The sequence below is a fragment of the Gadus morhua genome, chromosome 1 (assembly GCF_902167405.1).
Source record: "Gadus morhua chromosome 1, gadMor3.0, whole genome shotgun sequence".
Taxonomy (NCBI): Eukaryota; Metazoa; Chordata; class Actinopteri; order Gadiformes; family Gadidae; genus Gadus; species Gadus morhua.
This window is the reverse complement of record NC_044048.1, coordinates 28452884-28524972: the sequence shown is the minus strand read 5'-3', so window position 1 is coordinate 28524972 and position 72089 is coordinate 28452884. Positions and strand designations below refer to the sequence as shown.

Sequence of the window (72089 nt, the reverse complement as noted above, 5' to 3'; positions counted from 1 at the left end):
CTAGTGTTGGCTCGTTCGTTCGCGAACTGGTTCGAATGAACGAGTCTTTAGGACGAACGAACCGAACCGGTTCGTTTCTCTCGTTCATTCGTTCGTCTCGTTCACCATTCGATTCACCGGAAACTACACTAAACAAACGAATGCGTTTCCGGTAGCACTAACGCCACTGAGTCTGACTGACTCAGCTGAGAACCGTGCAATGGCGTGCATTCCATGATGAAATTCACCGCTACCGGAAACTAGGCTGATTCGCGAACGACTCCTCCACCGAGTTTCCGGTGAATCGATTCACCGGAAACTCGACTGAACTGGGAGGAGTCGTTCGTGAATCGTTTGTTCGCTCAGCCTGGTTTCCGGTAGCGGTAAATCGCATCATGGAATGGATGCCATTGCACGGTTCTCATCTGATTCAGTCAGACTCAGTCGAACAAACGATTCGCGAACGACTCCTCTTGGCGAACTGAATCACGCGAACTGAATCACGCGAACTGGGTCACGGAAAAGAATCATTAAATCCACCACTAGTCGTAACATGCGTGTTTAGAAGCGCAACAATGAAAAGGGTCCCGTCTGAAACAATGTCGCGCGGCGCAGCATTCCGAATGTTGTGTAGGCTAATCAAATAAACCGGTATGGCGGTACATAAAAAATGTAAATCATAACGAAAATACACGCCGGTATGCGGTGTGAACCGGAATGCCGCCTAGCACAAGCGCCAATTTTGAAAAAGAGCACCCCCCCGCTGGCATTGGTCACAGGCATAGTCATAAATAGTCTGAGTGCTATATCGACAAATGGAAACACTTTTCAGGCATTCTGCCTCTTTGCCGTCCAGCAGACGTGACGTATTCCTTTACAACCAAACTGACTTTATGAACCTGGTCACATGACATGGCCCACACATCTAGCCAATCAGCTGCTTCACTTTTTAATGGTTCTTGTTATGGGCCAATAGGGGTCAAGTATTTTTTTATTTTAAGTAAAATTGAAAATAGTCCGGCCAATCCAGGGCCCCGTGCACACCTGGGCCCCTAGGCTCAGCCGAGGCTAGCCTGGGTGTTAATCCGCCTCTGGTCATCATCTAATAACTCCACCACTGCCAGCTAGGTTCACACATGTTATTGTGTTCTGTATCAAACCAGCAATAACACTTACCATCTCATCTATTTGTTTTTCAAATTCTGTAGAGAGAAACAACACATCAACATGTCAGGACAGCAGTCACTATCATTCAGCATAACCCTGATACATGTTAGTTTAATGTAACCATGATACATGTTAGTTTAATGTAACCATGATACATGTTAGTTTAATGTAACCATGATACATGTTAGTTTAATGTAACCATGATACATGTTAGTTTAATGTAACATGATACATGTTAGTTGAATCCAACCATGATCCATGTTATTTAAATGTAACCATGATACATGTTAGTTTATTGTAACCATGATACATGTTAGTTTAATGTAACATGATAGATGATAGAGTTCAATGTAACCCTTACCTCCCAGGACTATGATTGATATTATTAAACGTATCCATCCTATTATTATGAACTGCTCCATGTATTCTAATCATGTAGAATCAGTTGAACCAGTTCCTGGTTTCCACTCTGAATTAGGGTCTACACAGAAGGACATCTTGACGGACTGAATACGTGTAGGGAGACGGCTGCCATTATCGTGGTCAAACAAGGACAGAAGTCTTTCTACCCTTTGTCCCTGCTCTGTGTTGTCATGACGACTCAGTGAGCTACGTTGTAAACGCCACTGAGCTGACATTATGCTGGCCACATCGCCCCAGCTATGAAAGTAGTGTCTTATATACATGGATAGCTCCATTCTATAATCTTATATCTATTCTAGATGATGTTGTTCAGTAGGTCTGCCACTCTGGTCCCTCTGCAAGGTAGGCTCTGACTCTCTGGTACAATTAGATGAAATGTTTTGAGTCACAGCGATATCATTTGGCTTGGTGTGAGTCAGTAACCCTTGCAAATCACTGGATATTAATAAGTAAGCTGCTACTCATGAACACAGTGAAACATGTTGAATAAGAACTTACCAGTTAACGTCCAATTAGTTTTCAGTGAATCCCTTTTCTATAAGATAAAAATGTAAATAAAATATCAACATTGGGTTCATTAAAAGTCATCTTCTAATAACTCCACAAAAATGTATGCTTTCCAACAAGAGATAAAAACTCTCTGAACCAAGTATATCCAAATATACAGAAGGCATATGAAGCTGCACCATCCCCACACCTCGGATTATCAGATCATATCTCCTTGACACTGATTTCATCTTATAAACCAGTTGCTGTAGAACCAAACCAGCTGTGAAGACAGTACAGGTATGGAGTGAGGAAGCTGTTACATCGCTACAGGTCTGTTTTTAGAGCTCAGTATGGGAGGTATTTTCTCGGGGAGCCAACTGTGAGGAGTACACCTCTAACGTCCTGGACTACATTCAGTTTTTCACCGAGACAGTACTGCGCACCAGAACCATCAAGGTGTTCCCTAATCAGAAACCCTGGTTTGACGGTAATGTGAGGTCGCTGCTCAGGGCGAGAGATACTGCCTTCAGGTCGGGGGACAGGCTGGCCTATAGAACTGCCCGACGAGACCTAAAAAAGGCTATTAAAGGGGACATATCATACCACCAGGTGTGAGTGTGATTAGCCGTTACAAGCAGGTTTGAAAATATGCAGCATTGGGACATCACAGGCGGGCGTGTCCACCTAGATGTGTGCTGGATAGATCAGTCTACCAGCCTACCCAGTGGACTGAAGCAAACGTTGCTCATCTATCCGTCATGCATCTAGTTGGACACGCCCACCTGTGATGTCACAATGCTGCACATTTTGAAAACAGCTTGTAATGGCTAATCACACTCACACCTGGTGATATGATAGTTCCCCTTTAAAGAGGTCAAAGGCAAGTACAGACAGCGCATTGAGGGTCACTTTGAAAACAAGGACCTCAGGAGCATGTGGAGAGGAATCAAAACTCTATCTGACTACAAATATAAGACCACACTGGTTAGCGAGGGGGAGGAGCAGACACACACAATTCAGCACCAACAGGTGAGGTCCACCTTGAGAAGGATTGACACCAACAAGGCTACAGGCCCTGATGGGGTGTCGGGCCGTATACTGAGGTCATGTGCCGACCAGTTAGCAGGAGCTTTTACAGACATCTTCAACCTCTCTCTGCAACAAGCTGCAGTTCACACCTGCCTTATGACCACTACCATCGTCCCTATCCCCAAAGAATCTGCCATTACCTGCCTCAATGACTACCGCCCAGTCGCCCTCACCCCAGTAATTATGAGGTGCTTTGAGCGGATGATACTGGCGTACATCAGAGACTGCCTCCCTGTGGACCTGGACAGCCACCAGTTTGCCCATCAGGCAAACAGATCCCCAGAGGACGCTGTCTCCATCACACTCCACACAGCCCTGTCCCCCCTGGAGTACCCCAACACATATGTAAGGATGCTCTTTGTGGACTTCAGCTCTGCCTTCAACACCACAATCCCCCATAAACTGGTCCTCAAACTCATTCATCTTGGTCTCCCCACCTCACTCTGCTCATGGATCCTTTGTTTCAAACAGACCACAGAATGTCAGAGTAGGGGATCTGACATCCTCAACTATAACCTTGAACACCGGTGCGCCCCAGGGGTGTGTACTCAGCCCAGCCCTCTACACCCTCGTCACCATGATTGCGTACCCATCCATCATCCAACACTATATTCAAATTTGCTGATGACACCACTGTGGGGGGGCTCATTAGTGACAACAATGAGTGCCATTATAGGCAGGAGGTCCAACACATGGCAGAGTGGTGTGTGGATAACAACCTGGTCCTAAACACCACCACAACAAATGAGATCCTCGTGGACTTTAGGAGGTCCAAGAGGACCACGCAGACCCCACTTACCATCAACGGGGAAGAAGTGGAGAGGGTGGACTCTGTTAAATTCCAACACCAAGGACCTAACATGGCCTACTAACATCTCCAACCTTGTAAAGAGGGCCCAGAAGAGGCTCTTCTTTCTACTGAAGCTCCAACAGGCTGGTTTATCCTCACATCGCTCATTAACTCTTATAGGAGCACAATTGAGAGCATCCTCTGCCAGGGCTGCAGTGTGTGGTATGCAGGCTGCACAGCGGAGAGCAGGAGGGACTTGGCCAGGGTGGTTAGGTCAGCAATAAAGATCATAGGAGCTGAGCTCCCAGACCGGGACTCTGTGTGTGGTGACCGCCTGAAGAGGAAGGCAAGGTCAATCAGCACAGGTAAAACTCACCCTGGACACACCTTGTTTGTCCCCCTCCCATCAGGGGAGAGGTACCGCACACTGCGGGCCCGCACCACAAGACTGAGGAACAGCTTTTCCCCAAGAGCTGTAGCCTCCATCACCCCCCAACCCCCTAACAAAGCACTAAGGACAACTCTCCTCCAGGAGCAGTAGCTTCCAACCCCCACAACCCCCCCGCCCCGCCCCTCCACACACACAACAGACTGGACTTGATGGGCACGATATGCACAGGGTGTGTGTGTGTGTGTGTGTGTGTGTGTGTGTGTGTGTGTGTGTGTGTGTGTGTGTGTGTGTGTGTGTGTGTGTGTGTGTGTGTGTGTGTGTGTGTGTGTATTCGTATTGTGCACTTTTCAGCTGTTGCCTCCACTGAAATCTTGATGCACTTATGTGTATATATTTTTATGTATACATATTCTTTTTAACCACTTTTGTCATTTGGTCTTCTTTTTCAATCTGCGATAGTCTTTTTGTTTCTTTTTGTGTTTTGTGTCACTTAGACATTTAAACTCAAACTGCTGCTAGAGAGGGTCAACCTGTATTTCGTTGTGTGCTGCAATGATAATTAAACTCCTTGAACCTTCACACATATTGTGTTCTGTATCAAACCAGTAATAACACTTACCTTATTAAATAGATCAATGAATTCTGTATAGAGATAAACAATATAGTAACATGTCAGGAGAGCAGTCAATTTCATTCAGCACAACCATGATATTTAATTTAATGTACCATGATACATGTTAGTTTAGTGTTATCACAATACATGTAAGTTCAATCTAAACACAATGCATGTCAGTAGTTTAATGTTATCATGACACATGATAGAGTTTAATGTAACCGTGATACATGTCAGAGTTTAATCTAACCCTTACCTCCCAGGACTATGCTTGATATTATGAAAGGTATGGATCCTATTATTATGAACTGCTCAATATATTCTATCTAAGTTTTCTGTTACTCATTTAGAAAGTGAAACATGTGGAATAAGAACTTACCATCAAACTTCAACTTCTGTTCCGTTGTTTTCTGTTCCTTTAAAATAAATATATAAATAAAACATCAACATTTGGTTCATTACAAGGTCATCATCTAATAACTCCACCACTGCCAGCTAGGGTCACACATATTATTGTGTTCTGTATCAAAGTATCAAACCAGTAATAAAACATACCTCCTTAAACTGATCGATCAATTCTATATAGAAATAAACAATACAGTAACATATCAGGACAGCAGGCAATATCATTAGTTAGTTTAATGTCACCATGATACTTACATTTACATTACATACATTTAAATATATATATTTCAATAACCTGTATCATGGTTATAACCATGATACATTTTAGTTTAATGTAACCCTTACCTCCCAGGAATATGATTGATATTATGAAACAAATGCATCCTATTATTATGAAACGTTCAATGTATTCGAATTAGCACAGAAGAACATCTTGTGTGAGTCAGTAACCCAAGCAAATCATGGATATTAATAAATGATATTTTACTAATTTACAAAGTGCAGCATGTGGAATAAGAACTTACTGTAACAAACACCCTCCTGTTCCAGTAATTCCTTTTTCAATAAAATAAAAATCCAATCCAATATGAACATTGATTTCATTGCAAGGTCATCATCAGTGGTGGATTAAGGTGGTCATTGGCCCCTAGGCTACTATTTGTGTGAGGCCCCCTTACTGATCACGCAGAAAAAACTCAAGTTAGTGCCATGTGTAAAAGTGTGCTAGGAATATTACATGGCCCTCACACACACACACACACACTCTGGGACCACTGGCATACACGCACACATTAAGACGGCCTTCACTAAAACAGCAATGATACAGAAACAAGGGTGAGTTCCCCATAGCTGCTGCGACCATGTATTTCTGGGGACCGACCGACCGACAGAGAACTCCTTAATGAGGCTGGTAAAATCCAATATTCACAAAATATCGCTCTCAATGGACAAATCAGAGGCAGGTGATTCAGTCTGTTTTGGCCCATTGTGGATCTCAGTCTTTCTGTAACTAGCACCAATTTTTAAAAAGAGCGCCCCCTGCTGGCATTGGCCACAGGCAAAGTCATAAATAGTCAGTTCTATATCGACAAATGGAAACAGTGGTGATTTTTTCTTTTAAGAAATTTTGTCTCTTTGCTGTCCATCAGACGTGACGTTTTCCTATACAACCAAACTGACTTCATGTCCCTGGCCACATGACATGGCCCAAACATCTATCCAATCAGCTGCTTCACTTTTTAATATGTTTTGTTATTGGCCAATAGCGGTCAAGTCATTTTTTATTTTAAGTAAAATTGAAAATAGTCTGGCCAATCCAGGGCCCCTTGCACACCTGGGCCCCTAGGCTCAGCCGAGGCTAGCCTGGGTGTTAATCCGCCTCTGGTCATCATCTAATAACTCCACCACTGCCAGCTAGGTTCACACATATTATTGTGTTCTGTATCAAACCAGTAACAACACTTACCATCTTAGGTATTAGTTTTTCCAATTCTATAGAGAGAAACAACACATCAACATGTCAGGACAGCAGTCACTATCATTCAGCATAACCCTGATACATGTTAGTTTAATGTAACATGATACATGTTAGAGTTCAATGTAACCCTTACCTCCCAAGACTATGGTTGATATTATTAAACGTAACCATCCTATCATTATGAACTGCTGCATATATTCTAATCATGTAGAATCAGTTGAACCAGTTCCTGGTTTCCACTCTGAATTAGCCTCTACACAGAAGAGCATCTTGACAGACTGAATACGTGTAGGGAGACGGCTGACATTATCGTGGTCAAACAAGGACAGAAGTCTTTCTACCCTTTGTCCCTGCTCTGTGTTGTCATGACGACTCAGTGAGCTACGTTATAAACGCCACTGAGCTGACGTTATGCTGGCCACATCGCCCCAGCTATGAGAGTAGTGTCTTATACATGGATAGCTCCATTCTATAATCTAATATCTAGATGATGTTGTTCAGTAGGTCTGCCACTCTGGTCCCTCTGCTAGGTAGGCTCTGACTCTCTGGTACAATTAGATGAAATGTTTTGAATCACAGCGATATCATTTGACTTGGTGTGAGTGAGTAATCCTTGCAGATCACTGGATATTAATAAGTAAGCTGTTAATCATGAACACAGTGAAACACGTTGAATAAGAACTTACCAGTTAACGCCCTATCCAGTACCAGTGAGTCACTTTTCTATAAGATAAAAATGTAAATAGATAGCAACATTGGGTTCATTAAAGGTCATAATCTAATAACTCCACAAAAATGTATGCTTTCCAACAAGAGATAAAAACTCTCTGGACCAAATATATACAAATATACACAGGGCATATAAAGCTGCACCCAGGGCCGTCGGACTGCGGGGACAAAGGGGACAGTTGTGGGGGGGCCCAAGGCAGAGGGGGGGCCCATGACCCCTCGTCAACAATCGCTCCGGACCCCCCCCCCCCCCCCCCCGTCAACAATCGCTCCGGACCCGGTAATGTGAGGTCACTGCTCAGGGCGAGAGGTACTGCCTTCAGGTCGGGGGACAGGCTGGCCTATAGAACTGCCCGACAAGACCTAAAAAAGGGCCTTAAAGGGGACATATCATACCACCAGGTATGAGTGTGATTAGCCATTACAAGCAGGTTTGAAAATATGCAGCATTGTGACATCACAGGCGGGTGTGTCCACCTAGATGTGTGCTGGATAGATCAGTCTACCAGCCTACCCAGTGGACTGTAGCAAACGTTGCTCATCTGTCTGTCACACATCTAGGTAGGGCTGGGCGATATTGCAAAAAATATTATCACGATTATTTTTTCGATATCGATATCGATATTAATCACGATAAATATAATATAAATATATATTTATTTATTTTTGACAGGTGAAAGACATAACATTAGGTGAGGGACATGACAATGTAAGTGATTACATATAAGACAGAACGGACGAGACAAAAACATACAGGAGGTCGTTGCATATTTTTACATTATTGTTGATTGGCTGTGTGTGTGTGTGTGTGTGTGTGTGTGTGTGTGTGTGTGTGTGTGTGTGTGTGTGTGTGTGTGTGTGTGTGTGTGTGTGTGATATATAATTTGATACTGCTGAAGCCTGAAGAAACCAGAATGTTCATTAGTTAAACCATACACTTGTTTATTATCATATTTGTGATAAGCCAGGGAACATTTAATCACATTTAGGGCTTCAGAAAACATCTCCTGTTTGTCATACGGTACAACTGCCGCAAAAGACGACACGATAGACTCCTGTTCTGGAATAGCCCTGCTCGCGCTGCTGACAGCTGCAGTAGGACGGCGGGCAAAACTTGTTGCTGCGCGCATTTTCATGCTTTCTGTGTAGTCGCTGGGATGGTATGTTTTCAGATGTTGAAATAAATTAGTTGTGTTTCCCAATCGTGCTGGCACCGACCGACGGCATAATTTACAGACGGTCTTATCCTTTGCTTCATCAGTTTTGAGATAGCCAAACCACTTCCATATAATGGACGTCTTGTAACCTTTTTGATCGACTACTTTACCCTCCGTTGTTCCACTCATTTTTATTCTGTCGCAAAACGCTCTTCTCCTCTCGTCTTTCCTTACCGCGGTGCTGGAACGGAAGCTCAAACACGCACCAGGAAATAGGCGTGTACTTAGACATTAACCGCAAAACTGCGATCTGACTATTGTGTTTATTTCTGCTGTGTGATTGGCTGTTAGGTAAATCAATATCAGAACTGTTTTTATTTATTTATTTGTATTTTTACATCGAGCATTTATGTCTAATGCTTATCGTCGTAATCGACGTGAGTTTTATCGCGATTAATAATCGTAATTGAGTTATCGCCCAGCCCTACATCAAGGTGGACACGCCCACCTGTGATGTCACAATGCTGCACATTTTGAAAACGGCTTGTAATGGCTTATCACACTCACTCCTGGTGGTATGATAGGTCCCCTTTAAAGAGGTCAAAGGCAAGTACAGACAGCGCATTGAGGGTCACTTTGAAAACAAGGACCTCAGGAGCATGTGGTGAGGAATCAAAACTATAACTGACTACAAATATAAGACCACACTGGTTAGCGAGGAGGAGGAGCAGACACTCACTCTTCAGCACCACCAGGTGACGTCCACCTTGAGAAGGATTGACACCAACAAGGCTACTGGCCCTGATGGGGTGTCGGGCCGTATACTGAGGTCATGTGCCGACCAGTTAGTAGGAGCTTCTACAGACATCTTCACCCTCTCTCTGCAACAAGCTGCAGTTCCCACCTGCCTTAAGTCCACTTCCATCGTCCCTTTCCCCACAAATTCTGCATTCCCTGCCTCAATGACTACCGCCCAGTCGCCCTCACCCCAGTAATCATGAGGTGCTTTGAGCGGATGATACTGGCGTACATCAGAGACCGCATCCCTGTGGACCTGGACAGCCACCAGTTTGCCCATCAGGCAAACAGATCCCCAGAGGACGCTGTCTCCATCACACTCCACACAGCCCTGTCCCCCCTGGAGTACCCCAACACATATGTAAGGATGCTCTACGTGGACTCCAGCGCTGCCTTCAACACCACAATCCCCCATAAACTGGTCCTCAAACTCATTCATCTTGGTCTCCCCACCTCACTCTGCTCATGGATCCTGGACTTTGTTTCAAACAGACCGCAGAATGTCAGAGTAGGTGACCTGACATCCTCAACTATAACCTTGAACACCGGTGCGCCCCAGGGGTGTGTACTCAGCCCAGCCCTCTACACCCTCTTCACCATGACTGCGTACCCATCCATTCATCCAACACCATAATCAAATGAGCTGATGACTCCACTGTGGGGGGGCTCATTAGTGACCACAATGAGTGCCATTATAGGCAGGAGGTCCAACACATGGCAGAGTGGTGTGTGGATAACAACCTGGTCCTAAACACCACCACAACAAATGAGATCCTCGTGGACTTTAGGAGGTCCAAGAGGACCACGCAGACCCCACTTACCATCAACGGGGAAGAAGTGGAGAGGGTGGACTCTGTTAAATGCCTGGGGACGTACAACACCAAGGACCTAACATGGGCTACTAACATCTCCAACCTTGTAAAGAGGGCCCAGAAGAGGCTCTTCTTTCTACTGAAGCACCAACAGGCTGGTTTATCCACACTCCTGCACATTCACTTTGATAGGAGCACAACTGAGAGCATCCTCTGCCAGGGCTGCAGTGTGTGGTATGCAGGCTGCACAGCGGAGAGCAGGAGGGACTTGGCCAGGGTGGTTAGGTCAGCAATAAAGATCATAGGAGCTGAGCTCCCAGACCTGGACTCTGAGTGTGGTGACCGCCTGAAGAGGAAGGCAAGGTCAATCAGCACAGGTAAAACTCACCCTGGAGACACCTTGTTTGTCCCCCTCCCATCAGGGAAGAGGTACCGCACACTGCAGGCCCGCACCACAAGACTGAGGAACAGCTTTTCCCCAAGAGCTGTAGCCTCCATCACCCCCTCAACCCCCTAACAAAGCACTAAGGACAACTCTCCTCCAGGAGCAGTAGCTTCCAACCCCCACAACCCCCCCGCCCCGCCCCTCCACACACACAACAGACTGGACTTGATGGGCACAATATGGACAGGGTGATGTGTTTGTGTGTGTGTGCGTGTGCGTGTGCGTGTGTGTGTGTGTGTGTGTGTGTGTGTGTGTGTGTGTGTGTGTGTGTGTGTGTGTGTGTGTGTGTGTGTGTGTGTCTACTATTATCATTGTGCACTTTTCAGCTGGCCTTCACTGAAATCTTTATGCACTTATGTATATATTCTTTTATATACATATATATATATTTTTTTTAATCACTTTTGTAATTTGGTCTTTGTGCGGTTGTCTTATTGTGTCTTTTTGCGTTATGTGTCATTAAGGCATTTAAACTCTAACTGCTGCTAGAGAGTGTCAACCTGTATTTCATTGTGTACTGCAATGACAATTAAACTCCTTGAACCTTCACACATATTGTGTTCTGTATCAAACCAGTAATAACACTTACCTCATAATATATTTGAAGCAATTCTGTATAGAGATAAACAATACAGTAACATGTCAGGACAGCAGTCAATATCGTACAGCATAACCCTGATACATGTTAACCTCGATACATGTTAGTTTAATGTACCATGATACATGTTAGTTTAATGTAACATGATACATGTTAGTTTAATGTAACATGATACATGTTAGTTTAATGTATCATGATACATGTTAGCTAAACACAATACATGTCAGTAGTTTAATGTTATCATGATACATTATAGAGTTTAAAGTAACCATGATACATGTCAGAGTTTAATCTAACCCTTACCTCCCAGGACTATAATTGATATTATGAAAGGTATGGATCCTATTATTACGAACTGCTCAATATATTCTATCTAAGTTATCTGTTACTCATTTAGAAAGTGAAACATGTGGAATAAGAACTTACCACGAAACTTCCTCTTCTGTTTCGGTGTTTTCTTCTTCTATAATTAAAAATGTAAATAAAATATCAACATTGGGTTCATTACAAGGTCATCATCTAATAACTCCACCACTGCCAGCTAGGGTCACAGATATTATTGTGTTCTGTATCAAACCAGTAATAACTCTTACCTTTCGAAGTCGTTCCCTCAATGCTATATAGAGATAAACAATACAGTAACATGTCAGGACAGCAGTCACTATCATTAGTTAGTCTAATGTCACCATGGTACTTACTTACTGCCCTTTATGCCTACTGGCATGTAGGGCAGCAACAAGGATCTCCATTCCCGTCTGGTTTGGCTCAGGTTATAACCACGATACATGTTATTAAAATCTATAGATTAAACTAACATCATGGTTATAACCATGAAACATGTTATTAAAATCTATAGATTAAACTAACATCATGGTTATAACCATGATACATGTTATTAAAATCCATAGATTAAACTAACATCATGGTTATAACCATGATGCATGTTATTAAAATCTATAGATTAAACTAACATCATGGTTATAACCATGATACATGTTATTAAAATCCATAGATTAAACTAACATCATGGTTATAACCATGATACATGTTATTAAAATCTATAGATTAAACCGACATCATGGATATAACCATGATACATGTTATTTAAATCTATAGATTAAACTGACATCATGGTTATAACCATGATACATGTTATTAAAATCTATAGATTAAACTGACATCATGGTTATAACCATGATACATGTTATTTAAATCTATAGATTAAACTAACATCATGGTTATAACCATGATACATGTTATTTAAATCTATAGATTAAACTAACATCATGGTTATAACCATGATACATGTTATTTAAATCTATAGATTAAACTAACATCATGGTTATAACCATGATGCATGTTATTTAAATCTATAGATTAAACTAACATCATGGTTATAACCATGATGCATTTTATTTAAATCTATAGATTAAACTAACATCATGGTTATAACCATGATACATGTTATTTAAATCTATAGATTAAACTAAAATCATGGTTATAACCATGATACATGTTATTTAAATCTATAGATTAAACTAACATCATGGTTATAACCATGATACATGTTATTAAAATCTATAGATTAAAGTAACATCATGGTTATAACCATGATACATGTTATTTAAATCTATAGATTAAACTAACATCATGGTTATAACCATGATACATGTTATTTAAATCTATAGATTAATACCAGAGACAATCAGTTTGGTTTCAAACCAAAGCATGGCACTGAGTTGTGTATTTATAGTTTGAAAGTTATAGTAGAAATGTATAGAGGGCAACATTCCTCTGTTTTAATTGGAGTTATTGATGCCTCTAAGGCCTTTGATAGAGTCAAACACCAGAAGCTGTTCACAAAATTAAATCAAAGGGGTGTACCTGCTAGCATTATAAGAATACTTGCATACTGGTATGCTAACCAGAGTATGCAAGTCAGATGGGGTAGCAGTGTCTCTGGTCCTTTCAGTGTTGCCAATGGAGTTCGACAAGGGGGGCTACTGTCACCAGCCCTCTTCAATCTGTACATGAACGATTTATCTGACCAACTGAACGATTGTAGAACGGGCTGTTTGATTGGTAACACGGTGATTAACCATTTAATGTATGCGGATGATTTGGCCATTCTCTCTCTCAGTAGTGCTGGGTTTCAGCAGTTGTTAAATGTGTGTACAGAATATGGTGTTAAACATGATGTGCAATACAATTCAAATAAGAGCAGTGTGCTAATATGTAGTGCGAAGGGAGATAAGGACCTCCAATTTCCACAATTTAATCTTTCTGGGGAAAAGCTTTGTGTTTGTTATAAAGTTAAGTACCTCGGGCACTTTATAACAGATCAAATGTCTGACGATGACGACATTTTAAGACAGTGTCGTACATTATATGCCCAAGCCAATATGTTGGCAAGAAAATTTCATATGTGTTCTGATCATGTTAAAATATGTCTCTTTAGAGCATATTGCACTCCCCTGTATACTGCCCCCTTATGGGGTAAATTCAAAAAATCAAGTATGCACAGACTACAAGTTGCTTACAACGATTGTTTTAGGATCTTACTTAAAAGACCTAGGTGGAGTAGTGCAAGTGAGCTATTTGTGAATGCAGGAGTTAACACCTTACAAGCTTTATTGAGGAACCTTATGTACAGATTTATCTGTCGCCTGAATAACTCAAAGAATGAAGTCATAATGCTGCTGTCGAACCCAAGTTATAGCGCAGTACGCTACCAGCCATACCTTTGGAGGCATTGGTATAAGTGCCTTCTATAATTGGTTGTTATGTTTTTATTCTTATTTATGTGTGTGTTGTCCATTTCTTGTATTGTATGTTTTTAAATGGACCTTGAGTCTAATAATAAAAGGTTGATGATGATGATGATGATGAAACTAACATCTTGGTTATAACCATGATACATGTTATTAAAATCTATAGATTAAACTAACATCATGGATATAACCATGATACATGTTAGTTTAATGTAACCATGATACATGTTATTTAAATCTATAGATTAAACTAACTTCATGGTTATAACCATGATACATGTTAGTTTAATGTAACCATGATACATGTTAGTTGACCTCCCAGGGCAATGGTTGTAGTATTAAACGTATCCATCCTATTATTATGAACTGCTCCATATATTCTAATCATGTAGAATCAGTTGAACCAGTTCCTGGTTTCCACTCTGGATTAGCCTCTACACAGAAGAACATCTCGACAGACTGAATACGTGTTGGGAGATGGCTGCCATTATCGTGGTCAAACAAGGACAGAAGTCTTTCTACCCTTTGTCCCTGCTCTGTGTTGTCATGACGACTCAGTGAGCTACGTTATAAACGCCACTGAGCTGACGTTATGCTGGCCACATCGCCCCAGCTATGAGAGTAGTGTCTTATATACATGGATAGCTCCATAATCTAATATCTAGATGATGTTGTTCAGTAGGTCTGCCACTCTGGTCCCTCTGCTAGGTAGGCTCTGACTCTCTGGTACAATTAGATGAAATGTTTTGAATCACAGTGATATCATTTGACTTGGTGTGAGTCAGAAACCCTTGCAAATCACTGGATATTAATAAATGATCTGTTACTCATTAACAAAGTGAAGCATGTGGAATAAGAACTTACCCCAACACTCCGACCTCTGTTCCCATGTTTCCTTTGTAAATAAAATAAAAATGTGAATCAAATATGAACATTGGATTCATTACAAGGTCATCATCAGTGGTGGATCAAGGTGGTGATTGGCCCTTAGGCTAGTATTTTTGTGAGGCCCCCTTACTAATCACGCAGTAAAAAAGTCAAGTCTTTTTTTATTATAAGTCAAATTTAAAATAGTCTGGCCCATCCAGGGCCCCTTGCACACCTGGGCCCCTAGGCTCAGCCGAGGCTAGCCTGGGTGTTAATCCGCCTCTGGTCATCATCTAATAACTCCACCACTGCCAGCTAGGTTCACACATATTATTGTGTTCTGTATCAAACCAGTAACAACACTTACCATCTCATTTATTTGTTTTTCCCAATCTGTAGAGAGAAACAACACATCAACATGTCAGGACAGCAGTCACTATAATTTAGCATAACTTGACACATGTTAGTTGAATGTATCCATAATACATGTTAGTTTAATGTAACCATGATACATGTTAGTTTATTGTAACTATGATACATGTTTGTTCAATGTAACATGATACATGTTAGAGTTCAATGTAACCCTTACCTCCCAAGACTATGATTGATATTATTAAACTTATCCATCCTATTATTATGAACTGCTCCATATATTCTAATCATGTAGAATCAGTTGAACCAGTTCCTGGTTTCCACTCTGAATTAGCCTCTACACAGAAGAACATCTTGACAGACTGAATACGTGTAGGGAGACGGCTTCCATTATCGTGGTCAAACAAGGACAGAAGTCTTTCCACCCTTTGTCCCTGCTCTGTGTTGTCATGACGACTCAGTGAGCTACGTTATAAACGCCACTGAGCTGACGTTATGCTGGCCACATCGCCCCAGCTATGAGAGTAGTGTCTCATATACATGGATAGCTCTATTCTATAATCTAATATCTAGAGGATGTTGTTCAGTAGGTCTGCCACTCTGGTCCCTCTGCTAGGTAGGCTCTGACTCTCGTACAATCAGATGAAATGTTTTGAGTCACAGCTATATCATTTGGCTTGGTGTGAGTCCGTAATCCTTGCAAATCACTGGATATTAATAAGTAATCTGTTACTCATGAACACAGTGAAACATGTTGAATAAGAACTTACCAGTTAACCCCCTATCCAGTTCCAGTGTTGCCCTTTTCTATAAGATAAAAATTCAAATAAATAGCAACATTGGGTTCATTAAAGGTCATCTTCTAATAACTCCACAAAAATTTATGCTTTCCAAACAAGAGAAAACTAAAAAAACGATTAAACTAAAATAATAATATTATATATAGATAAACGACTAAACTCCTTGAACCTTCACACATATTATTGTGTTCCGTATCAAACAAGTAATAACACTTACCTCCCAATATCGATCATTCAATTCTGTATAGAGATAAACAATATAGTAACATGTCTGGACAGCAGTCAATATCATTCAGCATAACCCAGATACATGTGAGTTTAATGTAACATGATACATGTTAGTTTAATGTATCATGATACATGTTAGTTCAATCTAAACACAATACATGTCAGTAGTTTAGTGTTATCATGATACATGTTAGTTCAATCTAAACACAATGCATGTCAGTAGTTTAATGTTACCATGATACATGATAGAGTTTAAAGTAACCATGATACTACATGTCATAGTTTAATCTAACCCTTACCTCCCAGGACTATGATTGATATTATGAATGGTATGGATCCTATTATTACGAACTGCTGAATATGTTCTATCTAAGTTATCTGTTACTCATTTAGAAAGTGAAACATGTGGAATAAGAATTTACCAACAAACTTCCTCTTCTGTTTCTGTGTTTTCTTTTTCTATAAAATAAAAATGTAAATAAAATATCAACATTGGGTTCATTAAAAGGTCATCTTCTAATAACTCCACCACTGCCAGCTAGGGTCACACATATTATTGTGTTCTCTATCAAACCAGTAATAACACTTACCTTCTTAAGTCGTTCCGTCAATGCTATATAGAGATAAACAATACAGTAACATGTCAGGACAGCAGTCACTATCATTAGTTGGTCTAATGTCACCATGGTACTTACTGACTGCCCTTTATGCCTTCTGGCATGTAGGGCAGCAACTAAGGATCTCCATTCCCGTCTGTTTAGGGTCAGGTTATAACCATGATACATGTTATTAAAATCTATAGATTAAACTAACATCATGGTTATAACCATGATACATGTTATTAAAATCTATAGATTAAACTAACATCATGGTTATAACCATGATACATGTTATTAAAATCTATAGATTAAACTAACATCATGGTTATAACCATGATACATGTTATATAAATCTATAGATTAAACTAACATCATGGTTATAACCATGATACATGTTATATAAATCTATAGATTAAACTAACATCATGATTATAACCATGATACATGTTATTAAAATCTATAGATTAAACTAACATCATGGTTATAACCATGATGCATGTTATATAAATCTATAGATTAAACTAACATCATGGTTATAACCACGATACATGTTATTAAAATCTATAGATTAAACTAACATCATGGTTATAACCATGATACATGTTATTTAAATCTATAGATTAAACTAACATCATGGTTATAACCATGATACATGTTATTAAAATCTATAGATTAAACTAAAATCATGATTATAACCATGATGCATGTTATTTAAATCTATAGATTAAACTAACATCTTGGTTATAACCATGATACATGTTATATAAATCTATAGATTAAACTAACATCATGGTTATAACCATGATACATGTTAGCTTAATGTAACCATGATACATGTTATTTAAATCTATAGAATAAACTAACATCATGGTTATAACCATGATACATGTTAGTTTAAATCTATAGATTAAACTAACATCATGGTTATAACCATGATACATGTTAGTTTAATGTAACCATGATGCATGTTAGTTGAATGAGGTGAATAAGCTTAATGTAACCCTTACCTCCCAGGACTATGGTTGATATTATGAAACATATCCATCCTATTATTATGAACTGCTCCATATATTCTAATCATGTAGAATCAGTTGAACCAGTTCCTGGTTTCCACTCTGAATTAGCCTCTACACAGAAGAACATCCTGACAGACTAAGTACGTGTAGGGAGACGGCTGCCATTATCGTGGTCAAACAAGGACAGAAGTCTTTTTACCCTTTGTCCCTGCTCCCTGTGTTGTCATCACGACTCAGTGAGCTACGTTATAAACGCCACTGAGCTGACGTTATGCTGGCCACATCGCCCCAGCTATGAGAGTAGTGTCTCATATACATGGATAGCTCCATTCTGTAATATAATATCTAGAGGATGTTGTTCACTAGGTCTGCCACTCTGGTCCCTCTGCTAGGTAGGCTCTGACTCTCTGGCACAATTAGATTAAATGTTTTGAATCACAACGATATAATTTGACTTGGTGTGAGTCAGTAACCCTTGCAAATCACTGGATATTAATAAATAATCTGTTACTCATTTACAAAGTGAAGCATGTGGAATAAGAATTTACCGTAACAGTCCGACCTCTGTTCCGGTGTTTCCTTTGTAAATAAAATGTGAATCAAAAAATGAACATTAGGTTGATTACATGTCATCATCAGTGGTGGATTAAGGTGGTCATTGGCCCCTAGGCAACTACTTTGTGTGGCCCCCTTACTGATCAGGCAGAAAAAAACTAAATTTAGTGCCATGTGTGAACAAAGGAATATTACATGGCCCTCACGCACACGCTCGGGGAGCACTGGCATACACACACACACACACACACACACACACACACACACACACACACACACACACACACACACACACACACACACACACACACATTGAGACGGCATTCGCTAAAACAGCATTGATACAGAAACAAGTGTGAGTTCCCCATGTTTGCTGCGACCACATATTTCTGGGGACCGACCGACCGACCGACCGAGAACTCCTTAATGAGGCTGGTATAATCCAATTTGCGAAGGATATCGCTGGTAATGGACAGATCAGAGACAGGTGATTCAGTCTGTTTTGGCCCATTGTGGATCTCAGTCATTCTGTAACTAGCACCAATTTGGAAAAAGAGCGCCCCCTGCTGGCATTGGTCACAGGCAAAGTCATAAATAGTCTGAGTGCTATATCGACAAATGGAAACACTTGTGCTTTTCACTTTTCAGACATTCTGCCTCTTTGCTGTCCAGCAGAAGTGACATATTCCTTTACAACCAAACTGACTTTATGAACCTGGTCACATGACATGACCCACACATCTACCCAATCAGCTGCTTCACTTTTAAATGGTTCTAGTTATGGGCCAATGGGGGTCAAGTCTTTTTTTATTTTAAGTCAAATTTAAAATAGTGTGTCCAATCCAGGGCCCCTTGCACACCTGGGCCCCTAGGCTCAGCCGAGGCTAGCCTGGGTGTTAATCCGCCTCTGGTCATCATCTAATAACTCCACCACTGCCAGCTAGGTTCACACATATTATTGTGTTCTGTATCAAACCAGTAATAACACTTACCATCCTATCTGTTAGTTTTTCCCATTCTGTAGAGAGAAACAACACATCAACATGTCAGGACAGCAGTCACATCATTTAGCTGCATAACCCTGATACATGTTAGTTTCACGTAACATGATACATGTTAGAGTTTAATGTAACCCTTACCTCCCAGGACTATGATTGATATTATTAAACGTATCCATCCTATTATTATGAACTGCCCCATATATTCTAATCATGTAGAATCAGTTGAACCAGTTCCTGGTTTCCACTCTGAATTAGCCTCTACACAGAAGAACATCTTGACAGACTGAATACGTGTAGGGAGACGGCTGCCATTATCGTGGTCAAACAAGGACAGAAGTCTTTCTACCCTTTGTCCCTGCTCTGTGTTGTCATGACGACTCAGTGAGCTACGTTATAAACGCCACTGAGCTGACGTTATGCTGGCCACATCGCCCCAGCTATGAGAGTAGTGTCTTATATACATTGATAGCTCCATTCTATAATCTAATATCTAGAGGATGTTGTTCAGTAGGTCTGCCACTCTGGTCCCTCTGCTAGGTAGGCTCTGACTCTCTGCTACAATTAGATTAAATGTTTTGAATCACAGCGATAACATTTGACTTGGTGTGAGTCAGTAACCCTTGCAAATCACTGGATATTAATAAATGATCTGTTACTTATTAACACAGTTAACAAATTGTGGAATAAGAACTTACCATCACACGCCTCCACCTGGTCTGGTGTTTCCTTTATAAATAAAATAAAAATGTGAATCAAATATGAACATTGGGTTCATTGCAAGGTCATCATCAGTGGTGGATTAAGGTGATAATTGGCCCCTAGGCTACTATTTTGTGAGGCCCCCTTACTGATCACGCAGAACAAAACTAAATTCAGTGCCATGTGTAAACAAAGGAATATTACATGGCCCTCACGCACACACTCGGGGAGCACTGGCACACACAAACACACACACACACACACACACACACACACACACACACACACACACACACACACACACACACACACACACACACACACACACACACACACACACACACACACACACACACACACATTGAGACGGCCTTCACTAAAACAGCAATGATACAGAAACAAGTGTGAGTTCCCCATAGCTGCCGCGACCACGTATTTCTGGGGACCGACCGACCGACCGACCGACAGAACTCCTTAATGAGGCTGGTAAAATCCAAATTGCGAAGAATAGCGCTGTCAATGGACAGATTAGAGACGGGTGATTCAGTCTGTTTTGGCCCATTGTGGATCTCAGTCTTTCTGTAACTAGCACCAATTTTGAGAAAAGAGCGCCCCCCACTGGCATTGGCCACGGGCAAAGTCATAAATAGTCAGAGTGCTGTACAAATGGAAACACTTGTGCTTTTCGCCTTTTCAGACATTCTGCCTCTTTTCCGTCCAGCAGACGTGACTGTTCCTTTACAACCAAACTGACTTTATGAACCTGGTCACATGACATGGCCCACACATCTACCCAATCAGCTGCTTCACTTTTTAATGGTTCTAGTTATGGGCCAATAGGAGTCAAGTCTTTTTTTATTTTAAGTAAAATTGAAAATAGTGTGTCCCATCCAGGGCCCCGTGCACACCTGGGCCCCTAGGCTCAGCCGAGGCTAGCCTGGGTGTTAATCCACCTCTGGTCATCATCTAATAACTCCACCACTGCCAGCTAGGTTCACACATGTTATTGAGTTCTGTATCAAACCAGTAATAACACTTACCAACTCATCTATTAGTTTTTCCAATTCTGTAGAGAGAAACAACACATCAACATGTCAGGACAGCAGTCACTATAATTTAGCATAACTTGACACATGTTAGTTGAATGTATCCATGATGCATGTTAGTTTAATGTAACCATGATACATGTTAGTTTATTGTAACTATGATACATGTTAGTTCAATGTAACATGATATATGTTAGAGTTCAATGTAACCCTTACCTCCCAAGACAATGATTGATATTATTAAACTTATTCATCCTATTATTATGAACTGCTCCATATATTCTAATCACGTAGAATCAGTTGAACCAGTTCCTGGTTTCCACTCTGAATTAGCCTCTACACAGAAGAACATCTTGACAGACTGAATACGTGTAGGGAGACGGCTGCCATTATCGTGGTCAAACAAGGACAGAAGTCTTTCTACCCTTTGTCCCTGCTCTGTGTTGTCATGACGACTCAGTGAGCTACGTTATAAACGCCACTGAGCTGACGTTATGCTGGCCACATCGCCCCAGCTATGAGAAGAGTGTCTTATATACATGGATAGCTCCATTCTATAATCTAATATCTAGATGATGTTGTTCAGTAGGTCTGCCACTCTGGTCCCTCTGCTAGGTAGGCTCTGACTCTCTGGTACAATTAGATGAAATGTTTTGAATCACAGCGATATCATTTGACTTGGTGTGAGTCCGTAACCCTTGCAAATGACTTGATATTAATAAATGATCTGTTGCTCATTTACAAAATGAAACATGTAGAATAAGAACTTACCAGTTAAATCCCTTTCCATTTTCAGCCATCTATAAAACAATGCTATGAAGTGATAAACAACACATGTCAGGGTCAGAGGTCACTATCATTCAGCATAACCCTGATACATGTTAGTTTAATGTAAACATGATACATCTTAGTTTAATGTAAACATGATACATGTTAGTTTAATGTAAACATGATACATGCTAGTTTAATGTAACTCTGATGCATAGGTTAGTTGAATGTAACCATGATACATGTTAGAGTTTAATGTAATATGATAAATGTAAGGTTAATGCAACCATGATACATGTTAAGAGTTGAATGTAACATGATACATAAATAGTTGAATGTAACGCTTACCTCCCAGGACTAACGAAATGATGAAACATATGCATCCTATTATTATGAACGCAATTGCCACATATTTAAAACATGTAGAATCAGTGGAATCTGTTCCTGGTTGTATCTGCACCCCTCCCACAGAATCACATCTGAAACCAGAAGGACAAAACCACGTTTAGTTCTAAGAGTAGTAGACTGGGTGTTGGACTCCAGGTTTAAAAGGTACTGGGTTAGATCCCCAATGTCCACAACCTTCCTGTAGGCCTTCAGGAAGGTTCTTGAGCTAGATGCCTGACCCCTACCTGCTCCTAATGACCTGTACCTCCCTGTGTCTGAATTCACTGTACACTTTGGATAAAATTACTACATGGTAAATTAAACAGTGGTAGGCATACGTTTTTGCACAAATGCTAAAGTTAACTAAAAAGTCAACTCAATATTCTTTTGGAAATTGATCTTAATGCCTTAATTAAACAAAAAAGTCCAACCTATAAGGACACCAATTTGCTTTGTGAATGAATAATGTATCGTGAATAAATAAATCTTTTTAAAATGTCCATTAAAATACAGGGTGCATAAGTATAGACACCCATATGTTAAATTCCCATAGAGGTAGGCAGATTTTTTTTTTAAAAGCCAATTATTTCATGGATCCAGGAAACAATACATCCCAATTAAGTTCCCGTAGCCTTTGGAATTAAAATAGCCCCACATCACCACATACCCTTCACCATACCTGGAGATTGGCATGGTTCTTTTCAGTTAGCCTAACAGCTGTTAGTTAGCCTAATGATTTCTCAATGCAAATCAAACCAGCTAATAGGCTAACTGAAATAAAACCATGCCAATCTCTAGGTATGATGAAGGTTATGTGATGATGTCGGGCTATTTGAATTCCAAAGGCTAAGGGAACTTAATCAGGATATATAGTATACTGGATCCATGAAATAACTGGCTTTTAATCTTTAATATGGTAATTAACATAGGGGTGTCCATACTTATGACCCCTGTATTTTAATGGTGAATATTTACTTATTTACGATACAATATTTAAAATCATGCAAAGCAAATTAGTGTCCCTAAAGGTTGGATTTATCATAATTTGTTTAATTGAGGCATCAAGATCAATTTCCAAAAGAAGATTTTTTATTCCTCTTTTTAGTCAACTTTAGCATGGGTGCCTAAACTTATGCCCACCACTGTATATATTGTGAAGCATTAACGACACTTTCACAATATCTATTCTGACATTTGTATTAATAAATACAGTAGTAAACAAACATAAAATTATGACTATGGTATATATTTTAAGAAAAGACAAAAAAAGCCACACCAGTAAATGATATATGGCCCAGGGCCTCGTTTCCCGATAACGACGGATCCACGATCGTATGATCATTCTCACGATGGATCTTGCAAACCATCGTAAATTTCTTTGGAGCGTTTACCGAAACTCACTAACAACATTCGTAGGATTGTTACTGTCCACTGACACGGTGCTGAAATGGGCTCTGTAGGAGGGGGAGACGCAGGAATGTCGCAGGAAAATGGGGTTAAAAAGGGTTAAAATACCACCCCATCAAGGCCAACAGCAGATTAGCCTACGAAAAGAATATAATGCAATAATATGAATGCTAAAGATATTAAAACACAATTGATTAGGCCTAGGTGGACACATGCTATATCAGTCCTAATCCTGAACGCACTGTGCGTATATTTTTTCACGCCATTTCCCCCCCCCCGAGATAATTCCATGTTACAAAAATCAGAAAATAGCTTGTGTGCTAACTACATTTATCTTAATGTGCTGATTTCTGAAACATGCTTTGTCCAGAAAAGAGACTCTAGTCTAGAATCATTGGTGTAAACATAAAAAATGCAACATTCCATTAATTCATTATCATTCAAACGCAGAGGCTGGGCATTGACACACAGCAATTGCTGACCCGATTAGGAGAGCTTGTTCTAGATCCTGCCCATATTGTTGGGCAGGATGTCGTATATGCTTCCCAAGCTGGTTCGGTCGCAGCTTGGCAAGCCCGGCGATTTCACTTATCTCAAGTTTCCTGTGTAAAACCGAGGGGGTCAAATTCCCCGTTCGTCACGGCGCGGGCTTTCTTGGTTCAGATGGCAAGCCAACACTGCCATAAAACGCCACCATTTAGACGCGTATCACCTTCATTACGCCGTAAAAAACGCAGTAAAATGTAGAAAAACTGCAGTTACAAGCCTCTGAACGTTGTTAGAGCAGTGCACGCGCGTTAATGTAAAGAGGAGTTTTGGGAAAAGCTGACATTTTTTACGAAGGTTCGAAAGAATGATGGGCTGATGGGCCTCTTAAGCCTATCAGTTAGGCTACATGGCTCCCCAGTTCATCAGTGTCTCTCTCTATGGCTCCCTCTCACTCCTTTCCACTGTGTATTTATATATCGATTGAACAAGAGAGGATGTAACGATAATTCCACGAAAATAAAGGCTCCATGGCTATAATAATTTAAATATAATTTACTTATAAAGCGTGTTACAAGACACCGAGATGATCTGGCTGGCTGACTAAAAAGGCACTGACTTTGGAACTTATAACACAGGAGGTCTGGCTAAAAAGCATTGCGATCATAAAAGCGTGACCATCTGATAAAAGCAGAAATCTGAGAATAAATGGATTCGATCCGACAACCTCCTGCCTACAGAACAAGCGTCTCTATCGATTGGGCCACGGTGACCACACTGTTCCAACTGCATTTACTATATCACGGTACAACTAACAACAAATGAGAGGAGAACTCCTCAAAGCAGATCTGTGCTGAACTGATTTGGACTGCTTGTCTTGGTCAGCGATTGGGCGTAAACACTTTTTCTGTGTTTGCGCCGATTGGGCGCAAACACAGAAAAGAAGGGCGGAGTTTATTAGCATACTAGAGAAACGCCGTATTTTACGCCGTTGTGATGTGCACAAACGCGCCGTATTTTACGCGCGGTTTGATGTTCAAAACTGCGCTTTTTACGCACGCTCTTGAAAGGCTTAATTGCGGCATAAAAAGCGGCACTTTTTTGCGCATGACGGCGTAAAATACGCAGTTTTTCTACATTTTACGGCGTTTTTTACGGCTTAATGAAGGTGATACTCGACTAAATGATGCGGTTTCTAGCGGGGATGGCTTGCCATATATTGCGGCTTAAAAAGCGGCGCTTTTTTGCGCATGACGGCGTAAAATACACAGTTTTTCTACATTTTACGGCGTTTTTTACGGCGTAATGAAGGTGATACGCGTCTAAATTATGCTGTTTTCTGGCGGGGATGGCTTGTCATAGGGTTGGCTGTTGGCTTGCCATAGGTTCACTGGAGAAAGCGGAGCTGCGCCTCTTTAGCATAATCAGAATACATACTATGTTTTTTTTATTTTTATGAATGAAGTCACCCACATGCAAGAATTAGTTCACAATCTGAGTGTAGGCTAAAAACGCAATTAACTATTTACAAGTGCAAAAACGCAAACATATTCTTCATTTTGCTGACCACTGGTTCTTTATCCCGATAAAAGCCTCGTAAGGAAAGTTCCTCAGCGTCTCTCTCGTAGATCGCACCATCTTTCAAGGTCTTTGTTTAATGCGACTGCATAACCTTCTCTCACATGATCAGTAGCTCGCGGATTTCACTTTCTAGTTAGAACTGCTCATGATGATATCGCTGCGGTGTTTCGGCTCTTTCCAAGCCCCCCCCCCCCCCCCCCCCCTGGAACTGCGGAGCCGTCCCATTTAGGCCTACTCAGGAGGAAACCCAATAAACTGCAAATGTGTGTAAGGTCTAGGAGGGTAAATTGGGGTGATAGCTCAAGCAGGCAATTCACCTCGGGCAGTGTAAAAGCTGGGACCATGCTACGAAAAAGGCGTGCATACGACGGCATAATTGGCACTGTAAAAGCGCCTTATGAAGGTGCTGGTAATGTGGTATTGCGTCTGACGTCTCTTGTAGGCTACTTCCACAACAAATAAAGACTCGTAGTCGTGGATATCTCAGCCATGGTTGAGAAGAATTGGGGGAAAGGAACTTTGGCATTGACTCTCTTAAGTCCATGAGCCGCGACATGGAGGATAAAGGGATTGCACTCCGGGAGCTGAGCTGCTGGACTTGCCGCCGAGTCTCCCCGCGGTGGAGCTGCCGGACTGCCGCCGAAGCTGGCAGGTCCGGAGGGGGTAGGTCTCGGCGGCAGTCCGGCAGCTCCAGCGTGGGGAGCTCGCAGTTGAGCTCCCGGAGTAAACCTGCAAGAGCAGCCGGAAAGTTTCGGCGGCAGTTCAGCTCCAGGAGTAGGCTACACCGTCGGAGCTGTCGGACTGCGGCCGAAGCTTCGGCGGCGCCCGGACTGCCAGTCTACCCCAGCCAGTCCGGCTGGGGTAGCTCGGTGGCAGACCGGCAGCTCAGCTCCGGGAGTGCAATCCCTTTCTCCTCCATGTCTCCTCCTCCGGACTGCCGGCGAGGCCTCAGCGGCAGTCCGGCAGAGAAAGGGATGGTACTCCCGAGTCCCGGAGCTGAGCTGCAGGGCTGCCGCCGAGTTCCCCCCGCCGGAGCTGCTCGTCCGCTGGTCCACAAGATCTTAGCTATGCTCTTATTGGAGGTGAGTGGGGATGTGGGAGGTTATATTCAACTGTGCCCCCTTCCTACGTAGGAGGGGCCGCTGAAAGTGCTCGGTCGTTCGTTTGGTAACTGCAGGCGGGGTACTCTCAGAAATGCATATCTCACTCAAAATATCATGCACAGACTTTTTTCAAAGTTTGTATGCGTGCGGGAGCACCGGAGACCCGAAACAATGCCCCAAATCCCAGGAAAAGTGTTGTTTTCATAATCGGACCCCTTTAAAATACCCTTGTTGTAGGCTACTGTATGTATTGAATATTTAATTAACTCCACTTACATCGTGTGGGGTTGGCATGACAATGTGGCCTCTGGGAATGTGTCTTTATCTGCTGAGTCAATACAGAAGAATCCATCCCGGATCTCACACTCAGCATCTGATGTTGTAGTACACCTCTTCTTCACCTTCTGACCTGTCAATCACAAGAGTTACAGAGGAACCTCAGACAACCTGAGAGTACACAACTTCTGATATAAACATGAACACCACAACTTCTGAAATAAACATGAACAACACAACTTCTCTGATATCATTATGAACAACACAACTTTTCTGATATTAAGATGAACACAACTTCTCTGATATAAACATGAACAACACAACTTGATACAAACATGGACAACACAACATTCTCATCACCCCAACATATGGGGGTTGCATGGAGGGCGTTTCCATTTAATAATATAGATGTACCTCTGACACACTTTGTACAGGCAGAGCACTGCTTCTGTCCGCTAAGGCCTTCTTTGAAAGTATCATCGGGGCACTTTGCGCACAATGTAATGGCTGTCGCTGTGCAATCCCTACGAACCCTATATCCTGTTGGAAAGAACGTTAAAATATGTTGTTAACCAATGGATTTGGTTGAAGAAATCATACAGAAGTATTTGGACAACAGCTTGACAACAGCTGGGTTAATGGACTCTTACCACCAGGACATGAAAGGCAGCAGAGCTGTCCCACTCTGTATTCATCGCTGGTACACGATGGTGATGCAGCACTAGCAACGCCATGAGTATTACAAACTGAACATATTAGGAACAGGATTTGGAAGAACATGGTGGTCCAGTTTGTATGACCTTCAACCATCTGATGGTTTTTGGCAGATATTTCTTCTGTGTGTCAGTGCAAGTCTTGTTATTCAGTCATGGCCAAATACGTTTTTTTTGTTTTATCATGCTTTGTATATTCTAAATACATGGGCCACACACGCTATACTTTGGCTGCCATATCATCATTGCCTTGCAGCTACAGACTTTCTTGAAGTTCAGAAACATCTGGAGGGAGATAAAAAAATATTCTGGAGTTAATAAATGTAATAACTTGTACCTTTAACACTTTTCTCTAAACCAAAATAATATGAAGTTTGTAAACATTAGAGCTGTTAAACAGAGTTGTTAACCTTGTATGTCTGCATTAACTGTGATCTAATGCTTTTAATTATGCTGTGGTAAAGAAAATACATCTGTGAGTGTTAAAAGTGTGTGTCACAAATATAATGTACCACTTTTATCTTCATTGGGATACATCCTTTTCTAGATTTATTTGGTCTTTGGATCCTCTGTTTAATATAGGATTCCTTTGGGTGGAACACTCCACCTTACTCATCCCAAACAAACCCCAAACAGTCACCTGGCTGCTGAAGATCTCAGGGCCTAGGGGCTGATCACCAGCCTGGAGGACTGGGTGTAGGCCTGGACACAATGAGCAGGCCCCAGGCCTACAGTAGGTCTGCACCTGGAGTTATGGCTCTATTGATGGTTCATCAGCAGTGACTCAGGGTCTCTTACGATGTTCCAAGGAGCCAGAATGTTTGTTGAGAAATACTAATCCTATTTTATAACAACAACCGTGAAGGTCTTCGTCGTTTCTCCGTGAGCGAACTAAGTGAAAGCAAAAGTAAGAATGGCACCATAAGCGTATTACTCTTTTTATGCAGTAATAGTTTTATAAACCACCTGAACTTTAAAAAAAGTGTGAACGACCTGAATATAATGAGGATACGAGGATATCAGTTCCGACATAGACAGCGTTTATCTTACCTTACTTTAATTGAGAGCGTCGAAACATTCCAAATACCTGTCGAAACACACTCCTTCGTCCTCACCTGGAATAAAGCCCAGGAGGCGACTTATGAATATTCATAAGGTGTCAACACTGCAACGCCTTCTCATTGCGAGTGTAGCAGGCGTGTGTAACAGTTAGGCGTGTGTAACAGTTACACACCTGCTACACACGCTTGTTGTTAAAAAGTGAATGACAGTTTGTCGTTTTGAGGATGGGCAGGTATGGGCGTGTGAAGGGCATGTGATAATTCAAGCCGTCTCCAATCACTACCGGTTTTATTCAAGTTATTTCAATGACCAAACCATTATTGTAAGCTGGTGGATGTTTGGCCACCCTTGAACCTTGAAATAGCTGCTACACACGCTCGTTGTTAAATCAATATATTACTGAAGAGAATGCATTTCAAATTCATCTTCTTCAGTGGAGCATGCCCTATCGGTTAAACTGATCCTGGAGAACGCCACAATGTCAAGAAGATCATGATGGGCGTCCCGTTTGAACGACTCCACAGTCCTGAGGTTCCTGAGCAAAGTGGACAAACTAATAACAATACCATCAACATTACTGATGGACGTCACGTTAATATCTCGCACCGTCTCAAACATAAACCAGAATAAACTGGATTCAACTCAACAGGCGGGACTTCTATGGATTACAGCTCTCAAGTGGATGACAGTTTGCCGTTTCCGAGGCAACTCATTATTTCAGAAAAATAAGACCAGATCTCTTTACATGAACATTTCTCAGAATTCCGATATAATAAACTCTTTAATTCATAAAATCAGAGCATCATCTTTTCCATTATAACAACATCTTTCAGAATTCCAACATAATTATGTCGTCGATTCAGAAAAACAAGGGCAGAATTTATTTACTTTATTGATTACGCTTCCGTACGACTCGATTCACGTGTCATATCAAAATTGAAACCATGGGTGCAGTTTCATATCTCGGCAGCAGATGTCACTGCTGGCAAACTAAATATTACATGAACATAGTGAGTGTATTGATCTTGTTGTTCTTCTGCGCAAGATGCACATCACATGATGTACATAATTACTTGTGAATTATGTACAATGTCTATTAACATGCATTCCAGTTGGAGAGAACATTTTTGCCAATTGACTGTTGAAAAATTATCTATGAAATAAATTATTTAATCAAAAACTTGAAATTGATTTAATTATTTAACCTGAGCATTGTTTCAACAAGTTAGCTAGTTAATTCAGGCATGCAGTTGTCTGTATTAGACACAACTATAACTTGATTAAGACAGCTAGTAAGCTAGCTATTTCAGACATTCTGTGGGCTTGAATTAGTCGACTAGTTAGCTCTAGCTAGTTCAGATATCTAACCCTTACCGGACTGGTAGGACAGCATTCCTCTCTCACTCTGTATTCTGCCTGTTGACAATTTGCTGATGCAATAAAGTTGCCAATGAAATTTCGATGAAATAAAATGAAATATATAGATAGCATTAATTGAACATTGAAAAATAACATGGCCGTCCAACGATCAAAGGGCTTGACATATTTTGGTCGTGTGGTAACGTATAAAGGCAAAATATGGTATTGGTAAATTGTTTGGTTGAACATGATTGTATACGATTGGCCACATTGGCTGCCATATCATCATTGCCATGCGGTTCTCACACCTGGCGTCGATCAAACGGACCGTACAGCTCAGGGGTCAAGGTACCCTAAGGATATAAATACGTCTGAATTTAGGCTATTCATTCACAATAAAAAATGACCCGACCAATAAAATATATTGTTTAACTTGCAGTAAGTATTTAGAAGTCCCTGATTGTCTATGCCGAGGCAGAGGGCTGTTCTTTTTAACAGTAGTTTGGGTCATCAGAGCAGACAAGGCAAAACGTTGAAGCACCCCGATGCACTGGGATCTACAGTAAACACAGCAGTATCTCATATGGAGACCCTGAATATGTTCCTGTTGTGGCCGCTAGAGGGCAGTGTGTTTATCGGCCCATCCAATTACCAGGCTATTATACATCATGGGCTTTTTGTAGTGCCACAGACTATGAAACATCTTCATAGAGGGGAGTTTATGTGAAGGAGCCGAGGAGCCAGAATGATCCTATTTTATAATAACAACCGTCAAGGTCTTCGTTGTTTATCCGTGAGCGAACTAAGTGAAAGCGAAAGTAAGAATGGCACAATAAACGTATCTATGCAGTTATCAACTGATCCTCAAAACTATAGTTTTCATGCTATAGTTTTGAACTTTTAACTTTTAAACCACCTGAAATTTTAAAAAGATGTAAACTACCTGAATATAATGACGAGGATATCAGTTTTGACATAAACAGCGTTTATATTACCTTGCTTCAATTGAGAGCGTCGAAACATTCCAAGTACCTGTCGAAACACACTCCTTCGTCCTAACCTGCAACAAAACCCAGGAGGCGACTCATGAATATTCATGAGGTTTCGACGCTGCAACAACATTTCATTGGTCGGATTTGAATGCATCCATCCATACGCCGGGTTTCGCAGGTTAAGGAAGGCATGCAAGAGGTCTACGATAAGTATATACGTATATATAGAGAATATGCTATATATATAGCATATGCTATATATATATGCTATATACTGTATATATATATATATATATATATATATATATATATATATATATATATATATATATATATATGCTATATATATATATATAGCATAATTAACACACATATATATATATATATATATTGTAGCGTCACAGGGCTTGGGAGGAAGGGGCGGGCCTTCTGAGAGGGGGTTCCGGGGGTTTCCTTCCGGGCGGGAGTTTTCGGTTGTTGTAGTTTTCCGGTTGAGCTGCGCCTGTCTGTCCGATTGTGGAATCTAATAAACCTGCTATCAACTTACTTCGCTCTCTACCTCGCCTGTGGTCATCACAATATATATATATATATATATACATATATATATATATATATATATATATATATATATATATATATATATATATATATATATATATATATATATATATATATATATATATATATATATATATATATATATATATATATATATATATATGTATGTGTGTTAATTCAATGACCAATCCATTATTGTTAGCAGGTGGATGTTTGGCCACCCTTGAACCTTGAAATAGCTGCTACACACGTTGGTTGACCATGATTGCATACGATTGGCCACAATGGCTGCCATCATTGCCATGCGGTTCTCACACCTGGCGTCGATCAAACGGACCGCACGGCTCAGGGGTCAAGGCACCCTAAGGATGTTAACACATCTGAATGAAGGCTATTCATTCACAATTAAATTACCCAACCTATAAAGTATATTGTTTTACTTGCAGTAAGTATCCAGAAGTCCCTGAATGTCTATGCCGAGTGGTTAATGTTCAACACGTGGTTTATTCTAACAGAGACTCAAGGTAAACAAGCTTGCATTCTGGAGGTGGTTCATGAAGCATCTCTCAAACACGGGTAAACAAACAGTTTATATTGGGAGTGGGCGGAATGGTAAATGAGCCATGCCTACATGTTCTAATTTACCCAGGTAAACCTTTGGTCTGCCTTGGCTTTACCGGACTTGGCAAAGTGGCCATGTTTGTATTCTTTAACTTATCTACAAAATCATAAAACCTTACATGGTGTTGTCCATTATGTGGAGAAGAAACCATTCATAACTGTTGTCAGCTTGAAACATGTCATCAGAAATAGCATAGACTAAAATCATTTACATCACGAGGCAGAGGGCTGTTCTTTTTAACGGAAGGTTTGGATGCAGAGCAGACACAAACACACATACACGAGAAAGCGCCCCGGTGCACTGGGATCTACACTAAAAACACACGAGTATCTCATATGAAGACTCTGAATATGTTCCTGTTGTGGCCGCTAGAGGGCAGTGTGTCTATCGGCCTGTCCGATTGCCGGGTTATTATACATCATGGGCTGTTTGTAGTGCCACAGACTATGAAGCATCTTCATAGGGAGTTTATGTGAAGGCTTTTCTTTGTGGCTTTCTGATCTGTATGGTACACCATGAGGTACCTTCACTCATTGGGTCGTGTTTCCACCTCAAAACGTGAACGCTACACTTTCACGGCTGGAGCCCACTTAAACAGGGCTACAGCCATGTATATCACACAACATTAAATGTATTACAACACTGGATGCATCAGCCATCATTATCTGTCTGTAGATATTTTCATAATTAGGGATTCCTTTCTATTTTAACCGACCTGCTTTCTATAATCCTCTGTATATTGCATTGTTGGTCTAGTCTGTGTGTCATAGTGGGTCCAGTCTGTGTATCATAGTGGGTCCAGTCTGTATATCATAGTGGGTCCAGTCTGTATATCATAGTGGGTCCAGTTTGTGTGTCATAGTGGGTCCAGTCTGTGTGTCATAGTGGGTCCAATCTGTATGTCATAATGGGTCCAGTCTGTGTATCATAGTGGGTCCAGTCTGTATGTCATAGTGGGTCCAGTCTGTATATCATAGTGGGTCCAGTCTGTATATCATAGTGGGTCCAGTCTGTATATCATAGTGGGTCCAGTCTGTGTGTCATAGTGGGTCCAGTCTGTATATCATAGTGGGTCCAGTCTGTATATCATAGTGGGTCCAGTCTGTGTGTCATAGTGGGTCCAGTCTGTATATCATAGTGGGTCCAGTCTGTATGTCATAGTGGGTCCAGTCTGTATGTCATAGTGGGTCCAGTCTGTATATCATAGTGGGTCCAGTCTGTATATCATAGTGGGTCCAGTTTGTGTGTCATAGTGAGTCTGTATGTCATAGTGGGTCCAGTCTGTATGTCATAGTGGGTCCAGTCTGTATATCATAGTGGGTCCAGTCTGTATATCATAGTGGGTCCAGTCTGTATGTCATAGTGGGTCCAGTCTGTATGTCATAGTGGGTCCAGTCTGTATATCATAGTGGGTCCAGTCTGTATATCATAGTGGGTCCAGTCTGTGTGTCATAGTGGGTCCAGTCTGTATATCATAGTGGGTCCAGTCTGTATGTCATAGTGGGTCCAGTCTGTATGTCATAGTGGGTCCAGTCTGTATATCATAGTGGGTCCAGTCTGTATATCATAGTGGGTCCAGTTTGTGTGTCATAGTGAGTCTGTATGTCATAGTGGGTCCAGTCTGTATGTCATAGTGGGTCCAGTCTGTATATCATAGTGGGTCCAGTCTGTATATCATAGTGGGTCCAGTCTGTATATCATAGTGGGTCCAGTCTGTATATCATAGTTGGTCCAGTCTGTATGTCTTCATTACGCAGAGGTCTATGAAACTGATTTGGTCAGTGTGTAGGTCCGTAGGTCAGATTCTAAAGGAATTCTAAAGGAAATAGCATTAAAATGCTATTTCCTAACAGACATTATGTTGGGGTGAACAGGAAGTGGGCGGGGTAAGCAGGCGTAGACATGTATACAAAGACAAGGCATTGGCCTTTGGATCGTACGTCAACGTCACCGCCGCATTGGAGAGGCAAAGACCGGCCAGTAAACGGTCTAGTAAACGTGAGCTGCCTTATTCTGGATAAATGCACTTTTACATTTACAGTTCTCTGCTTATTTCAGTTACTTATTTTAATCCAAGGTTTTAGGATCTAAATAAGGAGTTAAACAATTAAATGTATATTTTATGATATTATATTTTATATTGGCCTTTAGTATAAAATATCATATCATATAATATGAATATTTATAATGTTATTTCAAATTGAAATCGGTTGACAAATGTAAACGTTCTGATCCAAAAAAACAGCAGTTCCTGCATTTCCGTTTACCTGCAATAGGTCAAGAAGTCACTCTGGCGTCTATTTAAATATGTCTATGAAGGCAGCTGACATAGCTACCATCTCTTTTCTCATTGAAGGTTTAACTCCAACGGGGAAATATGACTCACAGAGATGTAGTCCCCCTTTAATAATAGCCATAATAATAGGTCTTGGAATCATGGTCCATTGAATCATGGTTTATTTTTGTTTAAGTCGTTCATAACGCTAACACAAATTGCTTAACAAGGGGAATGACACAACAAGAACGAAAAATTTGTTTTTATAGTTTGAGATGTTATATTATTTACAGATGTTAAAAGTAGTTTACATTTTGTATGATGTTAGTAGGGTTATTCTTTTTCTAAATATCAAAGTACTGAAGTACAACTTTCATGTATACAACAGATAAAAATGCAAGACAAAAAGTACAAAGTGATTTCTCAAAGACATAGCATAATTTGGTACGGCAACAATGTTAAAGTCCAACTATTAACATAACTATGCAAATAGTTATACTTTGCATGGTATGATTTTGAAAGTATATTATTTCTTTCCTTTCCAGTTGCTCATAGTGGATCTGTGTGCGGACAAGTTTGTCATTCAGGTATGTATGTGCATGTGTGTGTGTGTGTGTGTGTGTGTGTGTTGTGTGTGTTTGTCTCCTTATAAAAGGGGAATGACAGGTCCGTCAGCTAGAATCAATAGGAGGCCGGTATGAAGTCCTTGCCTGAACCTGTCTGTGTTTTTTATTCGCAAGGCAGTTGAATGTGACAGAGACAAATTCCACATTCCATACTCGATCATTGCTTTGGAAAATGTTGCAACGATAATGGTGGAGGGTGGGGTTTACACAATAATAGTATAGTACAACTCTATAGTAGAACTCTAATTTAAGGTAAAAAAAAATGGTGTTTGGAAAAAATGAATGTCTCTAGTAGATAGAGGGTTAGGGTTAGAAGGTCTCTGAAGAGAACTTCTATTTTGATTGTTTTAACGTTTTTTTTCCGTTGTACTTGTTTTAATTTCATGAGCCTACGTCACTGGTTGATTTATATGAGCGCGTTCATTGAACGCGCTCATATATTTTGTGGAGGGTGAACGACACTCATTCACGCTGTGGATAACGTCGCCCAAGGGAAGCATGTAGATTGCAAAAAATGGACCAAGGACCGACCCTTGTGGTACGCCAAAGCGTAGTTTGCAGTGCTTCGATTCTGAACCCTCATGGAGCACAAATTGTGTTCTGTCTGTGAGGTACGATTCAAGCCAGCCAAGAGCCGTGCCTCTGAAACCAACATATATAGTGCTCATGTCGAACGCAGCACTCAGCAGCACAAGCATTGAGCTTGTATTTGTTTCCAAAGCAAGAAGGGTATCATTTACAACTCTTCAGTTTCAATTGAGTGGAAATTCCTGAACCCAGACTGAAAAGTTTCTAAGAGATTGTTCCTCGTCAGATAATCAACGATTTGCTTTGCTACAATCCTTTCCTGTACCTTGGACAGGAAGGGCAGGTTCGATATGGTGGTGGTGGTTAGTTAGGTTCCCCCTTCCCTGTAAAAAAGCATCTTTGAGTGTCTAGAAAAGCGCTAGATAAATTCAATCCATTATATAGGCCGATAGTTCCTGACTAAGGTCAGGAACCATCGGCTTGAACTAAGTTCAACCAGAGGAATTGCCTTGAACTCCAGGAGAGTTGCATCAGAGTTCCCCATCCTACTGGGCAGGACCCCATCCTGCCCCGCAGGATGTGTAGGACAAGTTGCACGGCAAGCATCAATTTCCTCTCTAATCGATTGAATCTTATTCTCAAAGAAATCAATGAATTGACCTGCCACGATGGAGGAGCCTAAGGTCTGAGTCTGTTTCTGAGTCAGACTCTTCACCGTGTCATAAATAAACTTGGGATTGTTTCTATTCAAGTTGATGATACTGGAAAAGTAAGCGTTCCTGGCAGTAGTCAGTGCACCCTTATAGGTGAGCAGACCGTTGTGCCATGCAAGATGAAAGACCTCAAGTTTAGTCGAGCGCCATTTGCGTTCAAGGATTCTGCAGCTTCGCTTCGCCCGTCAAGTAATATCCATTTGACTCCATCTCCCATGATGCACCAGCTGGGGGACGAGGACTGCATCCTGCCCAGTAAGCTGCAGGCGGCGCTGCAGCAGGTGCTGGAGGAGAGAGAGCTGATCCTGGGGCAGGAGGCGGAGCAGGAGGGGGCCAGCCCTGGAGGTCAGTCCCCATCCAAGGTCCCATGTGGGAATGAGTCCATTCAGAGACTCAAATTCTGCTTTTATTCTGTGGTATAAATGTAATGCTATGCATGGTGTGCTAGCGTGTTGTTAGCATACCGAGTTTCACTATCGTCCTGAACCCCCATTGAGAGGCCAGTTGCCACGAGGTTTGACATTTCTTTGCTGGGTGTGCACACTATAATATCAACAGCCTAACATGGTCATTGTCCTGAGGTATAGTTTTAATCTGATGTAGCATGAGAACAGTGCGCCGTGGCCATGACCCTTGCTGAGAGACCGACGCGAGGCCTACAGTCCGCGGGTCCTCCTATACCTCCGCCATTGTAACCCAACTCCTCCACCTGAACCGCGCGAGGTCCTCAGCAGAGACCTCGTGCTGCCAGCCGGTGCGGTGCATGAACGAACGCGCTAAAAGAGCGGCATTCATTGAACACGCTCATGTATTTGGTGAACGGTGAACTGAACGTACTCGACGCTCACACACTGTTTACCGGCTCCCGTGGGTTAACTGCGAGCGTCATGCCAGCATGGCTTAAAAGAAACAACGTAGCTAACGCTGAAGCCAATAGTGCAGATGAATATTGGAAAGAGTTTTGTGAACAAACGAGTACAGATTTGAACGGTAGAAGACTGAACGTCGGCCGACGTTAGTCTTGTGTCGGAAATATTTGCGACATAAAGACGGTCGTCAAGATAAGCATTTGAGCCAACAGCTGCAAAGTTCCTCCTCCCAAGTCAAACTGGCCGACCGCTGGGGGTAGCTTGTGTTTCACTGTCCGCATAAATACTGTCTGCACATTGTTTAAGGGGTAAAACATATACTCACATTGTTTTTTCTTGGCTTTAGTAATCTTGATTCTACAGTAGTATACAGTAATTAATTTAGTTTGGGCCGTGAGCAGTCGCAACGATTGGGGGGCTGGGGGTGGATGGGTAGGAGGAGGTCCTACTGAATAATAATAGAATACCCTAAATGTAAATGTAGAATAGAATAAAAAAAAAAAGGAAATGATTGTGAGCAGTTCTGGGACTGTGAACTTGACCATGACCATGCACTAGTTCATTTTAAACTGTGTGAACTGAACTTTGAGCTAGCTCCGGTGAAGTGTGAACTTGCCGACCACACCGTCGCCGGCTAACCCCGGTGTCCCTGCCGCCCGTCCCCAGACCGCAACGAGCAGCTGAGCGCTCTGGTATGGAAAGCCAAGAAGGCCACAATCCGGACCTAGATTGGCGCGGTAAAAGTGCAAAACCGTACGGAAACCGTACGGTTTCCGTACGGATTCCGTACGGATTCCGTACGGTTTCCGTACGGATTCCGTACGGTTTTGCAAGAATTCCGTACGGAATCCGTACGGAATCCGTACGGTTTCCGTACGGTTTCCGTACGGATTCCGTACGGATTCCGTACGGTTTCCGTACGGATTCCGTACGGATTCCGTACGGTTTTGAATGACTAATAGCCGCGGCTATTAGTCATTCACTCCGGCTATTAGTTATTCACTCCGGCTATTAGGTATGCAGAACGAGCCCCTCCCCTTCTTTGCTTGACCACTAAGTTTGAAGGCTGTCTAACCAATCAGTGAAGAGAAAGACCAGACTAAAGTAACGCATTGTCGAAACTAGAGCGGCAGTCAGTGCCTCCATGTTTCGCCGTAACATAAGGCTGTGTTGTCTTTACTAGTTTCACTACAATGTAATGACCACCACTAGCTAGTGGAAAATATATTTGTGTCTAGTACAGTGATATATTTGTATATGTTAGGCTATATATTGAGATGGCAGTGTGCGAAATACCCATCATTATTCGGGGATGCCCTCATCCCCAGATTGTTCGCGATATGCAGTAGCCAGCTCGGCCATAACATTACAATATTTCATGGATGCAAGCAAGCCAAGACAATCGATCTATATCTATAGCCTACATGACAACACGCAGACACACACACGCAGACACACACACACACACACACACACACACACACACACACACACACACACACACACACACACACACACACACACACACACACACACATTAAGCACACATTAAGCACACTGGTAAAGCAATAGGAGCCTGCATTGGCTGAAGTTGTTGGGATGCACCTTATTTTATAACAGGGAGGGGCAAAGTTGTGCATTACAATGCAAACACGACAATAATTGGCACCGTTCTTGCGCACTCAGAAGAACATGCAGTAGGACCGATCTTGTGACATTATTTAACCATCCATCTACAGCTAATACGATCAGACAGATACATCATCGATCACATAAAAGCCCACAACAAGCCCAACATCACCACGGCAGGTGCGATCTCTCTCGCACATTCACACAATCACTCCAACTTCTCCAACTCCAAGGCAAGGCTGTTTCACTAAGACCACAAACAACCACAACTAACCAGCCTACATATCCACAATAATGCACAACAATCAGTTCTATACATTGCGTCTATCTTCTGTTTGGTGCACATGGCTAATTTGCATAGTTTGCACCGGACTCTCGGCTCCGCTTGTCAAAAAAATGGAACGTATTTGTGAATAAATGCTTTGAATTCTGAATACTGGACTTGGTGAGCTTGAATAGGCTAAATCTAAGTGACCTTTAGTGAGATGGCCTAAAACGGAATACAAATGAATTATTCTAGGACATATAGGCTTTCAGGATCAATTCAGAGGTTCAACTGTTCGTGATTAATTTTGCTTAGCCAGTGAAAGTGACCAGCTGTAGATTCCGCACTGTTAAAAATACTTCACTACAAGTAGGCTATAAGTCCTCCAAATAATTCAGCAGAATTGCATTACTGCCACACGCATAGGCAGCAGTAGTCATTATGCGCTGAAATGGTCCCTGCCAGTGTTTTTCTATTCTGATGTTTGTGGATGAATCTTTCAGCTACAGCTTTGTTACATTTCCTTGCGATGGTTTGCTGGTTTAACTATACAGCAATAAATCAAATGATGCAAGATGATGTGTCCGTTGCGTGGCTGTCATGTGAGAGCCGTATACGCATTTTAAAAACACCTGTAATCAGCGTGACTATGACTTTCCGAGCGGATCATGGGGGGCTCTTCAATCATTTATTTTTCAGGATTTTCTCCCGTCATCCTCCAGTTTATTGCAAACATCTGGAGATAAGTCGGTTTAATTAAATACTCAAGTGAAATACAAGTGTACCTCCAAATTGCACTTATTGTACAGTACTTCGGTAAGGGCATTTACAATCCATCACTAAAGTTTTAATAGAATATTCTGATTCAGCGGATTTAAAATGTATTTGTATAATCTTCACAAATCTTGCAGCAATGCAATGTTAATATATCATCATGGGAAATGAGTATTCTGATTCAGCACATTTACTATTTATTTGTATAATCTTCACAACTCACAGCAATGAAATGTTAATTTATCATCATGGGAAATAGCATATAAACAAGCTTCATAAAAATTCATTTCTAAGCAGTAGGCCTACTACATATTTCTCAACGTAAGCATCATGACCATAAGCTATCCCAACGTTTCACACCTTTCACACAGTAGGGCAGCATTAGTCATACATGATTAACAACACATCAAATAAACGTTATTGAGGGATAACAGTGAATAAAACATCTGCGTCTTGGGTAAAGATGGGCTATGCTTAATGTGAGGAGCAGAGCCCGATTGGAAGGAAGCCCATTCAGGACGAATTTTACCCGGAGAAGGCAGCTTCCAGGCAGATGAAGATGGGGGGGCTCTACTTCTTATTACCACAACAGGAACAGAACGCAGCCAAGCCAATGAATTCAACCAAGTCACTGAGAAGTCTGTCTTTAACATTTGGAAAATACAGTTCAACCATGTAGGACTTTTCTAATTCCCCATTGTACTTTACAGAGATAGAGCACTTTGTTGCAGTCAGACATTTGTTTTTGTTTACCTTTAACATAGTGAGGCTGGAACACAATAGTTTGACCTGGCTTGGTGGAAAGCCCACTCACCACGTCAAGGTGCAGGTCATGAAAAAAGGTGTGTGTGTGTAATTCCCTATGCAGTGCTGTATTTACAGGTATGCCTAGGTTCACAAATCAAATAGTAAATATTTTTTTACTTCTTATTACCACAACAGGAACAGAACGCAGCCATTCAGCCAAGTCACTGAGAAGTCTGTCTTTAACATTTGGAAAATACAGTTCAACCATGTAGGACTTTTCTAATTCCCCATTGTACTTTACAGAGATAGAGCACTTTGTTGCAGTCAGACATTTGTTTTTGTTTACCTTTAACATAGTGAGGCTGGAACACAATAGTTTGACCTGGCTTGGTGGAAAGCCCACTCACCACGTCAAGGTGCAGGTCATGAAAAAAGGTGTGTGTGTGTAATTCCCTATGCAGTGCTGTATTTACAGGTATGCCTAGGTTCACAAATCAAATAGTAAATATTTTTTTACTTCTTATTACCACAACAGGAACAGAACGCAGCCATTCAGCCAAGTCACTGAGAAGTCTGTCTTTAACATTTGGAAAATACAGTTCAACCATGTAGGACTTTTCTAATTCCCCACTGTACTTTACAGAGATAGAGCACTTTGTTGCAGTCAGACATTTGTTTTTGTTTACCTTTAACATAGTGAGGCTGGAACACAATAGTTTGACCTGGCTTGGTGGAAAGCCCACTCATCACGTCAAGGTGCAGGTCATGAAAAAAGGTGTGTGTGTGTGTGTGTAATTCCCTATGCAGTGCTGTATTTACAGGTATGCCTAGGTTCACAAATCAAATAGTAAATATTTTTTTACTTCTTATTACCACAACAGGAACAGAACGCAGCCATTCAGCCAAGTCACTGAGAAGTCTGTCTTTAACATTTGGAAAATACAGTTCAACCATGTAGGACTTTTCTAATTCCCCACTGTACTTTACAGAGATAGAGCACTTTGTTGCAGTCAGACATTTGTTTTTGTTTACCATTAACATAGTGAGGCTGGAACACAATTTGACCTGGCTTGGTGGAAAGCCCACTCACCACGTCAAGGTGCAGGTCATGAGTGGGAAAATAGGTGTGTGTGTGTGTGTCTGTGGGGGCACTTCAAGCGTCCTTCCCTGTGTGTGTGTGTGTGTGTGGGGGGGGGCACTCCAAGCGTCCTTCCCTGTGTGTGTGTGTGGGGGCACTCCAAGCGTCCTTCCCTGTGTGTGTGTGTGTGTGTGTGGGGGCACTCCAAGCGTCCTTCCCTGTGTGTGTGTGGGGGGGCACTCCAAGCGTCCTTCCCTGTGTGTGTGTGTGTGTGGGGGCACTCCAAGCGTCCTTCCCTGTGTGTGTGTGTGTGTGTGTGTGTGGGGGCACTCAAAGCGTCCTTCCCTGTGTGTGTGTGTGGGGGCACTCCAAGCGTCCTTCCCTGTGTGTGTGTGTGTGTGTGTGTGTGTGTGGGGGCACTCCAAGCGTCCTTCCCTGTGTGTGTGTGGGGCGCTTCAAGCGTCCTTCCACGGGGTTGGGCACCAAATTAGGCCACGCCGAAGGTACTCCCACCGGAGGTTATTCCTTCCTCCATGGCCTCCTTAAATCCAGTGTACTCCGGATAAACCGGTAGCCTGAGGACCAGGGAACACGTATTGGCCGTGGGGAAAAGGGCCGGTCCATCTTCCTCATGGAGGAATTCAAGCCGGGGTCCGATGGGAAAACCCACGGCAGGAATTCTTTGAAGGCCTGTGGCAAATGCCAAAACCGCCCCCAGGGTGAGACTCGTATCTCCATCTGTTATTACATAAGAGATAACTTGTAGGAACGACCGCATGTGAACATTAACAGGAATTTTACACTGCCTGACATGTGCCAATCTTTCGTCGTCCTTAGTTAAGATAATATATACTTTATTAATCTCAGCAATGAGAAATGTAGGTTGTTTTATGTTGGTTTGTGTTGCATTTCTCAGATCACAATAGAAATGTTCAAAAGTCCTTGTTTTACCCTAAGTGTGCACTAATAAATCAATGTGTCATTCTTTCAAAAAAATAAATAAAATGTGTTATGCTGGTTCTGTCACAATCTAGGCATTGGTTCACTATAATTCCCTATGCAGTGCTGTATTTACAGGTATGCCTAGGTTCACAAATCAAATAGTAAATATTTTTCATGTGTGCATTTGTTCATTCATGCAGAGCTGTAAACAGTATTGTATTTTTCCTTTGTGTATTGTGACCAATTATTGTTTGTGAAGACTTAACTTCTACGGGATGCCCCTTTTATATCCATTCATGATAATATCACCTGTTACCAGTTACTAATGTTGAAACAGTTGAACATTGTTGTTTTTTGAGCATTCTACAGCTTTCCTAGTCTTTGGTGGTCCCCTGTTTTGAATTGTGTTGCTGGCATCAAATTCAGAATAAGCATATATTAACAAAGAACAATTAGATAGATAAGGGTTGTAGATAGAAACACTTCCTTACCCTCCACCTCGATCAGCCAGTCCCTCCAATATACAAGGGTCCTGGCCTCCTTCCTCCTCCGATTGGAGCCCGGCTCAGACAGGTAAGACGTGCTGAATGTGGACTCCAACCGGGAGGCCAGCAGCGGCTCAGGTGTGTCCATGAAGACCCCCTTGAGCTCCTCAGGGTGGAACCTCAAAAGGGCTTGAATCCCGAAGGTCTCCAACCCTTCTTTGAATCTTTAAAATCAATGAGATAATAGATCAGAGAAAATATAAGGTGATAGAATATCCAAGTCTGTTGCTCTGAAGCCTGTTCTAGCCTACTCCATTGTACATAATGTGAAGATAAAAATCAATTAGACAAGAAATCCTTTCAATTAATTGAAATTTAGATTATTTTGGAACCCATGATAACTTTTCACTCCAACACAAAGGTCTCAGTCCATTAAATAGTCAATTCCCAGCTCCACTTACTGATTCAGAGCAGTCAAAATACGGCCCTCTGTGAGGAAGTTGAGGGCTGCCCCCAGCAGCTCATCCCTCTGCGGGAGGCTCCTCACAAAGGAGAAGGAGCCCATGAGGGAGAGCTCGTCTGTGGCCTCCTCCATAGCCTCCCTGGCACCTTCCACATGTGTGGCATCTGCAATCTAATATCATACATTAGGAACAATAATTATTTGGGATTTCTAAGCACTTTCATGGCACAAATTATCTTCTAACAGTGAAGAATGCATTGACATATCTGTATGGCATCAATCATATATTGAAATTCAACATCAGTACACTATAGAGCACACCACACAGTATCTTGACACAAAAACACTGACAAAAAAAAAAAAAATCCAAAAAGTGGTTTCAATTAACATTAACCATTTACTTGCCTTTCGGAGCTTGGTCCTCAAATTGTAATCTGTCACCTCTTCCAAAGTGGCAGGAAGAGGGGACAGATTACACACCTGTCTGTAGAGGCGCTCAGATAAAAATCTGGGAGAGACCTGCCCCTGCACCAGGCAGACGGCAATCATCTGCCCCACCAGCCTGTACTGTCCTTTCTGCAATGCTGTGATAAGGGGAAAAGCACAAGGTTATTAAAGTTTGTTGCTCATTTTAAATGCATGTTAAAAACTCAAAATTGCAACGCCCAATACCATAAATTAAATTCAAAGCTTACCAACACTGTTCAGGGCCAGGGTTTTGTTGCCCTCAGGACCTTCGAATACTAAATGATTCTGTATTTGGTGGATGAGGAGGGTACAGAACTCTCTGGTCGGTCCCCCCTCATCCACTGCGCCTTCTGCCACCCCATCGCCATCCACAAACACCACATCCAACTTTGCGTAGGGGTCAAAACTCGACCTGTTGAAGGCCCTAGCTGCACATTGAAACTCCTCCCCTCTTAAGCAGTTCACCCGGCTTCCCTGACCCATCCTCAAGACCAGGTCCTGCAGTGGCAGAAGGATGTCCTTCACATCCAGAGGTCTGGAAAAACAAAGAATAACAATTCAGGTTTTAATAAAATCTATATCACCAGATATGCCTTACAGCATTGTTTCTCAGACCACTCCTGGAGTACCACTTATCCTGTTAGTCATTTTAGCAATCCCTGATTATCAGATGTGTAGATGCAGGGAGAGGGTTAAATTGTACAGGATAAGCAGTCCCCCAGGACAGGATTAAAGAACACTACTTAAAATTAGGGGTGCAACGGATCACAAAACGGAAGGTTCGGATCGTGCATTGGTTTTTGAGTCACGGGTCGGATCATTTTCGGATCAACAACAGCAAATAAGATAACAAGACAAATGTGACTTTAAGTAGAATCTTCAAATGTGTAAAAACAAAACAAAATAAAGTGAACAATTTGGTAAAATTCCTGCTTCCTTTAAGCACAGTCAATATTATTATTATTTTTAATATGAGGCATTATTCCTTCGTTTTAACTGATGGTAAATAATCCCTAACCCTGGATTTACAACTTTAAACTCAGGATATCTGCATTGCCTGGGGAGAGTTTAGAGTCCACACTCTCCAAAGGCAATGCAGACATCCTCATCTTCTTTTTTTTCATCAAGTATGGTAGCGAAATTCAGTTTCTGTCATGTTTTATTTGGCATTTTGTAAATCCATTGATTTCGGTTGGAAGACTCGACGCTCATTGCAAGGGGGATTGATTTAAAACATTTTCCCTACTTGGATAAGCTTTGCTTAAGCAACAGGGCAAGATGCAGTTATTTTGATACTGTCACAAGTTTAAAGATAATTTCAGTTTATTCTTAAATTATGGAGGGAAAAATTGGGATTCTGACAGGGCACCAGACTCTAAGTTATTAATGGGAAACACGGTTCACTACTCACAGACTATTGGCAGATGGGATTGGGCTGGGAGGTGGAGAAGGGCTGGAAGGTGGAGAACGGCTGGGAGGTGGAGAAGGGCTGTCAGGTGGAGAACGGCTGGGAGGTGGAGAAGGGCTGTCAGGTGGAGAACGGCTGGGAGGTGGAGAACGGCTGGGAGGTGGAGAACGGCTGGGAGGTGGAGAAATGCTGTCAGGTGGAGAACGGCTGGGAGGTGGAGAACGGCTGGGAGGTGGAGAACGGCTGGGAGGTGGAGAAGTGCTGGGAGGTAGAGAAGGGCCGGGCAGGGTGTGCAGGGTTTCTGGGCCGGCAGGTTGGGGTTGGCCAGCAGGTGGCAGAGGTACCTGAAAAGTGAAGACCATCAGTATTCTTTACCTATGCAGATATTCTGTACTGGCTCGGTCTAAATAAAGCCCTATTACAAAAGCTAACAACTTCAGGCCACTGGCTGGCTGAAGATGAGCCTGGGATCTTATATGGTAACCCTGAAAAAGTAGTTTCTCAATGAACAGACGACAGACTTGGAATTAATGTTTTCAAAAAAATTCTTGCTAGTGCAAGAGTGGTTATCTTTTCCACATTTGCTCTTCCTTCTTAGACACCTACAAACCTTGAATGAGTACTCAGTCAAAGTATTCACTTATATTGTGAAAATAACCGTTTTGAAGCAGTTTATAACATGAATACTGTCAACATAGACCGGTGCATTTAGAGGGTGCCGGACCTCATTGGTTGAGGGAATGGCAGCCGCAGCACCCTGTAAAATAAATTGTTAATGCCAGGTACAGTGGTCGATGTTTATTTTATTTGACCTGTTGTGCTTATTTGTTAATGTTCATCTACCTTTGGTCGGATGTACAGATTGGACCGGCCCATCATGCCACGTCCCCGAAGGTCTCTCGGGCAGACATCGACCAGAACGATGAATCTACGGCCAATGAGCCTGCAGAGGTCGAAGGCCTCTGGCATGTACGGCACTTTATCCCTGAGGGCGTGCAGGAACTCCTCGCGGGACATTGTGTCCTGCAGTACCACTGTGCAGGTGACTAAGATTTCTAAAAAAACATGAGAACAATTATTTAGTAGTAGTAGTACTATACTCAGTGGCTACTTTCTTTGGTAGAATATAATTGTACACGTGTTCAATAATGAAATCATCAAACAAACGTCCCCTTTTCTTTTCAGGGAAAGTCTTCTTCAACCCTGCTCACCTTGTGTACAGCGGTACACCGCAATGTCCTGCTTAAGGACGGAGACCTTTATCAAAAGTTGTGTCCTCCGTGGTCTTCTCCTCCTGCTGCTTTGTGCGGGTCCTGCTCCTTCCTCCCTTCGAAACAGTGCAAACCTAGGAAAGTGTTCATTTTGATAACAAATTATTTTTTTTGCCTCTAACAACGTTTTTAGTATCAATCCGCAAGTCCGGTAACTTGTCAATGTAATTTGCGGGATATGTATAAGATAAGATAAGATAAGATAATACTTTATTAATCTCCCGTAGGAGAAATTTGTTTGTTGCAGAACAGCCCAGCAGCAGTTGAAGGACACAGGATAAATTAACAATGCAATAAATACAATAATTACAAAGTGCTAATGCATTTAGACGCTTATAGTTAAAATAAGGACAAAAACAAGACAAACAGAACCAACATCAAGATGGGTGATGCATATACATATATATACGCATACCTAAACACACACACATGCATATGCAAACACATACACAAACACAATCGATATTTTCTCGATAATGACCGTCGTTCTATACATTATCCCTTACATATATAATATCACGGCCTAAAGCGCGGGGAGCTTTCGTAGGGATTGGGTTTAGCGGGGTTTATTTACCGGCGCTGCTATGGTTACCGGTGTTGTGTCGAGATGTGTTTCCCCGTCGAGATGTGTTTCCCCTAGTCCCCGCCCCCGTCCGAAATTACCCGAAAAGGCCCTCTGTTCCATAGGAAAGGATGCTCACACATCTTTCAAATTCATACTGCTGACTTATTTCCCCACAAGAGATAAGTGCTGTGATTTTCAGGCTTAAATCATTCAATTTGACCATTTAGAACAGGGGGAACGCATCCTGACAGTCATTATCTGGGACTAGGGGAAACACATCTCGACGGGGAAACAGATCTCGACACAACACCGGTCTTGTGCGTTCCAACGGTTTATTAGGTATCTAATAAATCGCTGTCTAACCAATATTTAATTTACTGCCTCTTCCGGGGTCATTGCAATATTACGAATAGACTGCATCGGGTTCTCCGAAGTCTCTCCCTCTTCCACAACAGGTAAAGACATGCAATGGTGATTATGTCGGCCATGGTTGAGAATGAATTGTACTTTTGAACTCTGGCGCGCCCCACCGTTTGAAAACCACTGCTGTAGGCTATTTGTCTGCGTGTAGCATTTTGAGATTTCTGAATGTAATGATATTTGGTTGATATTTGTTCTAGCTTGCCCGACAGTTAAAGTCAATTTTTTCTCACACTAGTAATGACACGTTTACACCGTGAAAGCAAGTCTTTATTAAACGAATGCAAGGCATTTTGGAATTGTCAACCGATCAGCTCAACTAGCGCGCGTTAACAGCGATGCTATTATCAAAATGAAATATGTGACCTTGGGTGTCTTGAAAGGCGCCTCTAAATTAAATGTATTATCATTATTATATATATTACCTATCCACAAGTCCGTCTGTGGCCTCCTCGGTACTGCGATCCATGGCTCGATCGAAGTTTGCGTTCACCTGTCTGCGGATTTCAGAGAGTCGCCTGTGCATTTTGAACAACTCAAACTCCCGCCGAGATCGCAACGTATTTATACACGTTAGTCGCCCCTAGCGGCAGTAAATTTAATTTCAACATCTTGACGTGGGTCTGGCTTGCCAGCCTATTGGCGCATTTGAATTCAAATAATATGAACTTGACATGGGTCTGGCTTGCAAGCCTATTGGCGAATTTGAATTCAAATAATGCATAATGTGAGGTTGTTGCCAACCATCCGCCCCCCCCCCCCTCAAAATAAGCTCTTCTAATTGGTCCACGAGTTGCTCCAATTTTATTTCTCGTGAGTTGAGTCGTGAGTCGAGTGAGTTGAAGCCGTAGACATCGGACTGACAGGTGGAACTCTTCAAGAATGTCTAGAAGACAGTTCATAATGCGGTGCAAAAGCACATTTAATGACTGTATGAGATTGCTTGAAACAGATGCTGTAGACGTCCAATCTACATTGACCAGGTAGGTTTTGGGAATTTTCCAGCCAACATGTAAAGGACATTGCTCAAGAATTTAAATTTTAGCCTAAAGGCTACTCCTTCCACACTAAAGGCCGTGTTCACATCTAGCGTTTTTTTTAATCTGCCAGCGTTTATTTTATATTATATTCCTATGGAGCAGAGCGTTTCTGGAAAAAGTCACGGCCGTTTTTTTTTTTTTGTGTGGACGGGGCCTAATAAGTTATAAAGTAACCGTTCCTTAGATGGGTATCGTTATCCAGTCACTTCTGGCGTGGGTGGAACTTTAGGATTCCAAGAATGAATGTTAACAACTTATTTTGTGACAAGCAGTTTATTATTTTCTATGTTCATTGCAAACCAAAATTCATGAAATAATTCTGCCCATGCAAAACTCGCGTCGTTTAGTGACAGTTGTCGCTCATAATAGCTCCATGCTGTCGCTTATCTGCACTGATCCCACCACTTTACTGTTCCCCCTAAAACGAAAAAAGGGTGTTCTGAATTCCCCTATATATATATATTTGCTTGCGTGTTAATTCGCTCAGGCAGATATTAATGCGCCCTTACCACTAGGTGTGGGGTAGCTTCACAGTTTCACACTTACCATTTTTTTCCTAATTTCACGAAACCTTTCAAACTTTCAGGTTGGAAACCATGGAGAGGACCCTAGTGTGGTCACGGGGAAGGCTGCTTGACATCTCCTCAGCTGATCTTATAATTCGAGATGTTCGGGAGATTATAGCTGAAGTTCGGAGATCTGTGCCTACCACTCCGGGACAACAAGGTATGCTTGCATGGGGCTGCTGATAGGATTATTAATCAACGCCTAAATTACTCAGTTTATGGTTTGTTTTCTGACTATTCCGTCTTAAAAAGTTCTTAAGCCCTTTTTTAAATTTCAACTTAAAACATGTGTAGCTAGCTAGCCAGGTGAGTAAACATCAACAATCTGTTATATTTCTCAGGCTACCAGGCACCTCTCATTTGGACCGGAGGTCGTGGTCCCCCACAGTTAAAAATATCACAGGAGCAACTGTGTTTTTTGAGGACCTGTGGTTTCACTGGGAAACAGATGGCACAGATTCTGGGTGTCTCTGTTCGTACACTGAGCCGTCGTTTAAGGTATGTTTCAATAATGGCAGTTCCCTCTTGTCTCAATTGTTGTAATCATCCTGGAGGGCTGGTTAAAGGTGCAAAAGCACATCGAAATACCGTAGGTCTAACATTACCTCTATGTGCAAATGTTATAGGCAGTTCAACCTGAGGCGCGCTGGGACATTTTCCACCTGCTCAGATGCTGCCTTGGATGACCTCATCAGGGAGACAGTGGCTGGGAATGACCGCATCGGCCCAGAGTCTGTGAGGGCGCAGCTGCGTGCGCAGCAAATTAATGTTCAGAGGAGCAGAGTGCGTTCAAGCATGCTGAGGGTGAACCCTGCAGCAGCTGCAGCGCGAACAATGTCCCAGGCTCTGCAAAGAAGGGCATATAGAGTTGCTGGCCCAAACTCCTTGTGGCACATCGATGGCAACCACAAGTTGATAAGGTAGATATTAACATTAGCATACCAGACTTTGGTGTTCGCTTTAAAGGTGTGGTTAATTTGTCTCCGTAGGCTATGTATTGTTCATATAAATTATATTTTCACTGTTTCAGGTGGAGGATTGTTATCCATGGGGCCATCGATGGATACAGCCGGTTGGTTGTGTTCCTCCGAGCCTCCGACAACAACCGGAGCAGCACGGTGATGGAGAGCTTCCTGAGTGCTGTGGCGAAGTATGGCGTGCCTTCGAGGGTCAGGACTGACCACGGAGGTGAGAACAACTCGGTCTGCCTCATGATGAACCTTTTTAGAGGGTCAAACAGAGGTAGTGCTCTCCGGGGGAGAAGCACCCACAACCAGCGCATCGAACGGCTCTGGGGGGATTTGTGGCGAGGAATGTCCAACGTGTACTATCAACTCTTCAACTTCCTGGAGAGCGAAGGTATCGTGGACATCGACAACGAGATGCACATGGCGGCACTGCACTACGTGTACCTCCCGCGGATTAACCGTGACCTTTGCGGCTTCATTGAACAGTGGAATAACCATGGACTGAGGACGGAAAGGCATGCTACTCCACTGCAGATGTTTGTCAGAGGTTGCCTGGAACAGCAGGGACAGACAACTACTGCAATGCTTTCCGTATTTGGTGGAGAAGGAGGTGCTGCTGAGGAAGGAGGTGCTGCGGAGGAAGGAGGTGCTGCTGAGGAAGGAGAAGGGGAAGACCCAGCAAGAGAGGGCGGTGCTGGTGCAGGAGAGGTGCACTGGCCTGAGAGGGTCACCGTACCTTCAAATCAGTACCTCATTGGGGATGCTGTTTTGGAGCAGCTAAACAGCACCTTTGACCCTCTTGCTGGTCCTAGAGGAGACCTTGGACTGGACCTCATCCGTGAGGTTGTGTCTCTTCTGGCATTACAATGAGACACTGTCTCATTGTAATTGTTCCCCCCCGTGGAAGGACGCTTTGAGTGCCCCCACACACACACACACACAGGGAAGGACGCTTGAAGTGCCCCCACAGACACACACACACACACCTATTTTCCCACTCATGACCTGCACCTTGACGTGGTGAGTGGGCTTTCCACCAAGCCAGGTCAAATTGTGTTCCAGCCTCACTATGTTAATGGTAAACAAAAACAAATGTCTGACTGCAACAAAGTGCTCTATCTCTGTAAAGTACAGTGGGGAATTAGAAAAGTCCTACATGGTTGAACTGTATTTTCCAAATGTTAAAGACAGACTTCTCAGTGACTTGGCTGAATGGCTGCGTTCTGTTCCTGTTGTGGTAATAAGAAGTAAAAAAATATTTACTATTTGATTTGTGAACCTAGGCATACCTGTAAATACAGCACTGCATAGGGAATTACACACACACACACACACACCTTTTTTCATGACCTGCACCTTGACGTGATGAGTGGGCTTTCCACCAAGCCAGGTCAAACTATTGTGTTCCAGCCTCACTATGTTAAAGGTAAACAAAAACAAATGTCTGACTGCAACAAAGTGCTCTATCTCTGTAAAGTACAGTGGGGAATTAGAAAAGTCCTACATGGTTGAACTGTATTTTCCAAATGTTAAAGACAGACTTCTCAGTGACTTGGCTGAATGGCTGCGTTCTGTTCCTGTTGTGGTAATAAGAAGTAAAAAAATATTTACTATTTGATTTGTGAACCTAGGCATACCTGTAAATACAGCACTGCATAGGGAATTACACACACACACCTTTTTTCATGACCTGCACCTTGACGTGGTGAGTGGGCTTTCCACCAAGCCAGGTCAAACTATTGTGTTCCAGCCTCACTATGTTAAAGGTAAACAAAAACAAATGTCTGACTGCAACAAAGTGCTCTATCTCTGTAAAGTACAATGGGGAATTAGAAAAGTCCTACATGGTTGAACTGTATTTTCCAAATGTTAAAGACAGACTTCTCAGTGACTTGGCTGAATGGCTGCGTTCTGTTCCTGTTGTGGTAATAAGAAGTAAAAAAATATTTACTATTTGATTTGTGAACCTAGGCATACCTGTAAATACAGCACTGCATAGGGAATTACACACACACACCTTTTTTCATGACCTGCACCTTGACGTGGTGAGTGGGCTTTCCACCAAGCCAGGTCAAACTATTGTGTTCCAGCCTCACTATGTTAAAGGTAAACAAAAACAAATGTCTGACTGCAACAAAGTGCTCTATCTCTGTAAAGTACAATGGGGAATTAGAAAAGTCCTACATGGTTGAACTGTATTTTCCAAATGTTAAAGACAGACTTCTCAGTGACTTGGTTGAATTCATTGGCTTGGCTGCGTTCTGTTCCTGTTGTGGTAATAAGAAGTAGAGCCCCCCCATCTTCATCTGCCTGGAAGCTGCCTTCTCCGGGTAAAATTCGTCCTGAATGGGCTTCCTTCCAATCGGGCTCTGCTCCTCACATTAAGCATAGCCCATCTTTACCCAAGACGCAGATGTTTTATTCACTGTTATCCCTCAATAACGTTTATTTGATGTGTTGTTAATCATGTATGACTAATGCTGCCCTACTGTGTGAAAGGTGTGAAACGTTGGGATAGCTTATGGTCATGATGCTTACGTTGAGAAATATGTAGTAGGCCTACTGCTTAGAAATGAATTTTTATGAAGCTTGTTTATATGCTATTTCCCATGATGATAAATTAACATTTCATTGCTGTGAGTTGTGAAGATTATACAAATAAATAGTAAATGTGCTGAATCAGAATACTCATTTCCCATGATGATATATTAACATTGCATTGCTGCAAGATTTGTGAAGATTATACAAATACATTTTAAATCCGCTGAATCAGAATATTCTATTAAAACTTTAGTGATGGATTGTAAATGCCCTTACCGAAGTACTGTACAATAAGTGCAATTTGGAGGTACACTTGTATTTCACTTGAGTATTTAATTAAACCGACTTATCTCCAGATGTTTGCAATAAACTGGAGGATGACGGGAGAAAATCCTGAAAAATAAATGATTGAAGAGCCCCCCATGATCCGCTCGGAAAGTCATAGTCACGCTGATTACAGGTGTTTTTAAAATGCGTATACGGCTCTCACATGACAGCCACGCAACGGACACATCATCTTGCATCATTTGATTTATTGCTGTATAGTTAAACCAGCAAACCATCGCAAGGAAATGTAACAAAGCTGTAGCTGAAAGATTCATCCACAAACATCAGAATAGAAAAACACTGGCAGGGACCATTTCAGCGCATAATGACTACTGCTGCCTATGCGTGTGGCAGTAATGCAATTCTGCTGAATTATTTGGAGGACTTATAGCCTACTTGTAGTGAAGTATTTTTAACAGTGCGGAATCTACAGCTGGTCACTTTCACTGGCTAAGCAAAATTAATCACGAACAGTTGAACCTCTGAATTGATCCTGAAAGCCTATATGTCCTAGAATAATTCATTTGTATTCCGTTTTAGGCCATCTCACTAAAGGTCACTTAGATTTAGCCTATTCAAGCTCACCAAGTCCAGTATTCAGAATTCAAAGCATTTATTCACAAATACGTTCCATTTTTTTGACAAGCGGAGCCGAGAGTCCGGTGCAAACTATGCAAATTAGCCATGTGCACCAAACAGAAGATAGACGCAATGTATAGAACTGATTGTTGTGCATTATTGTGGATATGTAGGCTGGTTAGTTGTGGTTGTTTGTGGTCTTAGTGAAACAGCCTTGCCTTGGAGTTGGAGAAGTTGGAGTGATTGTGTGAATGTGCGAGAGAGATCGCACCTGCCGTGGTGATGTTGGGCTTGTTGTGGGCTTTTATGTGATCGATGATGTATCTGTCTGATCGTATTAGCTGTAGATGGATGGTTAAATAATGTCACAAGATCGGTCCTACTGCATGTTCTTCTGAGTGCGCAAGAACGGTGCCAATTATTGTCGTGTTTGCATTGTAATGCACAACTTTGCCCCTCCCTGTTATAAAATAAGGTGCATCCCAACAACTTCAGCCAATGCAGGCTCCTATTGCTTTACCAGTGTGCTTAATGTGTGCTTAATGTGTGTGTGTGTGTGTGTGTGTGTGTGTGTGTGTGTGTGTGTGTGTGTGTGTGTGTGTGTGTGTGTGTGTGTGTGTGTGTGTGTGTGTGTGTGTGTGTGTGTGTGTGTGTGTGTGTGTGTCTGCGTGTGTGTGTCTGCGTGTTGTCATGTAGGCTATAGATATAGATCGATTGTCTTGGCTTGCTTGCATCCATGAAATATTGTAATGTTATGGCCGAGCTGGCTACTGCATATCGCGAACAATCTGGGGATGAGGGCATCCCCGAATAATGATGGGTATTTCGCACACTGCCATCTCAATATATAGCCTAACATATACAAATATATCACTGTACTAGACACAAATATATTTTCCACTAGCTAGTGGTGGTCATTACATTGTAGTGAAACTAGTAAAGACAACACAGCCTTATGTTACGGCGAAACATGGAGGCACTGACTGCCGCTCTAGTTTCGACAATGCGTTACTTTAGTCTGGTCTTTCTCTTCACTGATTGGTTAGACAGCCTTCAAACTTAGTGGTCAAGCAAAGAAGGGGAGGGGCTCGTTCTGCATACCTAATAGCCGGAGTGAATAACTAATAGCCGGAGTGAATGACTAATAGCCGCGGCTATTAGTCATTCAAAACCGTACGGAATCCGTACGGAATCCGTACGGAAACCGTACGGAATCCGTACGGAATCCGTACGGAAACCGTACGGAAACCGTACGGAAACCGTACGGATTCCGTACGGATTCCGTACGGAATTCTTGCAAAACCGTACGGAATCCGTACGGAAACCGTACGGAATCCGTACGGAATCCGTACGGAAACCGTACGGTTTCCGTACGGTTTTGCACTTTTACCGCGCCAATCTAGGTCCGGATTGTGGCCTTCTTGGCTTTCCATAGGCATTGGCCACAGGCAAAGTCATAAATAGTCAGAGTGCTATATCGCCAAATGGAAACACTTGTGCTTTTCGCTTTTCAGACATTCTGCCTCTTTGCTGTCGAGCAGACGTGACGTATTCCTTTACAACCAAACTGACTTTATGAACCTGGTCACATGACATGGCCCACACATCTACCCAATCAGCTGCTTCACTTTTTAATGGTTCTTGTTATGGGCCAATAGGAGTCAAGTCTTTTTTTATTTAAGTAAAATTGAAAATAGTATGTCCAATCCAGGGCCCCGTGCACACCTGGGCCCCTAGGCTCAGCCGAGGCTAGCCTGGGTGTTAATCCACCTCTGGTCATCATCTAATAACTCCACCACTGCCAGCTAGGTTCACACATATTATTGTGTTCTGTATCAAACCAGTAATAACACTTACCATCTCATCTATTTGTTTTTCCCATTCTGTAGAGAGAAACAACACATCAACATGTCAGGACAGCAGTCACATCATTCAGCATAACCCTGATACATGTTAGTTTAATGTACCATGATTCATGTTAGTTTAATGTAACATGATTCATGTTATTTTATACATGTATCATGGTTAGACGAGTTGTGGTCGTCAAACAAGGACAGAAGTCTTTCCACCCTTTGTCCCTGCTCTGTGTTGTCATGACGACTCAGTGAGCTACGTTATAAACGCCACTGAGCTGACGTTATGCTGGCCACATCGCCCCAGCTATGAGAGTAGTGTCTTATATACATGGATAGCTCCGTTCTATAATCTAATATCTAGATGATGTTGTTCAGTAGGTCTGCCACTCTGGTCCCTCTGCTAGGTAGGCTCTGACTCTCTGGTACAATTAGATTAAATGTTTTGAGTCACAGCGATATCATTTGACTTGGTGTGAGTCAGTAACCCTTGCAAATCACTGGATATTAATAAGTAATCTGTTACTCATGAACACAGTGAAACACGTTGAATAAGAACTTACCAGTTAACGTCCAATCCATTTCCAGTGAATCCCTTTTCTATAAGATAAAAATGTAAATAAAATATCAACATTGGGTTCATTAAAGGTCATCTTCTAATAACTCCACAAAAATGTATACTTTCCAACAAGAGATAAAAACTCTCTGGACCAAGTATATACAAATATACAGAGGGCATATAAAGCTGCACCATCCCCACTCCTCGGATTATCAGATCATATCTCCTTGACACTGATTCCATCTTATAAACCAGTTGCTGTAGAACCAAACCAGCTGTGAAGACAGTACAGGTATGGAGTGAGGAAGCTGTTAACATCACTACAGGTCTGTTTTTAGAGCTCAGTATGGGAGGTATTTTCGCAGGGAGACAACTGTGAGGAGTACACCTCTAATGTCCTGGACTACATTCAGTTTTTCACCGAGAGAGTGCTGCGCACCAGAACCATCAAGGTGTTCCCTAATCAGAAACCCTTGTTTGACGGTAATGTGATGTCGCTGCTCAGGGCGAGAGATACTGCCTTCAGGTCGGGGGACAGGCCGGCCTATAGAACTGCCCGACGAGACCTAAAAGGGCCTTAAAGGGGACATATCATACCACCAGGTGTGAGTGTGATTAGCCGTTACAAGCAGGTTTGAAATTATGCAGCATTGGGACATCACAGGCGGGCGTGTCCACCTAGATGTGTGCTGGATAGATCAGTCTACCAGCCTACCCATTGGACTGTAGCAAACGTTGCTCATCTGTCCGTCACACATCTAGGTGGACACGCCCACCTTTGATGTCACAATGCTGCACATTTTGAAAACGGCTTGTAATGGCTAATCACACTCACACCTGGTGATATGATATGTCCCCTTTAAAGAGGCCAAAGGCAAGTACAGACAGCGCATTGAGGGTCACTTTGAAAACAAGGACCCACAGAGCATGTGGAGAGGAATCAAAACTCTATCTGACTACAAATATAAGACCACACTCGTTAGCGAGGAAGAGGAGCAGACACTCACAATTCAGCACCACCAGGTGAGGTCCACCTTGAGAAGGATTGACCCCAACAAGGCTACTGGCCCTGATGGGGTGTCGGGCCGTATACTGAGGTCATGTGCCGACCAGTTAGCACAAGCTTCTACAGACATCTTCACCCTTTCCCTGCAACAAGCTGCAGTTCCCACCTGCCTTAAGACCACTACCATCGTCCCTATCCCCAAAGAATCTGCCATTACCTGCCTCAATGACTACCGCCCAGTCGCCCTCACCCCAGTAATCATGAGGTGCTTTGAGCGGATGATACTGGTGTACATCAGAGACCGCATCCCTGTGGACCTGGACAGCCACCAGTTTGCCCATCAGGCAAACAGATCCACAGAGGACGCTGTCTCCATCGCACTCCACACAGCCCTGTCCCCCCTGGAGTACCCCAACACATATGTAAGGATGCTCTTTGTGGACTTCAGCTCTGCCTTCAACACCACAATCAATAAACTGGTCCTCACACTCATCCATCTTGGTCTCCCCACCTCACTCTGCTCATGGATCCTGGACTTTGTTTCAAACAGACCGCAGAATGTCAGAGTAGGGGATCTGACATCCTCAACTATAACCTTGAACACCGGTGCGCCCCAGGGGTGTGTACTCAGCCCAGCCCTCTACACCCTCTTCACCAATGACTGCGTACCCATCCAGTCATCAAACACCATTATCAAATGGGCTGATGAAACAACTCTGGTGTGGCTCATTAGTGACAACAAAGAGTGCCATTACAGGCAGGAGGTCCAACACATGGCAGAGTGGTGTGTGGATAACAACCTGGTCCTAAACACCACCAAAACAAATGAGATCCTTGTGGACTTTAGGAGGTCCAAGAGGACCATGCAGACCCCACTTACCATCAACGGGGAATAAGTGGAGAGGGTGGACTCTGTTAAACTCCTGGGGACGTACAACACCAAGGACCTAACATGGGCTACTAACATCCCCAACCTTGTAAAGAGGGCCCAGAAGAGGCTCTTCTTTCTACTGAAGCTCCAACTGGCTGGTTTATCCACACACCTGCTCATTCACTTTTATAGGAGCACAATTGAGAGCATCCTCTGCCAGGGCTGCAGTGTGTGGTATGCAGGCTGCACAGCGGAGAGCAGGAGGGACTTGGCCAGGGTGGTTAGGTCAGCAATAAAGATCATAGGAGCTGAGCTCCCAGACCTGGACTCTGTGTGTGGTGACCGCCTGAAGAGGAAGGCAAGGTCAATCAGCACTGATAAAACTCACCCTGGAGACACCTTGTTGGTCCCCCTCCCATCAGGGGAGAGGTACCGCACACTGCGGGCCCGCACCACAAGACTGAGGAACAGCTTTTCCCCAAGAGCTGTAGCCTCCATCACCCCCCCAACCCCCTAACAAAGCACTAAGGACAACTCTCCTCCAGGAGCAGTAGCTTCAGACCCCCACAACCCCCCCGCCCCGCCCCTCCACACACACACACAACAGACTGGACTTGATGGGCACAATATGGACAGGGTGATGTGTGTGTGTGTGTGTGTGTGTGTGTGTGTGTGTGTGTGTGTGTGTGTGTGTGTGTGTGTGTGTGTGTGTGTGTGTGTGTGTGTGTGTGTGTGTGTGTGTGTGTGTGTGTGTGTGTGTGTGCGTGAACTTGAACTGCTGCTAGAGACGGCATACCTGTATTTCGTTGTGTACTACAATGACAATTAAACTCCTTGAACCTTCACACATATTATTGTGTTCTGTATCAAACAAGTAATAACACTTACCTCCCAATATCGATCCTTCAATTCTGTATAGAGATAAACAATATAGTAACATGTCAGGACAGCAGTCAATATCATTTAGCATAACCCTGATACATGTTAGTTTAATGTAACATGATACATGTTACTTTAATGTTATCATGATACATGTTAGTTCAATCTAAACACAATGCATGTCAGTAGTTTAATGTTATCATGATACATGATAGAGTTTAAAGTAACCATGATACTACATGTCAGAGTTTAATCTAACCCTTACCTCCCAGGACTATGATTGATATTATGAAAGATATGGATCCTATTATTACGAACTGCTCAATATATTCTAACTAAGTTATCTGCTACTCATTTCGAAAGTGAAACATGTGGAATAAAAACTTACCAACAAACTCCCTCTTCTGTTTCTTTGTTTTCTTTTTCTATAAAATAAAAATGTAAATAAAATATCAACATTAGGTTCATTACAGGGTCATCATCTAATAACTCCACCACTGCCAGCTAGGGTCACACATATTATTGTGTTCTGTATCAAACCAGTAATAACACTTACCCACCGAAGGACATCAATCCATTCTACATAGAGATAAACAATACAGTAACATGTCAGGACAGCAGTCACTATCATTAGTTAGTCTAATGTCACTACTGACTGCCCTTTATGCCTACTGGCATGTAGGGCAGCAACAAAGGATCTCCATTATGGTCTGTTTAGGGTCAGGTTATAACCATGATACATGTTATTAAAATCTATAGATTAAACTAACATCATGGTTATAACCATGATACATGTTATTAAAATCTATAGATTAAACTAACATCATGGTTATAACCATGATACATGTTATTAAAATCGATAGATTAAACTAACATCATGGTTATAACCATGATACATGTTATTTAAATCTATAGATTAAACTAACATCATGGTTATAACCATTATACATGTTATTTAAATCTATAGATTAAACTAACATCATGGTTATAACCATGATACATGTTATTAAAATCTATAGATTAAACTAACATCATGGTTATAACCATGATACATGTTATTAAAATCTATAGATTAAACTAACATCATGGTTATAGCCATGATACATGTTATTTAAATCTATAGATTAAACTAACATCATGGTTATAAGTTATAACCATGATACATGTTAGTTTAATGTAACCATGATACATGTTGGTTGAATGAGTGGAATAAGCGTAATGTAATGCTTACCTCCCAGGACTATGGTTGATATTATTAAACGTATCCATCCTATTATTATGAACTGCTCCATATATTCTAATCATGTAGAATCAGTTGAACCAGTTCCTGGTTTCCACTCTGAATTAGCCTCTACACAGAAGAACATCTTGACAGACTGAATACGTGTAGGGAGACGGCTGCCATTATCGTGGTCAAACAAGGACAGAAGTCTTTCTACCCTTTGTCCCTGCTCTGTGTTGTCATGACGACTCAGTGAGCTACGTTATAAACGCCACTGAGCTGACGTTATGCTGGCCACATCGCCCCAGCTATGAGAGTAGTGTCTTATATACATGGATAGCTCCATTCTATAATCTAATATCTAGAGGATGTTGTTCAGTAGGTCTGCCACTCTGGTCCCTCTGCTAGGTAGGCTCTGACTCTCTGGTACAATTAGATTAAATGTTTTGAATCACAGCGATATCATTTGACTTGGTGTGAGTCAGTAACCCTTGAAAATCAATGGATATTAATAAGTTATCTGTTACTTATTACCACAGTGAAGAATGTGTAATAAGAACTTACCATCACACGCCTCCACCTGGTCCGGTGTTTCCTTTTTCAATAAAATAAAAATGTCAATCCAATATGAACATTGATTTCATTACAAGGTCATCATCAGTGGTGGATTAAGGTGGTCATTGGCCCCTAGGCTACTATTTGTGTGAGGCCCCCTTACTGATCACGCAGAAAAAAATAAATTCAGTGCCATGTGTAAAAGTGTGCTAGGAATATTACATGGCCGTCACGCATACACTCTGGGAGCACTGGCATACACACACACATTGAGCAACCCTGTCTCGTCAAAATTACGTTCCCAGAGAACTATTCGGCGTTCTCAATTACGTTTGTCATAAAACGTATTTTTTCCGCGATTACGTGTTATTGAACGTATTGCAAATACGTTCGTCCTCAGCCTATTTTTGGCCATTTATTAACCTCTAGGATTATGTTTGGTTGAAACGTATCCCAGATAGGTTAAATGTCAACGTATAGCACATTATTGTCATTAAGGCATATCTTCCTTTCAGGGAACGTTTCATTTAACGTATTTTGTCTGAAAAATGTATCTTGGCCGTGAATACGTGTTATTGAACATATCGCAAATACGTTCGTTGTCAACCTATTTTTTGCCATTCATTTACCTCTAGGATTATGTTTGGTTGAAACGTATCCCAAATATGTTAAATGTCAACGTGTAGCACATTATTGTCATTAAGGCATATTTCCCTTTCGGGAAACGTTTCATTGAACGTTATTTTGTCCCTGATTACGTCTTATTGAACATATTGCAAATAGGTTCGTTCTCAACATTTTTGTTGTTCTTTATTTAAGCTACCTCTTGGATTACATAGGCTACATTTAATTGAAACGTATCCTTAATAGGCTACGTTAAATTTCGATAACACATTATTGTCAGCATATAGGCATAGGTCTACCTCTCGGGGAAGCGTACGTTTGATTGTAATGTTAATAGTCCAACGTTATATCAACATGTCACAAGAGGAGAAATTAGCTGCTGACGGGGTAACTGTAGGAGCGGGGGTTGCTTTGTTGATTTCTTTATCTAGGGCTATAGCTGTGGTCAAAGCGGGAAGTGTGCGTTGTCTGGGCGGCTGCCTGAACTGAGCTGCAGGAAATTATGTTCACACGTTTCTTCATTCATTCATGAAGGCTATACCGGTGAACGGTGACGTCAGACTCACGCCCACCTACAAACCAATCAATGTCCAGTATCAGCCTGTCCTCTCGGAAATACGACCACGTAGGTGGTTTGTTCCGCCACAGATTACGACCCATTGGAATTTATCCAAAACGAGCAAACGAGGCCCTCTACATGTGCGGGCAACCCTTTCTCATCAAAATTACGTTCCCAGAGAACTATTCGGCATTCTCAATTACGTTTGTCTAAAAAACGTATTTTGTCCGTGATTACGTTTTATTGAACATATTGTAATGACCTCGCCGGTGACATAACGATGTCGAGTCATTAGTAATTGAAGGAACTTTTTATGGACCAAAACCAGGTCACTGAAACCCGTAACCAACGGCAGAAATCCCACCCAAAACAAACCCCGGTTACCCCGGCAACCCCCAACACGGTCTCACTCACGTGCAGGCCCCCACCCTGTGTTCTTCCAAGGCCCTCCCCCAGCTGACCTAATGATTCGCCCCCACACTGATTGACAAGAAGAACATTACAATACATGCACACAGAACAACCGGCATAACGGACAACGAAATACAATGCAACACATAACCCACTATTGGCCTCTTGTGTCGCTAAAGGAAAGGCATGTTGATGCGATTGATTTGTTTTGTTTTTAAGCTCCTCCAGCCTCCCCTCAGCCCCGTATAAACAAAGCTGTAAATAGCTAAACTACACTAAACTATTTAACTGTCCCAGGGTCGCTACAATATCGTAAATACGAATTCGTTCTCAGCCTATTTTTGCCATTTATTTACCTTGTTACTATGGCAGAATAAAGAATAAATTCATGCATTATCATTCTACTTGAACATGTGTTTTTACAGTATAGAGTTGTGGAGAGGGATGACGTATGTTGGCAAACCCGGAAGTGAGCGTCGCCCTCGGTTCCCTTGACAAAAAGCCAACGGGTTTTCCATTGGATTTTGGATTATTGCAGAAAAATCCTCAACTCCTCAAAAACGGAAAATAAATAAATAAATAAAAATAACCGTGCTCCAAAGAACGAAGTGTAAACCAATGCATTCTGAATGGGAGTGTTTCTCCGATTTTTCCATGCTACACAACGAAATGTAAACCCATGCAAATAAAGACTTCATGGTCATAATAATTTAAATATCATTAATCTACTACTGAGTGTGTAGGGAGGTATTCTATTTTTTTCAACGGGGCTGAATCCAGTCACTTGACCGTCATGGTTGCTATGGTGGTTGCTATCGACCGCCCCCTCTAATACTCGTGGCTCTAAAAACCACGCGGCAAAGGAGCTGCCGTCAATTGGGTTGTTTTTGTCGTAAACTAGGGTCCGATGGTTGAAAAATAGACAGATATTCCAAGGTATCCTTAAAAGGCAGCTTGGATGTGTTTATTTTCTGCAGTTTAGACTTCTTCTATAACTAATTTCTGAAAGCAAAACACCAAGCTCATTGATTTAACGAGGGAGGGTTATTTGAAACAATTTATTAAATAAATATTTGTGAGAGGTCATTCCTTCTCCTGATTTTACTTCCTATTTATGTCTAGGCATAAACCCCTACTGTCCACAAGCATCCCCCCCCTCCCCATATGGATTTGGAGAATTGTTGCCACGTCCCAGTGGTGGAGGTATCATATATATATGAAAGAGGGCATTCAATTATAGCCTAATGATCAATTAGGAGGCCGAAGCCCTAAAGGAAGTGATGCAATAGGTGACTGAGTCGACAACATTTAAGTAAGCTGTAAAGCGTCTCTTATATATCAAAGGGGGTCTCAAAGGACGCATACGCTTCAACCTGTGGCTCCATACAGGAAATGACTCAGCAAGTGCTCCATCTCGTTGCAACTCACCCAGCGGCTCGCTTGCAAGATTTTGGCCTGAAGTTCTTCCCAGACCTACACCCTAGCCATCCAACATGCATATCTGAGAATCAGGCCTCTCTTTAATAATGACAAAAAGTTATGAGAGAAACACACATTCACTTTTTGTTATCTCATAAGCGGCGTGGTGCCGGCTCCTTTTGACCTTTTGACCCCCGACTTCAAAAACGTGGCCACAGGCCAGCTGTGTCTACACACCTTTAGCCACAAATGTACACCTCCATCCCACAAAAAATGGGGACTAGAAACTAACCTCTGTCTTATGTACATATACTGTACTGTTGGAGGTCACGCCCCTTTGCCGACCTTTTCGAGATAGCTAGGGATGCTCAAATGTTTACACACATTTCCCGGGGCCCCGTGAACGACATATCCGAGATTTGGAGTTCTAGCCCTTAGAGAAAAAAAGTTTTCCCAAATGGAGTGTCATTTGGACAAAGCCCCTCAGAAGTGTAGCCTGCAAGACCTAATGGTTCAGAATGTGGTGGAAAAACAGTTTTTGAGATAGGAAGGTCCTACCGCCCTGAAATTTTAATACCTTATTCTAGGGCCTAACAGGGACCTCCACACCGAAACTTGGCCCGGTCGGACCCCGAGGGCAGGAAGGGGGGGCCCTTCCTGCCCGAAACTTGGCCTGGTCAGACCCCGAGGGCAGGCCCCCCCTTCCTGCCCTCGGGGTCCGACCGGGCCAAGTTTCGGTGTGGAGGTCCCTGTTAGGCCCTAGAATAAGGTATTAAAATTTCAGGGCGGTAGGACCTTCCCATCTCAAAAACTGTTTTTCCACCACATTCTGAACCATTAGGTCTTGCAGGCTACACTTCTGAGGGGCTTTGTCCAAATGACACTCCATTTGGGAAAACTTTTTTTCTCTAAGGGCTAGAACTCCAAATCTCGGATATGTCGTTCACGGGGCCCCGGGAAATGTGTGTAAACATTTTAGCATCCCTAGCTATCTCGAAAAGGTCGGCAAAGGGGCGTGACCTCCAACAGTACAGTAAATGTACATAAGACAGAGGTTAGTTTCTAGTCCCCATTTTTTGTGGGATGGAGGTGTACATTTGTGGCTAAAGGTGTGTAGACACAGCTGGCCTGTGGCCACGTTTTTGAAGTCGGGGGTCAAAAGGTCAAAAGGAGCCGGCACCACGCCGCTTATGAGATAACAAAAAGTGAATGTGTGTTTCTCTCATAACTTTTTGTCATTATTAAAGAGAGGCCTGATTCTCAGATATGCATGTTGGATGGCTAGGGTGTAGGTCTGGGAAGAACTTCAGGCCAAAATCTTGCAAGCGAGCCGCTGGGTGAGTTGCAACGAGATGGAGCACTTGCTGCGTCATTTCCTGTATGGAGCCACAGGTTGAAGCGTATGCGTCCTTTGAGACCCCCTTTGATATATAAGAGACGCTTTACAGCTTACTTAAATGTTGTCGACTCAGTCACCTATTGCATCACTTCCTTTAGGGCTTCGGCCTCCTAATTGATCATTAGGCTATAATTGAATGCCCTCTTTCATATATATATGATACCTCCACCACTGGGACGTGGCAACAATTCTCCAAATCCATATGGGGAGGGGGGGATGCTTGTGGACAGTAGGGGTTTACCCTAGACATAAATAGGAAGTAAAATCAGGAGAAGGAATGACCTCTCACAAATATTTATTTAATAAATTGTTTCAAATAACCCTCCCTCGTTAAATCAATGAGCTTGGTGTTTTGCTTTCAGAAATTAGTTATAGAAGAAGTCTAAACTGCAGAAAATAAACACATCCAAGCTGCCTTTTAAGGATACCTTGGAATATCTGTCTATTTTTCAACCATCGGACCCTAGTTTACGACAAAAACAACCCAATTGACGGCAGCTCCTTTGCCGCGTGGTTTTTAGAGCCACGAGTATTAGAGGGGGCGGTCGATAGCAACCACCATAGCAACCATGACGGTCAAGTGACTGGATTCAGCCCCGTTGAAAAAAATAGAATACCTCCCTACACACTCAGTAGTAGATTAATGATATTTAAATTATTATGACCATGAAGTCTTTATTTGCATGGGTTTACATTTCGTTGTGTAGCATGGAAAAATCGGAGAAACACTCCCATTCAGAATGCATTGGTTTACACTTCGTTCTTTGGAGCACGGTTATTTTTATTTATTTATTTATTTTCCGTTTTTGAGGAGTTGAGGATTTTTCTGCAATAATCCAAAATCCAATGGAAAACCCGTTGGCTTTTTGTCAAGGGAACCGAGGGCGACGCTCACTTCCGGGTTTGCCAACATACGTCATCCCTCTCCACAACTCTATACTGTAAAAACACATGTTCAAGTAGAATGATAATGCATGAATTTATTCTTTATTCTGCCATAGTAACAAGGTAAATAAATGGCAAAAATAGGCTGAGAACGAATTCGTATTTACGATATTGTAGCGACCCTGGGACAGTTAAATAGTTTAGTGTAGTTTAGCTATTTACAGCTTTGTTTATACGGGGCTGAGGGGAGGCTGGAGGAGCTTAAAAACAAAACAAATCAATCGCATCAACATGCCTTTCCTTTAGCGACACAAGAGGCCAATAGTGTGTTATGTGTTGCATTGTATTTCGTTGTCCGTTATGCCGGTTGTTCTGTGTGCATGTATTGTAATGTTCTTCTTGTCAATCAGTGTGGGGGCGAATCATTAGGTCAGCTGGGGGAGGGCCTTGGAAGAACACAGGGTGGGGGCCTGCACGTGAGTGAGACCGTGTTGGGGGTTGCCGGGGTAACCGGGGTTTGTTTTGGGTGGGATTTCTGCCGTTGGTTACGGGTTTCAGTGACCTGGTTTTGGTCCATAAAAAGTTCCTTCAATTACTAATGACTCGACATCGTTATGTCACCGGCGAGGTCATTACAATATGTTCAATAAAACGTAATCACGGACAAAATACGTTTTTTAGACAAACGTAATTGAGAATGCCGAATAGTTCTCTGGGAACGTAATTTTGATGAGAAAGGGTTGCCCGCACATGTAGAGGGCCTCGTTTGCTCGTTTTGGATAAATTCCAATGGGTCGTAATCTGTGGCGGAACAAACCACCTACGTGGTCGTATTTCCGAGAGGACAGGCTGATACTGGACATTGATTGGTTTGTAGGTGGGCGTGAGTCTGACGTCACCGTTCACCGGTATAGCCTTCATGAATGAATGAAGAAACGTGTGAACATAATTTCCTGCAGCTCAGTTCAGGCAGCCGCCCAGACAACGCACACTTCCCGCTTTGACCACAGCTATAGCCCTAGATAAAGAAATCAACAAAGCAACCCCCGCTCCTACAGTTACCCCGTCAGCAGCTAATTTCTCCTCTTGTGACATGTTGATATAACGTTGGACTATTAACATTACAATCAAACGTACGCTTCCCCGAGAGGTAGACCTATGCCTATATGCTGACAATAATGTGTTATCGAAATTTAACGTAGCCTATTAAGGATACGTTTCAATTAAATGTAGCCTATGTAATCCAAGAGGTAGCTTAAATAAAGAACAACAAAAATGTTGAGAACGAACCTATTTGCAATATGTTCAATAAGACGTAATCAGGGACAAAATAACGTTCAATGAAACGTTTCCCGAAAGGGAAATATGCCTTAATGACAATAATGTGCTACACGTTGACATTTAACATATTTGGGATACGTTTCAACCAAACATAATCCTAGAGGTAAATGAATGGCAAAAAATAGGTTGACAACGAACGTATTTGCGATATGTTCAATAACACGTGTTCACGGCCAAGATACCTTTTTCAGACAAAATACGTTAAATGAAACGTTCCCTGAAAGGAAGATATGCCTTAATGACAATAATGTGCTATACGTTGACATTTAACCTATCTGGGATACGTTTCAACCAAACATAATCCTAGAGGTTAATAAATGGCCAAAAATAGGCTGAGGACGTACGTTCAATAACACGTAATCGCGGAAAAAATACGTTTTATGACAAACGTAATTGAGAACGCCGAATAGTTCTCTGGGAACGTAATTTTGACGAGACAGGGTTGATGAGCAGGCCCCAGGCCTAGGGGCTGATCCCCAGCCTGAAGGACTGGGTGTAGGCCTGGACACAATGAGCAGGCCGCGGGCCTACAGGAGGTCTGCACCTGGAGTTGTGGCTCTTAAAGTTTGCCTCTTAATGACAGAATGAGCCTCCATTCTGATAGGCGCCACAACAACAGATTACATTTATCAGATAATATAATCATGGAGAAACAGTGATCTGTGCTGAGGTGATGTTATCATGTCACGCTGTCCACACACTGATTCTAGGGGTGGGAGAGCAGACCGCCACTTGGTCACCAAAGTTGCAGTCTGTAACACAGTAATTACTGCTGAACTGGGAAGGGACACTTTTGGGTTCAAATCAAAATCAAAAAACAAGTAACTTCTCAAGGCTGCAGTGTACACGCTCAATTAAGAGTTATAGTTTATGAACTCAGGGGTCATTCAAGAAACATCTGCAATATAACCATCTGTGCCAGGACCACAAATGAGGCAGCAGGTTGTGTGTGACCTCTCCTGCCCTCAACAGTACTATATTTTTATGACAGTGAGAGATATGCCCTTTGAGTTCTTCTTGTCCAAGGCGGTGTTTGTGCAATGCATTTAATCTGCCATGTGGAGGCGACACCGCGTTCACATGACAGTGTGCCTCTGTAACTTTTACTAGGGTTGTCCTCAATTTGATTTTGCAAAGTCAAATATGAATCTTCATCCCAGACACATCACTGACAACGAGCACCTCTACCAACAAATTCACCTTTCACAATATGATGACAACGTGCACATCCGTTCATGTCATTCAATTGGGAAGAAAATATAGTCTATTATTCGCCATAGTTATTCTAAAATAGAAAAATATAATAATAATGTACCGTAATTAATATAAAACATTAAGACCCAACCAGTGGCAGGTGTGAGTCATTTGACATTCATTTAATAACACCGCAAATCACTCATTCGTTTTCTGGTTAACCCATTGGAATGTCTTTCTGGGTCGGAGAAGATTTGATGTTGCCCCTAGTAAAAAACTTTTTTGGGCGTGTGGACTTAAAGACTAATGATACATGAGGGTACAGAGGCTAGCCTCAACTGGTTCTCAACTGCTCCAGAGGCTAGCATCAACTGGTTCTCAACTGGTCCAGAGGCTAGCCTCAACTGGTTCTCAACTGGTCCGGAGGCTACCCTGAGGACCAGTTGAGATCCAGTGCAATAAACCGTAGAAAAGGCAACATATAAAAGACGTTTTAAACTGAGAACGACGGCAGAGCTAATAAGATTGACTAGAGTCTACTGCTTTTCAGTGAACTGAAGTTCGAAAATACAAATCATTCATAACTCGACACTGACCTTATCGATGATGTCGCCTTAGGAGACTGAATTCTGGCTGAAAAACGTGGAAAGACGTTAGGGAAACAAAATGTATTTCAAATAGTTTGAGGCATCGCACATTAGATCTTGTTTTCTGTGTCTCTGTGACTGTATGAAATAAGACTGGAGAATGAAAGCTCAAAGTTCAGCAGTACTTGGCATGGACATGAAGGAGTTATATGGTGTCCGTTGCGTTCAGCAGTACTTGGCATGGACATGAAGGAGTATATGGTGTCCTTAGTACATTCTACATGACAATGCCTAAATAAGGGCAGTACTGTTCTGTTTGTGGATCAACAGGATTATTAGAAATATATTAAAAGTGGGTCACATATATTTGGGAAGATACTTTCGAAATTCCCTATATGTATGTAAATATATATATATATATATATATATATATATATATATACATAAATATATGACATTGCTGCATAGTAATGCCATTTGAAAGTAAAAACTTTCAAGGGCATGGGCATAAACTGCAGTTGATGATTTCTAATTCATAAAGCCATGAATAGATAAATGAGGCCATAACATTCATAAAAGAAGCACGATGTAATGCACAACTGTTCCTTCAGTGCTGAGGATTGTTGGGGATGGGGTCAGGGTTTGGAGCTGAAGTTAAGAGCCTGCCCTTAACTTCAGCCCTGTGTTCAGGTGAGGAGGAATTTTATTGTTTGAACTTTGGCCAGGATCAAAATAGAATTAAATTGATAAGATTGCTGACAATAATGCAAGGAAGAGAAGGTCATTCATACATTCTTATATCAAAACATCTGGAGCAGGTAGGGGTTAGACAGTACGGAGACAGGTCATTAAGGAGCAGGTAGGGGTTAGACAGTACAGAGACGGCTCATTAAGGAGCAGGTAGGGGTTAGACAGTACAGAGACAGGTCATTAAGGAGCAGGTAGGGGTTAGACAGTACAGAGACAGGTCATTAAGGAGCAGGTAGGGGTTAGACAGTACAGAGACAGGTCATTAAGGAGCAGGTAGGTGTTAGTACAGAGACAGGTCATTAAGGAGCAGGTAGGGGTTAGGCAGTACAGAGACAGGTCATTAAGGAGCAGGTAGGGGTTAGACAGTACAGAGACAGGTCATTAAGGAGCAGGTAGGGGTTAGGCAGTACAGAGACAGGTCATTAAGGAGCAGGTAGGGGTTAGACAGTACAGAGACAGGTCAGTAAGGAGCAGGTAGGGGTTAGACAGTACAGAGACAGGTCATTAAGGAGCAGGTAGGGGTTAGACAGTACAGAGACAGGTCATTAAGGAGCAGGTAGGGGTTAGGCAGTACAGAGACAGGTCATTAAGGGTTGGGTAGGGGTTAGACAGTACAGAGACTGTCACGGTCGGGTGCTTGCGGGGCAGCAGGAACAAGGAGGGGTAGTTCCAAATGCAGACGACTCAGGACCTTACAAAAAAAAGGCCTTTAATAAAGAAACTCAATATCTCTGTTCCATGAACAGGCAGAAAAACACAACGATTGAGGACCCACAAGGAATAAGGGACTTGACCCAAAACAACGACCTGACACGGGAACAAAGGAAGTGAACCTGGATATATGGGGAGAGACTGATGAGGGAATGAGGTGCAGGCGGGAAGATTGACAAGAACGCACAGGGGAAGGGGAATGAAGGGATTGGAGAAGTCAAAGAGCATCTGGTGGACAGGGAGAGAACGAATACTGAACAACAGAGAGACAAAGTGAGACCAGGACCTTAAGGCCCAGATCCAGACGTCCCACCAGGTCTGTCAGGAGAACCGAGCAGGGTGGGTGGAGGTGGTCTGGAGGAGAGATTCAGGGGCAAGTGGGCTGATAGCCGGATAGACCAGCCGGGAACCTTAGGGGAGGAGCAGGAGACCCCAGGGGACGGCCCGGGAAGGAGCAGGAGACCCCAGGGGACGGCCCGGGAAGGAGCAGGAGACCCCAGGGGACGGCCCGGGAAGGAGCAGGAGACCCCAGGGGACGGCCCGGGAAGGAGCAGGAGACCCCAGGGGACGGCCCGGGAAGGAGCAGGAGACCCCAGGGGACGGCCCGGGAAGGAGCAGGAGACCCCAGGGGACGGCCCGGGAAGGAGCAGGAGACCCCAGGGGACGGCCCGGGCGCTGGATGCTAGACAGACCAGGAGACATGCAGAGCCGCCCTGGAGGACGACTCGGGGACCGGGAGGTGGAACAGTGGTATCACCAATAACTCTCAGGGACATGAACCCTTTCTATACATGAGTATCATGACCAGTTGAGGCTGGCCTCAACTGGTTCTCAACTGGTCCAGAGGCTAGCCTCAACTGGTTCTCAACATTACGCAATGCAATAAATTGCATTGCTGATGTATTATATTAACCTGTTGGTTTACTAAGGGATAGACTTGTAAATTACCACATTCAGAAAAGAATAAACAAGTTTACCAATAACATTGGTATGAATCTAATAGTACACATGGAATATTACATTGATACTCTTTGTCAGGGGGAGCAGGAACTTATTCAAACCCTACGTTATACGTCCACCGTGA

General features: G+C 42.4%; 1 protein-coding gene and 3 long non-coding RNA genes across 5 annotated transcripts; 1 reads left to right on the top strand and 3 right to left on the bottom strand.

The window, feature by feature from the left end:
- Positions 1-31123: 31123 nt before the first annotated feature.
- LOC115533304 (uncharacterized) lies at positions 31124-38346 on the top strand. The gene is made up of 4 exons (XR_003974175.1): positions 31124-31276; positions 35454-35495; positions 37003-37120; positions 38311-38346. It is a non-coding gene; the product is annotated as an uncharacterized LOC115533304 (long non-coding RNA).
- A 4120-nt stretch (positions 38347-42466) lies between these two features.
- On the bottom strand, positions 42467-46001 carry LOC115532705 (G2/M phase-specific E3 ubiquitin-protein ligase-like). Of its 2 annotated transcripts, XM_030342604.1 has the most exons (5): positions 45907-46001; positions 44723-45030; positions 44026-44611; positions 43571-43788; positions 42467-42875 (listed from the first exon to the last, which is right to left on the bottom strand). In XM_030342604.1, exons 3-5 carry the CDS (start codon positions 44157-44159, stop codon positions 42625-42627), a joined length of 603 nt encoding a protein of 200 aa, XP_030198464.1. In that variant the 5' UTR covers positions 44160-44611; positions 44723-45030; positions 45907-46001; the 3' UTR covers positions 42467-42624. The 2 variants fall into 2 exon arrangements, with proteins under 2 accessions (XP_030198464.1, XP_030198540.1); XM_030342680.1 differs by lacking the exon at positions 45907-46001 and having other exon boundaries at positions 44723-45300.
- Positions 46002-46091: 90 nt separating this feature from the next.
- On the bottom strand, positions 46092-47800 carry LOC115533565 (uncharacterized). Its single transcript, XR_003974207.1, has 3 exons — positions 47115-47800; positions 46747-46958; positions 46092-46247 (listed from the first exon to the last, which is right to left on the bottom strand). It is a non-coding gene; the product is annotated as an uncharacterized LOC115533565 (long non-coding RNA).
- An 8056-nt stretch (positions 47801-55856) lies between these two features.
- LOC115533191 (uncharacterized) lies at positions 55857-61388 on the bottom strand. The gene is made up of 6 exons (XR_003974159.1): positions 61135-61388; positions 59905-59927; positions 59737-59773; positions 59358-59380; positions 56597-56633; positions 55857-56063 (listed from the first exon to the last, which is right to left on the bottom strand). It is a non-coding gene; the product is annotated as an uncharacterized LOC115533191 (long non-coding RNA).
- Between the last annotated feature and the right edge of the window lie 10701 nt (positions 61389-72089).

Coding starts and splice junctions, on each gene's coding strand:
- LOC115532705 (XM_030342604.1), bottom strand. CDS start 44,159: ATGGAGGAGGCCACAGACGAGCTCTCCCTCATGGGCTCCTTCTCCTTT. Junction 43,789..44,025: donor ATTTTGACTGCTCTGAATCA/GTAAGTGGAGCT, acceptor TTGATTTTAAAG/ATTCAAAGAAGGGTTGGAGA. Junction 42,876..43,570: donor CTGGCTGATCGAGGTGGAGG/GTAAGGAAGTGT, acceptor ATGTAATAACAG/ATGGAGATACGAGTCTCACC.